Below are 72,089 nucleotides of genomic sequence, written 5' to 3'. Positions count from 1 at the left end.
AGCAGCAGCCAAGGGCTGCCACCAGCCATGTCTTTGGGCGCCGGCATGCACGCCGGTGGGCTCGTGCATGGGCGCCGTGTGCGCCATGGCCCCTCGTCGGGCCGCCGCGACGTCAATTCTTCTTTTGGGCTTTTCTCCTTCGTTCGGACTCCGATTCAAGTGAATTTTTTTTTAAACTTGACTAATTTTTCGCTGTCTTTCCAACGGTGTGCTCAGTTGCACCCGGTTCTTCCTGAATAATTACCAGTTTACCCTTTTTGCTTTAAGTGCTCATTTTTCTTCGTCATGCCGTTTCTCCTTCGTTCGGACTCCGAATCATGTGACTCTTGAATCCATCTTGATTAGCTTTTCGTTGTCCTTCCAGCAGTGTACTCTGTGGCACCCGAATCTACTATTTTTAGAAATGACTATTTTGCCCCTGGGGGCTTATTTGTCATATTTTCGATCTTTTGCTTCCGCATCAGTTCTTGTTGAGTTCCACGACCTCATGGAAGGTCACTTTGACTTCTTAGAGTCTTGTTTTCTGTTTTTGCTTCCGCATTCAGATCCGTTATCGGATCATCCTTACGGTTCATCACAGGACACGCTGGCCTAAAAACCAGGGTCGTAACAGATTTAGTTATCCATGATAGGGATGTGGATCCGATGTTTGATTTCAGTGTAGTCTTGTAGCTGATATGCTTCAAGGAGATGTGTAGGACTTATGATGAAATGTCTTGTGATGGGGTTCATTTTGGTTTTTGGAGGTTTTGATTCGCTTGTCGGGCTTTGAATTCTTGATTGATGTTGTTAATAGGAGTATTTTGAGACATTGGAGTTGTTGGTTTTGTTATATTGAGGATTTAAGGCCTTAAGAGTAGCGGTACCTATGGCTTTGTTGTTAGAGTTTAGGATTGGACAGGATGGTCCGGCTGGACGTCCTTGGACCATATCTCAACTCTCACAAAATGTTTGGCTTCCGTGGTGCTTTTGGTACTGATCATTTTTGACATTGATGTCATTTGTGTGGAGAGGTTTCATGGGTAGACCTAGTGGGGGGCAGGTTATGAACTAGCACCTTATACCGTCATGCTACCGTACAAAGTTGTGTGTTATGGGCGAGTGCTAGTTGGCATCGATGCTACCTTACTGACGAGTAAGTGTGGGTGGGCACTAGACACTGTCATTGCTACCACACATTTGAGTACGTCGTGGGCGGGTTCTGGCCGCTATTTGTACTGCCACGTTGTCTTTGTTCAGTACCTTGATTTGATACGAGGATATCTTGGAGTTCTTTTGGTGGTTGTTTTCGGATCCGTTTGATGGTTTGTTAGGAGGGATGCTATGGTAGTTATCTTCCGTTCCCTCGTCTGACCTTAGATTCTGTGTGTGAGTTCTGACTTGTCGTGTGGCCATGTGGTCACTTTTCCTCTAAGAGGTTGTCTTGTCATGAGCACATGGGTGTAAATGACACTGGTCTGTGGATTTCCTTTCAGTTTTGAGGTCATTGGTGTAGCGTGTTGTGTGGGATACTCAGAGATGTACTCCGTAGTTATCCTGGTTTCGCCTTTTGTTTCGTTAGGGCAAGATTTCAGGGACAAAATCCACTTAAGGTGGGAAGGTTGTAATGACTCGGTCATTTTCATTCCTTTCCTTTCTCTCAGATTTTCACGGATAATTTTTTTTTTCCGTTGATCTTTTCCTTTCTGAGTTTAGTTCCTCGTCGCTTAGTGTCGTCTCGAGTGCTCTGGAGTGATTTCCGAGACTCTATTCTTTGGATTGACAACTTCCTTCGAGGACCGAGTCATTTCCACATTTTTCGTTTTTTGACACTATTCACTTTTCGTCCTTTTCCCTATTTCGTCTTTTTCCCTATTTTGTCTTTTCCCTGTTTGTCACTTTGTTTGTAAAACCACACTTCTTGCATTCAGAGTTGGTTTTTTGACTTCATGTATCTTCATTCTAAGTGGTTTCCACAAAATACGTATTTTTACTTTTGTAAAAAAGTACTCTAGTTGCTCCCGGTGTCCATAGGGGTATGGATGCATAGTTCTTTAAAATTAATTTTCTTTTCTTGGGGTATTTTTCATAAATATCTTTTGAAGATATTTTATTTCAGGGGTTTTTAAGAAAATATTTTTGGAAGATATTTTCTTTCTGGGGTATCAGTGCAGTTTTCACTTTTTTGAGGGGTCATTGTGCAATTAACGAAAGTTATTGCAAAAATACCTCGTCTGGAGCCTGGATCCTCGTATGGGATTCATTTTCACATTTCATTAAGTCGTGCACTCTTAGAATTTTCTCCTGGTCGTTGTTTTACAGTTTCAGGGTTTCTGGCCCTAATTGCCGCCGAACTTGTTTGGGGCTTAACTTTTTGCTCAGGACTCGGTTTTGATGTTGTTTCTTCTGTTGTTCATCTTTTCTCATTTTAAATCTTTTTCGTTTATGGAGTTTTGTTGTTTGAGCGCGTCTGCTCAAATTCCACTTTTCTAGACCCGGCGGGGCCCTTACGGGGCACTTTTTGAGATTTTCTATAAATAGGGGACTTAAAGAAGAAAAGTTAGATTTTGATCATCTTCCTCCCCCCTCTTGGCCGGCAGCCATCGGAGCTCCTTAGGCTGCCACCTTTTCTTCTTCTCCTCCACTTGATTTCCTAAGTGCAAAGTCTTCGGCCTTAACGTTTGTTGTTCCCCTCGTCATGCTCTATCTTTCACCCTTATTAGAACTCATTTCTGACCATTTTTCGAGTTTGGGTTTGAAGTCAAGTTGTAATTTTGATGGGGCTTCTTGGGTTTCATATAGATCGTGTTGTCCCCAACAAAACCCTTCGGTATCGTCGGATTCGGAACACTTTTTTTTCAGTGGGCTTTTGAGATTTTCATCTCAAATTGAGGTAGGGAAAGTTCTAGGATTTTATATATGTTGTATGGAGTGTTTTCCATGATTATACAACTTGTATGCATACTTTTGTTTAAGTCCTAGAATTTAATTTAATTAATTTATATGGTTAGAATTTAATTTTCACGATGATGTATAATTTAGAATTAAATCATGGCATACTAGAAAGTTTGGATTTAATATGTTTGTTAACATATATTAAATTGAAATTAATTGAATAAGAATTGCTCTTTTTATTTAATATTTTTCTTTTGTAAAAGATGAATTCCCATGGTCATACCTTACATGAAATGAACTTGTAATATGCTTTTAAATTAAGTCTTGGCATGTTCCTTAACATACTCTAATTTGAGAGCATTTGGATAAGTATAAAAATCTAGAGATTTTAATTAAAATGATTAATTAAAATCCATTTAATGGTTCCATTGGCCTAATTAAGTTTTTAACTTGATATTTGTGATGACTAGGGCTTGCATACTAGCATATATTAATTTAGGACAATTTGATGTTGTTTTAGAATTTAGAGATTTAATTATCATGTTTTAATTAAATTCCATCCTATTGATCCAATGACTTAAGTAAGTTTTTGATTTGATTCATGTAATGAATAAGTTATATTGTTTAACATGTGTTAATTAGGGTTCATTTGATTGAGATATGAAACTTAGAGAAATTAATTAGGTTATATAATTAATTTATGTTTCTATTGCATTATTGATTAAATCATGTGTTTCACATTGATATTATATTTGAAGCATGATTTTAGACTTGTAATGGATTTATGCGATTATGTTTCAATATTGAATTATATTGTTATAGTGTGTAACGAATCGCACACTAAAGATTCGACATGTGATGTTATTATAGCACGCAACGAATCGCGCTCTGAAGATTCGTCATTGTCATCCTATAGTAGTTGTGGATTTAGGGCATATATTGTGTGGTTTCGACCTACTTGTGTATAGAATGTAGTTTCGTGCTGTATATATATTTTTCGTATGTAAGTTGTTAACTTATTTATTTTGGAGTCACTTGGGACATGGTTATTATAACATGGCTAGAGTTTGGCTCTAGTACGGGAGGTATGAGTTCTCCCAATCGAGATAGTGTGCACTAGGGGTGATATTACCAGCGGGTTAGTCCCCGTAATAGCTGTTGAGGTCTCGGCAGAATTCCGAGCTTAGATGTCCAAGTGTTCCACTAATTGATTTTGCACTTTTGAATTTCTAGTTGATAACCTAGAGAATCTATGTCTTGATGTGTGGTATTAGATATTCTCATTATACTAAATTGCTATATTTAGTTGATTTCGCACTTTTAGATTTCAAGTTGAAGACTTTGAGAATCTATATCTTATTACTTGGTACAGCATGCTGCTATGTTGGTAAATTCCATAGATATTGTGATTGTGTTTTGTTGTTCAAATGTAGCTTAGGATTGATTCTATAGATTCATTTGGAACATAGACATTTGGTGGCATGACCCACTTTGGTTGTTTTCGCACTTTAGATTTCAAGTTGGTAACTCTGAGAATCTATATCATGTTGCTTTGTATAGCATGCTCCTATGTGGTTTGAATTGCATGGATGATGTGATTGATGCTAGAAATGGTTTAAGGTAGCTTAGGATGCTCCCTGAGTCTCATTTTGATAAAGACGTTAGGTGGCATGAGCCCCTTTATCATGTTTCACCTTAAGGTGATAAATTGTATAATATAGGTTGATGCATGCTCATTTCCTACGAGTAGCTTTATGTTGCTCACCCCAAAGTTACAGGGGCATATTTCAGGTACCGAAATCAAGGTTGAGATTTTCATTATGCTTGGGCGATTAGTGGACTTGAAGTTTCCATTTTGTGAAGGTTGGCTTGAAATGCCATTTGTAGCCTTATTTGTCAAATGTGTATATTTAATTCTAAACTTGTAATGTGTGCCTAAGCACACCTTTTGATTCTCATTTTATGTATATGACTTGAGGCCAAGTACCAAACTTCTTTTGGATTTGCATATATGTCATGGATGTTAAATCTTGCTTTTAATGAGAATATATGAAAAATCATGCGTTTTAGTATGCTATTTAGCACCGGAGCATGCATTGTGTATGAAATTCATTATCCAGTATTCATTTAATATGTATGAGGTGTGACCAAGGGCCAAACAACATTTTTTTTCATTTTTACATTTTAGTTCACATATTGCATTTTTGGGCTAAAATAGTAGAAACCGAGCATTTAAGGGTTCATTTTCAAATCGGGTGGTGCAAAATATGTTCCGGCACCTCCACTAGGTCTCATTAATCATGTATGATGTGTGGCCAAGGGCAAAATGATAATTTCAAATCATTTGTAAATTTTAAACTTCAAATTTTCCATTTCATGTGCATTTTCACACTTTTGGCCGTTGGGGGGCCAAATTTTGCATCGGTGGTATTTTTAAGCCGTGGATCATTGTAGCACGTCTTGATAGGTATGTTACGTTTGCGTTCATGGTCATTTCTAGGCAAACCTCTTCTTTGGTGAAATGAGCCTCCTATGGACTCATGTTGAAATTTTGTTGCATAATCTGATTTTAGGGCATTCTGGGGTTTCCCTGTGACGGCCCAAGTTTTTCAACCCGGTGCGTCAGTAATAAACCGAAAGATGACCCGATAATGGATCCGAAATGAAGAAGCAAAAGACAAAATAACGGTCTCTAGAGATACAACATGGCTCTAAGACACCATTATGACCCTCAACGAGGTCACGGAACCCAAAGGAATCAAATGCGGAAATAACGTTTCAAAAATGAACAAGAATGAAACTAGGGGAAAAATCATCATTTCCAGCTTAAAAGTGGGTGCCACCGAGCACACCATTGGAAAGACAACGAAAAATTAATGAACTTAGACTCAAATATCACTTGATTTGGAGTCCGGATGAAGAAGATATGGCTAACGGAAGAAGAAGGGGCAAAACGGTCAAAAAGTGCCAATCCAAGGTCATCTAACGGTTAGGAGACCTTCCTAACCGGTTAGGAGGCCAAAAATCACGAGAAATACACTACCTAAGCACATGTAACCGGTTACATGTGAAGGAGGCAGAATGGGCAGTCCAAAAACCTGGCAGCAGAGGTTTTTCCGGGAAAAATGGAAATTTGAGGACCAAGATGACATTTTCTGGAAAAACTCAAAGAAGAAACCCCCTTCAAAATCGAGTTTTCTATATAAAAGTTAAGGAAAATCAAAAAATACGCAATGTGAAATGCCCAAAATTCCCTCCCAAGAAAACTGGTCCTGAGGGTCCAAAAAGCTGCTAAATTGAAAAACAGAAGCTGAACTTCGGATTCGATTTCTGATGCCAAGATGGCATTTTCTGGAAAAACACGAAGAAGAAACCCCCCCTAAAATCACATTTTTTATTCAACTACGTGAAGAATGGAATTTATTTCAGAAAGTAAATTCCCAAAATACCCTTAGGTCAGAATATGCAACAAAAACGCAAAATGAGTCCGTTGGAGGCTCAAAATACAAACGATGAGGTTTTGCCCGGAAATGACTATGCACACAAACATAACTTACCTATTTAGATGCGTTACAATGGTCCATGGCTTAAAAACATAGCCGATGCAAAATCCGACCCCCCAACGGCCAGAATGACAAAATGAAGTTTGGAATGAAAACTTGAAACCTAAAATCATAAAATGATTTTGAAATGCCGTTTGGCCTTTGGCCACACTTCATGCATGTTAAATGAATGCTAATGGAAGAAGTTCATACACAATGCACGCTCCGGTGCAAAATAGCATACTAAAACGCATGGTTTTCCATATGTTCCAATTGAAGGCCAAAATTAACATCCATGACATAAATGTAATTTCAAAAGGAGTTTGGCCATTGGCCTCATGTCATATATATAAAATGAGAATCAAAAAGTGTGCTAAGGCACACGTTACAAGTCTAGAAGCAAATATACACATTTGACAAATAAGGTTACAAATGGCTTTTCAAGCCAACCTTCACAAGAATTGAACCCTTCAAGTTCCCAAATCATCCAAGCATGTTGAGAATCTGTAACCTTGAATCCTGTACCTGAAATATGCCCCAGTATCGTAGGGGTGAGTAACATAAAGCTACTCGTAGGAAATGAGCATGCATCAACCTACATTTTACAAGTTTGCATGATTAATTATTGTAGTTCATTCCACCTAACGTCTATGTCAAAGGTGAGACTCAAGGAACATCCTAGCTACCTAAGATCATTTCTAGCATCAATCACCTCACTCATGCAATTTTAGCAACATAGGGTCATGTTTACACAAAGCAATAACATAGGAGTATGCTTACACTAAGCAACAAACATAGATTCTCAAAGTCATCAATTTGAAATCTAAAGAACGAAAATGACATAAGTGATCATGCCACCTAACGTCTATGTTCCAAATGAATCTATAGGATCATTCCTAATTTGCATTTGAACAACACAACATGAATGTACTTGACAACATCAAAAGCTTATAATGATTCATCAAAATCATAAAATAAGAATGTACTTAACAGCATTAAAAGCTCACAATAATTTATTAAAAATCATGAACATGAATGTACTTAACAACATTAAAATGATTTATTAAAATCCTAAAACATGGATGTACTTGGCAACATCAAAATCTACAAAGATCATAAATCATGGATGTACTTAACAACATCAAAATCGCCGATAACCAAAACCACAAGTCACAATATAAATATGATTGCTAACTTGGAATTGAATGCGAAAATAAATAATGGAAGACTTGGACATCTAGACTCGAAATTTTGCCGAGATCAATGGTTGTTCCGGGCACTAACCCGCAGGGAAAACCACCCTAAGTGCGCACTATCTCAATTGGGGAGAACTCATACCTTCCGCACTAAAGCCGAACTTTAGCCATATCATAGTAACCATGTCCCAAGTGACTCCAAAATAAATAAGTTAACAACTTATATATATACGAAACCACATCCCATGCACAAGTAGTTTATAACCACACATTACATGCTCTAAATCCACAACTACTATAGGATGATAAATGTTAAATCTTCAGAGCGCGATTCGTTACGCGCTATATAACATCACGTGTTGAATCTTCAGTGTGCGATTCGTTACACGCTATGGCAATATAATCTAATATTGAAATCACAAATTCATGAATCCATTACAAGTCAAAAATCATGCTTTAAACATACAACCATTGTCAAACACACGATCAAATCATTAATGCAAGAGAAACGAAAATTTATCAAATAACCAAATTAATTTCCCTAAGCTTCATACCTCAACCAAATGGTCCCTAATTAAAACATGTTATACAACATATCATGGTATCCACATATATTCACTAAAATCTTAAGTAGGACAATGGTACAACAAGGTAGAATTTAATTATATCATGATAATTATACTTCTAAATTTCAAGCAACTTCAAATGGTCCCAATTTAATACATGTTAGTACACAAGTCCTAGTCCTCATGATTATCAAGTTAAAAGCTTAACTAGGCCTAGGGAACCATTAAATAGATTTTAATTAATCATTTAAGTTAAAATCTTTAGATTTTCATACTTGTCCAAATGCTCTCAAATTAAAGTATGTTAACAAACATGTTTAGACTTAATTTAAAAGCATACTACAAGTTCATTTCATGCAAGGTACGACCATGGAAATTTATCTTTCACAAAAGAAAAATATTAAATAAAAAGCTCAACTCTTATTCAAATAATCCCTATTTAATATATGTTAACAAACATATTAAAGCTTAATTTGTCATCATGCCACAATTCAAATCTAAGCTATACACATCCTTGTAATTTAAATCTTACACAAAGAAATAAATAATATTAACTTTCTAGATTTGATACAAGGCATACATATGAGTTGTATAATCATGGAAAACACTCAATACAACACATAAACAATCCTAAAACATTCCCTACCTCAATTTGAGATGAAAATCTCAAAAGCCATCAAAATGTAACGGCTCCAAATCCGACGAAACTACTAGGTTTTGTCGGGGACTACACCATGCACATAACCCCCATGAAAGCCCCATCAAAATCACAACTTGACCTCAAAACCAAACTCAAAATTTGGCTAGAAAGGGGTTCCAATAAGGGTGAAAGATAGAGTACGGTGAGGTGAACAACAAACGTTAAGGCCGAAGACTTTCCATCAAGGAAAAGTGAACCAAAAGAGGAGAGAGAAGATGGTAGCACCCCTTGGGCTGCCATGGGAGCTCCAAGTCGTGCTTGAAGAGGGGAGAAGCTGAAAAATGAAATATCTCACCCCCCTTTTATAGAAATCTCAAAAAGGGCCCCGAACGGGCTCCGCTGGGTCCAAAAAAGTAAAATTTGAGCAGACGTGCTCAAATGGAAAAACTTTGTGAACAAAAAAGATTCAAAATGAGAAAATATGAACAACAAAAGAAATGGCGTCGAAAACAGAGTCCCGAGCAGAAAGTTATGCCCAAAACAAGATTGGCACAAACCGGGGCCAGAAACCTTGAAATTGGAGAAAAACGACCAGAAGGAAATTCTATGAATTTACGAGTCATCAAAAAGTGAAAATGAATCCCGTACGAGGATCCAGGCTCCAGACGAGATATTTTGCAATAACTTTCATTAATTGCACAATGGCCCCTACAAAAAGTGAAAACTGCACTTACCCAGAATGAAAATATCTTCCAAAAATATTTTCTTAAAAACCCTTGAAATAAAATATCTTCAAAAGATATTTAAAAAAAAACACCCCAAGAAATGAAATTAATTCCAAAGATTTATGCATCCATGCCCCTATGGACACCGGGAGCAACCAGAGTACTTTCTTACAAAAGTGAAGATACGTATTTCATGGAAACCACTCAAGATGAAGATACGTGAAGTCAAAAACCAACTCCAAACACAAGAAGAGTGGTTACGCAAACAAAGTGACAACGAGGAAAGGACGAAATAGGGAAAAAGACAAAATAAGGAAAAGACAAAAAGTGAATAGTGTTAAAAAAACGAAAAATGCGGAACTGACTTGGTCCTCAAAGGAAGTTATCAATCCACAGAAAAGAGTCTCGGAAATCACTCCAGAGCACTTGAGACGACACTAAGTGACACAAAACAGAGCTCAGAAGGGAAAAGACAACGAAAAAAATTTATCCGAAAAATCCGGGCCATTACATTCCTTTTGACAAGTAAGCCGCTTGATATACGCCAAAATAATGTAGTGAATGTGCGGTTCAAGAAAAGCCTTTTGGGTCAAGTTTAAATTTATAAAAACCACTTTCAACACTACTACTAACGTAGCAAGAGTGAGCAGGGATCGTCCCAAGGGATTGGAGTCATATTAGCTTGTGGAATCACAATTGGGGTTAATAGGTCGAGTGATCAAACAAATAGTTGGTTGGTCGATTAAACTAAAGAGCAAATTAAACTAAATAATTGAATGCAATAAGGAGTAAGTAAGAGAGAGAGATCTAGGGGTTTAGAGGTCACCACCAAACAATGCTTTTCTGCACCCTTAACTAGTGACTAATGAGGGAAATGTGTGTTGCAATATTGATGTGTGTGTGTGTTTGGTTGATTCAATTAGCAAGGGTGACCAATTAAGCATACATTGTCTAATCAACATGTGAAAAGAACAATATATCTAGCAATTAAGTATATATTGTCTTAATAGCATGTGAAAAGCACAATATATCTAGCAAGTCATTAACCTTTCATTAAGCTCACAAGCCAAATACACCACAAGGTTAGAGACATATGCTACTTGCATTCAAAAGTGTGGAACATCAAACAACAAGCATGGATTGTCCTTTCATCTAACAACTATGCTACTACTACACTACAATTAAGCTAATGACATGAAAATAAACTAATTAAGCCAAGGGAGAGGCACAATCCATCAAGAAATGAGCATGAACCATCTAGAAAATTACAAGAGCATTCCTTTAAGCACTATGTTTTGACAATCTCTAGATCTATGGCATTAATGCACATAGACATGCATCAATAACACAAGAAATAGAGACAAACACATGAACATCTATTCTAACATACATAGACATATGGATAGAATGAAATGATCAATTGGAAGCATTAAACCACATAAATCATTGAATAAACAAGATCTATATATAAAAAAGTGCCAAAACATGTATTACAACACTAATCCCTCAATAATACACAAAATCAAGATGTAGAAAACATGTTTGGGGCTAACTCTAGCCCCAAGAGGATGTCTAGCCACTCATGGTAGTGCTTCTCTAACCCTCAAGGGCTAACTCCATGGTAGAGATTTGCTCCTTGGTTGATGAAGAGTATCCAATGGTGTCTCTAGCCTCCCCCTCCTCTAAGCTTGCTCTCTAAGAGTTCTTACAAGGTATGAGATGATATAATGTGATATTGTATGTTCTTGTGTAAAAAGTAATCCTTATCCTTATATAGGTAGGTCAAATGACACCCAAAATGAGTTGGGGTCGTGCACAAAACATTCCCCAATGATTGGATAAAGGACAACTTTTGGTGAGCTGGAGATTTAACTTTTTCGCATTGGAGGAAGTTCGATCGATAGAACCTTAGACTTGGATCGATCGAACATAGCTGAGATGTATCGAACTGAAGTTGGATCGATCCTCAATGATGGCACTTTTTGGATAAAGACAAATCTGAGATATTTTAAAGATATTTTTGGGAAAAGAACAAAAGTGGTTGGTAGGGTGGTACAACTAGATAAGATCAATCATTTGGATAAGGACAAGGCAGTTCGATCGATCGAAGAATGATGTTGGATCGATCGAACTTTTGAGATCTCTGAAAATGTCATCATGGCTCTGATCCATCTTGAAGTGCTGAGATCGATCATGTTGGATCGATCGAACTTTGATCTGAGATCGATCGAAGATGTTGATTTCCACCTTTTTCTTCCTTTTGTGTCCACTTGGCTCCTTTCTTTAATTCATCCCAGAATTGCTTCATTTCTGCTCTTATTTGGCTGAGTTCGCTTATTTTCGGGATAAGTGCCTGAAAATGGAAATAATATGAAATCAATCTAAAACGGTAAAGTAAGATAGATAAATGTACTAGAATGCTTAAGCTTATGGGTTTAAATACGCACTTTTCAGCACTCATCACACCCCCAAACTTAAATATTGCTAGTCCTTAGCAATGAACTAAAAAGTAAAGGAATGAAATGAATAACTATATAACTATGAACTAGAAAACAATAAATGGATAACGCCACTTTCATAGGGAGCACGATTGTACTTAGCATATGCAACAAACCTTTTAAACCCCTAGGTTACCCTTAGTCGACAAGTGAAGTCTCATGAGGGTTTCCAGAAATGATACCCACAACCATTAAGCCCGTTCTCACAAAAGAGACACCAATATTGCAAACAAGCGTTGGGAGAAAATTACCTCAAGTATGCAATGTTTTAAACATTTCCGAGCAATCTCCCAAAATCTCAACATCAAACAAGCAAGTATAGTCCTCCACACATCAAGAAAATGATCATGCAAATCAAAACAACTCTCACTACAAGAAATGTGGGCTTTTACGACATAGTATTTACGGAGCTTCTTTATTTTGCCTCGTGATTACCACCATTTACGGAGTTTTTAAAAGAATCCTCATAATTGTTACATGTTTTCACGAGGATTTAGTAGAATCTTCGTAGAAAATGTTTTTTACGGTATATTAAAGAGGTCGTGAATATTTAGATATATTTACGGCATATTTGTACACTTTTCATGGGATAAATGTTGCTTGTTGATAAATATTACATTTAAGGCCTTTTTTTTTCCCCATAAATAAGCAATAGTACTTAAATTACTAAAATTACTTTAAAAATATATACAGAAAAGAATTAAAAAAATGAACTTAAGTTCTTTTATGGTGTATTATAGACGCCGTGAATAGATTTCACATCTAAGGCATATTTTTTGCCCCGTAGATAAGCAATACTATTTTTAGCCTTCCCCTCGCTGGAAACTTAGCGCCAGATAAATTATTTTTTTAATTAAAAAATATTATTAAACATAATTAAGTTCTTTTACGGTGTAATAAAGACGCCGTGAATAAATGTCACATTTAAGGCGTCTTTTTTGCCCCGTAGATAGGCAATATTTTCCAAATAAAATTTTCCCCGCTAGCGGGAAACTTAGCGCCAAATAGCAAAATAAATGAATTTTTTTTTAATAAAAAACATAATTAAAAATTTGACAAAAACGACGTAGTTTTTGTCAATACCTTATATATCCCCTTTCTCTCTCTACTCCCCTTTTATCACGTTGAAGCTAGCCCTAATTTTCCCTCCGTGCTCTCTCTCTTTAGACGAAAAAGATACAGATGATGATGTCCCTCTGGTTCACCTCTCTATTGGAGCAGTAAAAGTCCAATCGAAGCAAAGAAAGGAAAATCGAAGAGCCCTAGAAAACCCAAGGAAAGAGTTCTTAAATAGAGTTAGTCTGTCTCTCTCTCACTCACTCTCTCTCTCTCTGTATATAAATAATTATTTACATATACAATTTTGCATTATTTATTTATTTGTATATATCGATATTGCTTGAGATTTCTATGCGTTAATTTGGGTTTGGGTGATTAATTTGTTTTTCTTCTTAAATAGAGTTAGTCTGTCTCTCTCTCACTCACTCTCTCTCTCTGTGTATATAAATAATTATTTACATCTAAAATTTTGCATTATTTATTTATTTGTACATATAGGTATTGCTTGAGATTTCTGTGTGTTAATTTGGGTTCGGGTGATTTATTTGTTTTTCTGCAGAATCACCAGCTGAATTTTTTACTGAGAGCAAGAACATTGCTGGGTTTGATAATGTGAGTTTCTTAGCCTCCTGTATAATTTCTGTGGGTTAGAATTTTAATGGTTTTGAGGCTATTTTTTGGGATTTTTTGTGAAGGGTAATTTTTTTTTTTTTTTTTTTCCAGTACTTGTATTAGTTTGTAGCTGAATAATTTTGATATGTACTATTTGTTCCATTAAATATATAATCTCTCATTTGTGATGATGGAACCATGGTGTTAGTATTAGGAGAGTAATTAGCGAATTTATATCTAGTCCAGTGCCTCGATTGAATTAATTTGATTGGAAAAACTTTTTTGTTGTAAATTTCTGAAATTCTTTTTTTTTTTTTTTTTTTTTTTTGGGGGGGGGGGGGGGGGGGGAAGTTAGAAATTTTCCATTTATTTCTCTATGTGGGTGAAAACTAGATAAATATTCACCTACTAAGAGAATTTGCAAATTTAAATTGTCTGAAGTTGGTTGTTAAATTCAGTGAATTAGGGGCAAAGTCAAATTCCGGATATTTGTATAGAAATCTGTTAGTACAAGTTCGTAGCTGTTCTTTTTCCTTCAATTGTCAATTTCTGCATTTTATTTTGCTTTCAGCCAGGGAAATCCCTCTACAATACTGTGAGAGAACTTGTTGAAAATGATCTTGATTCAGTAGAATCCATATCTGAGCTTCCTGTAGTAGAAGTAACAATGTAAGTGCTTTTCATTTGTGCATATTCCTACTATGGATATCAGCATGACTTAGGTAGGCAAGCTTTAACATATGTGATAATCAAGCATGTCATTTAATACTTTAGTTTTACTATTTTCAATTCTTTGATGCTTTAGTGAAGAAATTGGAAGAAGCAAGTTTAATTCTATGATTGGTCTTGTTGATCATGAACACATTGATGAGGAACTTTATGATGATTTCGAGATAGCCAAGGCTTGTGAGGTGTGGGCCTTATACCTAAAGTAGCCGAACAAGTATACCCACAGCTTCCCATTTTTAGGTGTTATCAAATCCACAATTTTTGTCTTAAAAGTTTTAAAAAATGTAGCAAATTAGTTTTAAAAAATCATCAACAAATGGCTTGAATAGATAAAAATATTTTTATCAGTTGGTCACAGGATTTGTTAGGTTGAAGAAAAAATTTACTGCCATGATAGATTTTGTGATGTATCCATTTATTGTACTCTGTACGCTGCTATACCCCAACCTTGACTATACAATATATAGTATTGTGGCATTTAATTCGATGGATAGGATTTTCATTGATTGAGCTTTTATTAGTCCACATGATTGATATTAATTACATTTCACCATGGCTAAAGGAAGCAGAAGGGGTGTGTACATATTTAATCACTTATCGATACTTGTATAAACTTTTACTTATTTCTGGAAGCTGTGTGAATATATCTATCATGTATAGCGCACATATTTATTATAAACCATGGATAATTTTGATCGACAAGAGTGATTCTACAAAGGACATTCATGGTAATCATCCAATTTATTAGCACCCTTTAGACTAGAGCCAATCACACCTTTACATAATTCCTTGAATTTTAACATTGATTTAATAATTCACATTTGTAAATTGTGGCTAGTAGCAGGCTACCTTTTTACTATGTAATCGTTTCACCATTCATCAACTGGCTGCTTGCCCTATTATATTGTCATCAAATATTTGTCCATAATATAGACATGTCACATGGATGAGACCAATAAGCTGAAGGCCCAACAAATTTTAAGAAGAGAGAAAAACTAAATAAAAATCAAACAGGTAGGATCGTATGATCCTCTGATTCAAATCGTAACTTTGACAACCATGTTTGTTACTAACTCTTACTAATGTAAAATTTGCTTCAATTTAATGCCCTTCTTGTTGAGGATCTCTTAAAATCAAATCTTGTATATTTTCAGGTGCAATCACTGGAGCCATAACAACTCCTCTTGATGTCATAAAAACTAGATTAATGGTTCAGGTACAGATAATGGATCTTTTTTCTTACTTTTCTTTCTGTCTTAATCTTTTTCATAGAAGGGGAGTAATGCAAATTCTTTCTTCATTTCATCTTTTCAACCTTTGCAGGGGTCAGCAAACCAGTACAAAGGTATATTTAATTGTGTTAGGACTATCATTAGAGAAGAAGGGACTCCTGCTCTTCTAAAGGTATGCTCTTCCACGCTACGCCTTTTATCCCATAAGATGCAATTCAAAGTATAGTAATCATTCTTTGTGTTCTTTTCTCTCGTTGCTCTTTTCAATTTACATGATAGCACGGGAAACTATTAAGAAAAATGTCCTAATTTTGTTAAGATAGATAGCATTTCTAACTTATGGACAGTGAGGGTCATATTTGAATAGGAATTGACTTAAATTTAAATTATATAAAACACTCTTAATCAAAAAATCAAAACTAATAGATACATATATAGAAAGAGATTGACGAACCTTGATTTTTTGCTCCAAATTGATGTGTATAGCCATCTGAAATTCGAAGAAATTGTGGATTCAAAATAGGAACCCTAGTTTCTTCATAGAACGAACAAATACAAGCAATCTTCGATGCCTCCCTCAATGAACTGTCAAACTTTGCTTCAAATTAGAGCAAGGATTAGGGTTCTTTTATGGAGATCTTCGTTTCAAAAACTCATGTCTGACAGCTTCAACAACTTGAATAAGTTAGCTTCAAATCAAATCTCATACATCTACACCATATCAAAATAATTTGTGAAAATAACACCTAGAACAACCCACACATCTACACTTTCATACACACATATATGCATACACAAAAAATAATATCTAAAAAGAAGGCAAAATACCCAAACTCTGCCACACATCTACAACACAAGATCTCATCCACCAACACCATACCAAAGTAAAATAAAACAAGATAATTAAGGACCAAAATCAATAAACTAAAATACGCTCAGAGTGTAGTGAGAGTTATTTCATTACCAACTTACTGTCACACCCCAAAACCATAGGGCATGATAATAAGGTTAAAACAAAAAAAAAATGGAACAACAGTTTTCAGCTTAAGAAAATTCTGTGCAGCGGTTCCTTAAAAAAACATAGAAAATTCAATTATTATCGAAATGAAACAAACTAATTTTTTTTAAAAACTAGACTCAGATGACAATGTGACCGAGTCACTCCCAGATGCTAGAAAAACACCAAGGAAAACAGTTTTTGGAAGGAAGAAAGCTCTCACAGCTTGTTGGGGCCTTAACCTTTAGAAACTAGACACTTGAAATAATAAAACTGGAAACTTTCATAATTTATTGATTTCGGGAAGGCCGTCAAATTCTTTTCTCAATTTCAGTTTCCAAACTGTGACCAGAAACCAAACAGCAGATGATATAAGATTTTTTAAAAAATATCCACCAATCAAAAAATTATAAAAAATTTGTGAGAGACTTTATACACAAAGGAAAACATATGGTAAAAATTTCACAGCGTTTGAAGCACTGCAACCTCTGATTAAAATTCGTTTCCAAAAAAGTACTAGAGGAAATTTAAAACAGATTTTTTTTTTTCTTTAAATAAAACCCTCTAACAGAAAATTCAGAGCTTACCCTCATTAATAACTTATATAATACATAGGCATAACAAAGATCTAAAGAGGCTAAGAATATATATATTGCATAAAGTCATCCATAGAAAGATAATTTCAGTCCAAATTTGTACACCCAAAATAAAGAGTCACAGCTCTGATGCCCAGTCACTAAGTACATATGCTACCATTAGCAGGCTATACACAAAACATCTAGATACAGTACCCTGTCCTAAAGAACATATAGCAGAGAGCATATTGTCATCTTTACTCTAGCACAACAACCACGACCTTAACATTGTTTCATAAGGCATCAAACATGAACAAAATAGTACTTCAGGCTAATATTTCACACAAAAACACCAAGCAGAAGATGCTCCACAAAAGGATCCCATCTATGGGAACTCAAGCTCGAGTCTAGCATTGCCGTCCTGAGCACCAAGACCTGAAAAATAACAAGGGTGAGACAATGCCCAGTAAGAAAGCCTTTAACAAATGCCTCCATGAGGTTTTAACTTTTAGGTACATGATTTGATTAAGCAGAATTATTTTGGCGTAAAATTGATAATATACATCAGTCTACCAACATGCTAAGTTCTGATTGGAAAACAATTTAACCATGTAGAATTCTGAAATAAAATCATAAGCAATACTTGTATGTAACCAAAACTTAGATCATGACTAAGCATATGTATAATATCTTAGCTAAAATCAAGCATTTGACTACAAGAAAATCATGCACTTGTAACAAGCAAAACTATAATTTCATGGAACATTAAATTAGGAAACAAAACTTTAAAAAAATAACTCTCAAGGCTGCAAGAGTTAAAGAGAATCCCTACCCAATTGAAGTTAACAACTGGAGGTGGTGAGATTAGATGGTGTGTGGGTAAAATGCCTACATTTTTAGCCTTAGTCTGAACCCTTCTTCTTCTTCTTCACTTTCTGTTCTTCTTTCTCTCTGTTAGACAACCAACGGCTAGAAGTTTTCTTTTAGGCTTGGGATGCAACAACTATGAGGGAACTAGTTACAAGTGTAGTGCTAAATAATTAAACGTGTCTCCAAGTTTTGCATATAAATGACACCTAGTTCTAAATCCCCTACATGCTGCCACATGCAAACCCACTAAACCACATTCTATTAATATCTCAATACTCCCTCATTTTCAAAAGTAATCACTCAATGGCTCTACCCATTTTATTTATTTCTTTATTTTTATTATTATTTGTTAACAACTAAATTCATCCCATGAGTAAAATAGAAAAATTAAATGAAACTTATGACTATAAATTAAATACTAGATCAAAAAATTATATACTAGACAATTAAGGAATTATAAATTGCCAACGAACCGTGCACAACCGATGCATTTAAATAAATTCCAAGCAATTAGGGATGTACTAATATTGAAATGCAACACATGAAATAGGTAGAAAGAAATTTAATAAAAAATCATGTAATTCTGGTCCAAAACATAGGGAAGACTTAATTAAATTTAAGGTTGTCACACTTACTCTTTGAACAGACCATTTTCTGCCTTTATTCACATTATCATGAATATAGTTAGATATTCTTCTTGCTAGAATTTTGACAATTTTTTTTTTATCTTTTGTGACAGGTTAGTAGACAAAATAATTAAGCAAATAGTGATGGATAAAGAATGGATGCACATGACTTACAGGTTATTATTTGTAGTGGAGTGTGCTTATAAAAGTTAATATTGTCTACACTAGTTTTAAGTTTAATTAAATGTTAAAGCTTTAATTTTATAGAGTTGATCCAAAGTATTTAGAAGGAGCACGGAGGTTTGCTGATCAGGCGCAAGCGAATGCGGGCCATCCAGAAAAGATTTTATGCCCTTGTAATTGTTGTCTAAATGCAAAGCACCAACACTTCGACATGGTGTTTAGGCATTTATTGGAAAATGGAATGGATCAATCATACATGATCTGGTACTTTCACGGGGAAAATCTGAGTGAATCTCCCCAACATGGAAGTGATGTAAATGACTTTGAAATGCCAGAGACGTATTAGATGTATAGAGATATTTTCTTTGATGGTGGTGATGATGTTTCGGATCCAAACTGTGAAATAAGAGAGGTTGAGTTTAAAAAGAAGTTAGAATATGCTGAGACCCCTTTATTTCCAGAATGCACAAAGTATACGGTTATGTCTGCAATTGTTGCCTTATGCAAGCATAAAGAAACAACTAATTTATCCGACACTGGTTTTGATGGACTTCTTCAAATGTTTGGGGATATGCTTCTAGAAAATAACAAACTTCCTAAGAGCTATTATGAAACGAAATTTTTTTTGAAGACATTTGATTTAGGATATGAGAAAATAGATGCTTGTAAGAATGACTGTTGTCTGTTTAGAAAAGAGAATAAGCACATGACTAAATGCCCAAAATGTGGTGCTTCACGGTGGAAAGAGAATGAGCATACTAAGAAGGTTAAAAATGGTGTCCCAGCTAAGGTGTTGTGGTACTTTCCAATAGTACCAAGGTTTAGAAGAATGTTTCGATCCCCTGAAATAGCAAAACAACTAACGTGGCATTCAACTCATAGAAGTGGGGATAGAAAGATGCGACATCCGGTTGACACGCCTGCATGGCATACGATAGATAAAAAATGGCCTTCTTTTGCATCAGATTCATGAAATTTAAGACTTGGCATTTCAACTGATGGGTTTAATCCATTTAGTGACCTTAGTTCGGCATATAGTTGTTGGCCAGTAACATTGGTGGTATATAATTTTTCGCCACTTGAACTCATGTCGAAAGAGAATATGATGTTGACATTACTAATCCCAGGGCCGAGGCAACTGGGAAATGATATAGATGTGTATTTGGAGCCACTTATAGATGATTTGAAAGAGCTATGGGAGAAAGGCGTGGAAATTTATGATGCATTTGCAAAGTCCACATTTAATTTGAAGGTAATCTTGATGTGGACAATTAGTGACTTTCCAGCTTTTAGTAACCTCTCTAGTTATGTTACAAAGGGTAAATAAGCTTGTCCAACATGTAGTGATGACACATGTTCAAGGCTGTTGAATTGTAGCACCAAGACCGTTTACTTGGGTCACCGTCGATGGCTATCTCCTACTCACCCATTTCGAAAAAAGAAGAGTTGGTTTGATGGGAGTGAAGAACATAGGTGGAAGCCTAAAATATTGTCTGGGACTGAAATTCTTCATGCTGTGAAAAATATTAAAAATGATTGGGGTAAATAAGTGAAGGGAAAATTACATATCAAACCAAAAATTGGAAAGAGGAAACAAAAGACAAAAAAGGACGAAAATGTGGCGTGGAAGAAAAAATCCATATTTTTTGAATTACCATACTGGGAGGTAAGTATTTGTAATAGAAAGTCGTTTAGTTTTTTTTTTTTTTTTTTTAAATAAAATATTATTTATTTAAGTTTATAATATGTTTTAAAAAAACTATTATTCCATTATTTGTGTTTTAGGTATTACTCGTTCGCCATAACTTAGATGTCATGCATATTGAGAAGAATGTTTGTGAGAGTATTATTGGCACCCTATTGAACATAAAAGGAAAATCAAAGGATGGACTCAAGTCTCTTAGAGATTTGGAGGAAATGGGCATCAGGGGGGATTTGCACCCACAAGATTCAAAAGGGAAACATTTCTTGCCAACAGCACCTCATACACTAAAGAAGGAAGAAAAACAGCTTTTTTGTAAGCGATTACAACAATTAAAGCTACTAGACGGCTATAGTTCCAACATTGGGACACATATATCATTGGATGAATGCAAGGTTGTAGGCTTGAAATCTCATGATTATCATGTCCTAATGCAACAATTACTACCGGTAGCGTTACGGGGAATTCTACCAAAGGCTGTAAGGAATGCCATATTTCGCCTATGCGCATATTTTAATGAAGTATGCCAAAGGGTGATTGATAGGAACTCAATGGAAAGACAGGAAAATGAAATTGCTGAGACATTGTGTATGTTAGAAAGATTTTTTCCTCCATATTTTTTCGACATTATGATTCACTTAACTATTCACATCGCACGCGAAGCTCGTATTTGTGGACCAGTACAATTTCGTTGGATGTACCCATTTGAGAGGTACTAATATCAACTTTTCCTTCTTTTATGGAGTTAGATATTTAATATTATAACATATATATAATTTATTTTGTTTTTATGTGTTTTAGGATGATGAAGGTTTATAAAGGATATGTTAGAAATAGGGCGAGACCTAACGGATGCATAGCTGAAGGCTATTTGGCTAATGAGTGTGTGAAATTTTGTAGTGAGCACATCAAACAAGCTTCTAAAATAGGGGTGAGACATTCTCAAAATGAGGATTTTGAAGGTGAGACAACAATAGATGGCCGTCCAATTTCGAAAGGAATTTTGAAAGTCATGTTGAATGACATGTTACAAATTGCTCACCGTTATGTCTTGTTCAATAATGCAGAGGTGGAACCGTACACAGGGTAAGTATGATATCTTCAGGACTTATTAATTTGTTATAAAAATAACAATGAAAACTTACCAATAGTGTTTGCCTCACAAAAAACATTTGGAGGAGCTTAAGCAGATGGACAGGCGTCTCATAAGGAATGCAAGCGCATTACAAAAGAAACATATGGAGACTTTTTGTTTGTGGTTTGCAAATGAAATTAGTGCAGCTGGTAATGATGTGTCCGATACACTTATGTGTCTTGCAAATGGGCCTAGAAGAGAAGTCATTTCACATTCGGGATATATTGTTAATGGACAATGATTTCACACCAAGGATGTGGAGAGAAGCACACAAGATAGTGGTGTTTCGCTTGAAGCAGAAACTATATGTCAATCTAGTGAAAGAGATACAAATCAAGTTCTAGGAAAAGTATCTTACTATGGTGTTTTAAAAGATATACTTTTGTTAGATTACCACACATTTAAAGTGCCAATCTTTGATTGTGAGTGGGAAAACATTAGAAATGGCATCAAAGTTGAAGATGGATTTGTATTAGTTAACCTTCATGAAGGTCAAAGTCAGTTTCAAAGTGATCCCTTTATTCTTGCTTTACAGGCTAAGCAAGTTTTTTATTCAAGGGAAGATGAAACATATAATTGGTATGTTGTACTTAAAGCGCCGCCAAGAGGTTTTAATGACTTGGAGTCTTTTGAAGAAAATAGTTTTGTGTCTTCTATGCCATTAGATGTATCAAGATTGGACTCAAATGATGATGATGATGGCAATGAAGAGTATGTGCGGTTGGATTGTGAGGGCATGACCATGTAGATGTATTAAGATTTTACTAGAAGTCATTTTATTTTATTTTATTTTGGGACTTTGTTTATGTAATAGCCTTTTACTGTCTTATGTTACATAAATCAGGTTTTTCGCATTCTATTGTAGTGCTTTATGACATGTCTTCTTATAACTTTACACCTCACTCACTCTTTTTATCTTTTAAATACTACTCCATATAGGCTTTACTTTTGTTTAAATAACTTGTACACATGTTTTGTGGGTCTATCTGAAGGTGTAAAACACCCTTAATATCATCTATATTTGCAAGAACATATATGTATTTTTTATATTTAAACATTCTTATGCATCTTGTATTGTCTGGACCCTGAGTTCTATCACCAATACACTAATATGCAGGGGAAAAATGATATGTAATGTTATGCTTGAAATATCTATGGCTTGAAATACTTTATTTTTTTTTTTTCTAGAACTTTTTGTTTTTAAAAATAGGTCATTCTCATTATAAGAGCAAAGGAGTAAGAATTGAAGAGGGAAAAAGATAGATAAATTTCAGCATGCGTGGTCCCGCAAAAGTAAGTAATTAATATATCAATTTTAAATTATAATTTTGTTGCCTCGTATTAAATTTTAATGGTTTTTCTTATTTTCTTATCTTGCATATTTTCTCATATAAAGTCCTCTAAAGTTGGTGCAAAAAGAGGACTAAGAGAGAGGAATTGTATTGTGGCAGCATTAAGGACTTCGGGAAATGAGGGAATTACTATATCAGATCGAGATTCAAACTCTCCCCATACACAGTTAGGTGGATAATCTAGAGGTTCTAGCTGCGTTCCAATCGATCATGATAGTGGAAGCACCTCGGCAAATGATGCTTCAATAACTCCCTCTACTCACAAGGGTCCTCATAAGGGTAGAGTTCCATCAATATTAGCAAATGCAGTAGTAAATGATAACGAGTCACCACTTTCGATTGAATTCAATGAAAGAGGGCAACCAATTGGTGAGAATAGTAAAAAAATTTCTACTAGCATCGGAATAATAGCACGACAGAATGTTCCAATTAGCTCAAAAAAGTGGAAAGAGGCTTCAGCTGAGAAAGAAAGACTCATATGGACATCTATAAAGGTATGTTCTTTTCTTGCATTTTATGTGATATATTTGTTTCATTATAGGTATTTGACCTAAGATTCAGTTTTAGAATTATAATTGAAATAAAAGTGATGACCAAATTTAATAGCATACACCACCATTTATAATTGGACCTAAGCCATTAATGATAGGAAATTTTCCCAAAAACTACTGATTGTTTGATTTTTACACTAAATGCAGCAAAAATTTGAAGTCCCTGATTTTCATAAAAAGGATGCTTTTAGAAGAATGGGAAAGAGTTGGGGTGATTATAGAACACGCCTTACAACCAACATATATAAGTCAAATGAAGATACAGAGGCTATTGATTCATTAAAGCCTGACAGTATACAATCAATCGATGAGTGGCAACAGTTTGTGAGTAATCGACTTTCTGATGACCACAAAGTAAGTAAAATATTGATCAAATTACCACAACTCTAATAACTTTCTTCTTTAGAAATTAGTAATTATATTATTTGTTTATAGCAAAAGAGAGAAAAATCTCAAGAATTGCGAAAGAAGCAAAAGATGCCTCACACAACAAGTCATAAGGGGTATGCTCGTCTAGAGGATGAAATGGTAAGTAGAACTAATTATTCCATCTTTCTTTTCTTCTTTTATCCCATGAATGGATCTTGTTGTTTGATTTTGTACACGTGTCAGACATATTTTGTATCGATATTTTGTATTTAATCATGTGCTTTGGAAGCTTAATTGTGCATTATTAGTGGAAATTTCAGCTCAAAGTATACAACACAGGAAATCTTAGCTTCAATTCTCTACACCAATAGGGATACAACTTTCAAACCACAATGCAGCTTCTCTTGATGCTCAAAATAGATTCCCACAGTCTTGTCTTAGCCTTTTTTGTTTTAGGGGCACTTTACTAATTCTGTGGCTGGTCCTTCCTGAAACTAGCTTCCACAGCTTACAATCATCATATAACACATGCTTCAATTACCACAACTCAGTTTTTAACAAGTTAGTAATAAGTCACAACCCAAACTAAGCTTCACAATTATTTTCTACAGTAGTGATGTTCTCAGGGATAGAATTGTAAATTTGCTGTGGTACATCTCAATTCTCGATTCTCCTATTCATATAATATCAAACTAGAGGTGCTCAGATGAAAATTATGTCAACTACATTTGTTAAGTCTATTAGGCCTGAAACTATAAAGGTTATTTTTCTGATATGTAGCTTAGATTGTACAGCTCTGTATCATCATTATAAGCATGATCAAGCAACAATAATGCATGTAACATAAAGATGTATCACTTTTAAGTTCACATACAGCTGCAATGCATCAGAAATTAAATATAAAGCAGGTTTGAGATCTGAGAATTGATACCAGCTCTAGAGTTGTTGTTTTTGTGGCTTCCTGTAGATGTAAATCACCAACTTATACTTGCTCAGCCATTGTCTCAGCTCCAAAAAAGACCCTCAGCACTCATATATGTATTTGAGACCCTCATTTTATACTCTCAGCCCTCTTTGATTATCTTTGAGACCTCATTTTATACTGAATTTAGGGTTGAATTTCAGCTCAAATGATCATTTAAAATCTCTGTAAACCTCTCTTATTCTTTGGTCTTGAGTCCTCTTTAGCACAGCCTCTCAAATATAGCTCAAATAGAGCTAAGAACATACATTTCTGTCCTCTTTAGCACAGCCTCTCTTGTAATCGCTGCAGCACTTGTGTAAGTATTTGAAAATTTTTTTATTAGCAAATTTTACACAAATATTATACTAACTTGTACAATATTAACATGTTCTATTATCTGTACACAAATATTGTTCCTGTGTAGAGAAAAAAAAGTGATGCACCTGACTCTATAACAAAGGTTGATGTATGGATCGAAGGTCACATGAGGAAGGGTGGGAAACCTTTGAACGATGCGACAGAAGAAGCAGTGGTAATATATATTTCCTACCTAACTTATATTTTTTAAAATTCCATTTATAAACATGCTTAAATGCATAACAACAAACATGTTTAAAATATGGAATTTTAGAAACAAATGAAAGAGTACACCAAAACCCAACCTAAAGGCACAAGCTCTCTTCGAGATGATGGAGTCACTCATGTACTTGGTCCAGAATGTAAAGGCCGAGTTAGAGGCCTTGGTTTTGGAGCAACAATCTCTAAAATTGAGGCAAATGGTTTTCAAAGGGTGCAAACAAAAAGGGTAGAAGAAATAGTTGAACAAAGAGTAGAACAAATCAAACATGAAATGAGAAATGAGATTATGAATGAGATGAAAGCCTTGTTGGTAAGTGTTACAACAATTTATATACGTATTATTTTCTGCTTATATAGCATTTGAATTTAATGTACTAGTTTTTTTAATCCATGTTTTCATTAATTGTAGTCCCAAAATGCTAGCGCTGGTTCTCAGTCTAATGCTATGCCAAGTCCTATTATAGAAGATCTACAAGGTTTAAAATGTGAGTTGTTACACTGGAAGTGTAGTTGTTGCAAAGGCTGAGATAGTAGCAATGGATCCCAATGCGTTAGAAGATCATTTTCCAATTGGTCCAGATTGTTGGAAAGTATGGATTGATGATATCTTGGTCGGCAACTGTCCTTTGTATCGAGCAAGCCTAAATGAAATTTTTTATCTTCGTGATGCTAACACAAGCTCGGTTGTATGGCCTAAGAAATATGTGAAAATTATTCAGGTCAATTAGTCATTCGTTAACTTATTATTATATTTCTTAAATTAGTCATACGATCTGATTTTTTATGTATTTGTTTGCATTACATTTTTGAAATATTTTTTTTTGACAGGATATATTATTACCAGTTCATTAGGAGCAGAAGAATCAGAATTTCTATGATTCCAGTCTACAACAAAGGTCAAATACTAAGCTTCTTTTATGATTGCACAATTTTAATGCTTTTTATACTCATACTTAGGGGGTCACATGCCTTTAAGTGACCAATATTGCGGTGTATCTTGAACTTTATTACCTTATTGGTACATCGGCCCATGTGGAGGCCATTAAATTTTATTTCTTGTTTTAAAATGTTGAAAGCATGGGAGTATGGGATCATCGTATGTGGAGGTTTTGATTGATTGTTGTGGAGGAGAAGTTGTTGATGTCATGAGATTTTTCTTGGATCGATTACGTGTGCATGATTGATATTTTTATTAAATAATTTTGTGAATTAAAAAAAATAATATAAAGTGCTTTTAAAAAAAGAGAATTGTAACATTATATGGAGTTTTTATATTCAATCTATTTAGTTTGCTCTATTTCATAATTCTTTCAAAAATATGTACAAGAGTAGAAGTAAAATTCTATTATGAGGAGTCAAAATGTATGATATAAGATATGTTTTGCATCACTATGACCACTTTGACTGTTCAATTTCATTAATTGATGATTTAAAAATATGATAAGAACTTCATTTATACCATCTTTCCACTCCATCCGAATTTGACAAAGCCAAATGCAAACACAAAGCCGCCAACAAACAACCACCACTGAGAATAGTATGAGAATAGTAAGTTGTGAGTCATCACTTTTCAGAGTCAAAAGAGTCGTGTGTTGAATGAAGAAATCACAAAGTATAGAAATTATTGATGGGAAGGAGATTTCTTCAAAACTTTGGGCCCCCACAAAACAAACACAAATGCACCTTTCCTTTTCTATATAGAATGACAGCAATATGCATATATCAAAAGAGTTAAAACTAGGTCATGAAACATTTGATTTATTATTATATGTGAAGATATTCATTATCATTTAATTCAGAAAAAAAATTATAAAAAAAATTATATATTGACATTTCATGAAAATAAGATGTACTTGTGATGAAAATATTAAAAGATCACTAACCATTGGTTTTTATATGTTGAAGTGTACCCAATGTTAAACTAGTAACTTCATAATGTAGCTTCAAAACAGACCTTTACTTGTTTCCCCCAACCTAGGTATCTTCAAAAACACTTGCTTAAAAGAATAGCACAATGATAGGAGCAAGATAAAATAGTTTCTCTTCACAAAGGCTTAAACCCCAAAATTGAGGTTAGACAAGTCTTTTCACAATGCAGCTTCTGTTCAGGTCTTCAATTAACTCCCACAGCCTTGTATCATCAAATTATACTTGCTTGATTGTTTAGAACACTTTACATAGCAAGTTACAGCAATAGGCACACACAAGCAGGCTTAATCCCACCAAAACCTAGCTTTTAAGCTTTCAAGGGCAACTTTGTGATTTAAGCTTAGGAACACCTCACAGTCCACTCCCCTAGTCTTTAATAGGCTAGATACACTTGCTTAGGTATTAATAACCAATTAACAAGCAAGGTATATTCCAATGCAAGGTTACAACACCATCTTGTGTTAAAACACTGAATTTCAGTTTTAAAAAGAAAACATATATAAATTAAACTACCAACAAACTGAGATGTAGTGTTCATGAATTTCAGATTTGCTCATAATTATGAGATAAAGAGACTACATATTATGATATTGTAGTGTTCATGAATATAAATGTCAATACCCCTTTCGAAGCCAAGTTAATCATTTTTCTACTTAGAACAATGATAGTATTATTTATTGCCCATGCAAGATAAAATGCATGCTAAGAGTTCTAAAGCAACAATATATACATGATTGCTGATACTAGAAGTGCAGCAATCTTGAGAATTCAGGATCTCTCTAGGAAAGCAATTAGATTGATTTACACATGAGGGAAAGAGATAAATTAACGATGCAAATTCAATAATTTTACAGTTATTCTTAATTCTAAATCAGTCCTAGTCTATAGTTTGCATCTAAGCAGGGAATACCGTTAACAAGAATATGAACATCCAGCACTCCCTTCAAACCCCCTAAAAGGGAGGGAGAGAGAGAGAGAGATTAACGGCATGAATCTGACCATTACACCATACCAATTCCCTTCCTCCACATGCACAAACGTTTCATTATATACCCTTGTATTTGGATAGGGTAAGGGTTATTACAAATGCTCATTATTGTGTCAGGTAGGGCGAGTCCCAAGTAAATGACATAAAAAGCGGCTAAAACCGCCATAAAGAAACCGGCAAAAGAGGAATGAATTGGGGTCTAATGGAGAGAAAGCTTAGATCTGTTTCTTCCCTCAAGGTTAGGCCAAATTACAGGCAATACCTTTAACGTTTTAGAAATTACAGATTCCTCCCTCAAAGTTGGCTCCGTTATGCCCTTTTTTCAGCTTTGTGTTCTATTTTACAGAATTTACAGAGATAAGATGGAAGCCAAAAGAAGAAAGGAAGATAAATAATTTGTGTTCTTTTGTTTGATACTTGAAAGAGAGAAATTGGAGAAATAAATAAATAAAAGAAGAATAAAGAAGGGAAAAAAAGGTAAGTAAGTGTGGAGGGTGGTTTAAAATTTTGCTTGCATTGTTGAGACTAATTATGGATAGTGTGTATTTTATATAGAAGTTGATAAAATATTCACTGGTTGGAGAAGATCCTAACCAATCCATTATAATTACACATATCCCCAATCTCCAACTGGGTTAGGGTCATAGGGCTGGCAATTGTCATAACAACCTCATTAGCTTAGATGCAAGTCATGTGTGATGTGTCCATAGAAGGTCCACTTTCCTAAACCAAACTTCAACTTGTCAAGATGTTGGTGGGTTGGTTTGGTGGCTAAGAACTAGCCACTGTATATATGCCGTAAAAATGATACAGGTCATTGTGGATAGTGTGTATTTTATATAGAAGTTGATAAAATATTCACTGGTTGGAGAATATGTCTAACCAATCCATTATAATTACACATATCCCCAGTCTCAAACTGGGTTAGGGTCATGGGGCTGGTAATTGTCATAACAACCTCATTAGCTTAGATGCAAGTCATGTGTGATGTGTCCATAGAAGGTCCACTTTCCTAAACTAAACTCCAACTTGTCAAGATGTTGGTGGGTTGGTTTGGTGGCTAAGAACTAGCCGCTGCATATATGCCATAAAAATGATACGGGTCATCATCCTTCTTTCTCTAAGCAAATAGTGTGTGTGTGTGTGTATATATATATATATATATATGAATATAGTATAGAATAAAAAATAAAATAAGAGGAGAGGTTTTGGAGCAACGAAGCCTTCTGAAGAATAACTACAACAACCAAAATTGAAAGAGGGGTTTACCCAATCAATGTACCTATTATGTCACTAGACCTTTTTAATGTAAAAAGATTGAATTTTTAAAAGAAAATGAGAGTTCTGAGTTAAACATATTCGAGTTCCCTTTGACGTACCGTAGAGTGTTTTAATGAGAAAAGATTGAATCTTTGATTGAAAAAACCTCAATCAAGGTACATGTTATATCACTAGACCTTTTTAATTCTAAAAGATTGAATCTTTGAAAGAAATTGAGAGTTTTGAATTAAACTTATTTGAGTTCCCTTTAACATCCCGAAGAAATCCACTCCCTTAGTCTTCAATAGGCTAGATACACTTGCTTAGGTATTAATAACCAATTAACAAGCAAAGGTATATTCCAATGCATGGTTACAACAGCATCTTCAATGTTAAAACACTGAATTTCAGTTTAAAAAAAAAAAAACATATATAAATTAAACTACCAACAAACTGAGATAATATATATATATATATATATATATATATATATATATATATATATAAGACTTGACTTGTATTTAAAGTTTCAGATTTGCTCGTAATCGTTGCACCAAAAACCTACAATGTTTCTGATTTGTTTCAGAATGTTTCAGATTTGCTCATAATCATGAGATAAAGAGACTACATATTATGATATTGTAGTGTTCATGAATATAAAGAGATTATGATATTGTCTATTCTCATACATCCTTGCAAAAATCTAGTATTCAATTAAGGAAAATTATCTACTTCAAATATAAAAGCAGATCTAAGGAAAAAATTCTTAGCAAAGTGTTTGTGTTTGATTCATAAAATGATAATCTTGTTATTTCCTTTTTTATTAGCATTCTGAATTTAAGACTTGTGTGATATAGCTACTTCCTTGGATTTTGCAGCTACTTCCTTGGATTTTGTACAATGAGCTGGTTTTTTGACAAGTGCAGACTGAAACTCAAGTGCTAGAAGATTTATCAATTTTTCAACAGAAGTGTTAAGAAATTGATGATTTTCTTGACAAATGGATGTATTTTCTATTTTGGAACATTGATAAATGATGAATTATAAAAATGTTTTAACTCTTTTGATATATTTAATGGGATATGTATGTTTTTTGAATTGAAATGAATTATAGCTGAAAGTGATGTGAATTATAGGTAGTGGATGATTAATAGGAATTAATTAAGGGTGCATTATTTATAAAATATATATATATATATATTATTTTCGGGGAGCTTGAAATACCGTAAATAAGTGAAAATCTTCCTTAAATAACTTTTCTACGGCATGTACGGCAAGTCGGGAGAATGGTTTATATTATTTACGGGTATCTAAAATTTGCCGTAGAAAAGTTTTCTACGGCATGATTTAATGCCTCGTGATATTATTTACGGGTAGTTAAAATTCGCCTTAGAAAATTTTTCTACGGCATGGTTTTGTACCTCGTGAGATTATTTACGGGTAGTTATACTTCGCCGTAAAAAAGTTTTCTACGGCACGAACCTTTTTTACGGCATGCCTCGGCACCTCGTAGGTTAATTAAATAAAATTTAATATATAAAAACGAAATTATTTTTTACTGCGACTCTATTGTTTTTCTACGAGGTAGATTTTTTTTCGTAAAAAAAATTGAGTATTTACGGAACCCTCATACACGAGTGCCTAGAATGCGCCGTGAATAGGTTTCCACGGCGTTTTTGGCCCCTCGTAGAAGCCCTTTTTTCTTGTAGTGTCTAGAATCCTTTTTGAGTGGACCGGCACACAAATTTAGTACCAATCATCAAGACAAAAAATGGACGTCTTATTAAAACTTTATTATTCTAGGTGCACTTATTCTTTTCACTCACTTTATATATATATATATATATATATATATATATATATATATATATATTAGGATCAAAGATGGAAGCATAGTGCAATATGTTAATCTATTAAGCTTTCTAGCCATTCATGAGGTCGAGCGTTAGGTCAATGACTCCCAAACCAGACGGCTTTAGGGCATTAGGCATTCCAACACCCCTACAGACTTACAAGCTCAAATCAACTAGGCTACAAATCAAAACAACCTCCATCTAATCATTTCCCACTTCTCACCTTTTGGGAGAAGTCCTCACTTTTTTATTACTTTTGTAACTTTTCCTTTCCTTTTCTTTTTTATTGCTTTTGCAACTTTTCCTTTTTTTTTTTTTTTTTTAATTCATTTATTAACCTAGAATTTGGGCCCTCCACCTTTTGGCGTAAGAAGTTTAGTGCTTGATGAGGCTAGAATCCCGGCTACTTAGTGAAAAGGGGTTGTTATCCACCTTTATCAAAAATGAAATCTTTCAATGCACTACTAGTTCAATTGGGATATAACCAATTCAATAATCAACAAAGCATGTACCCTACAAGTGAATGCTAGTGTGCGTCGGTGCTAGTGTAGAATTCTAAAGTGAATCTCAAAATATTCACAAAATCAAGATGATGTGGATCACAAGTGCAAGCAAGATATCAATCTTTCAAAAAATTTACTCCTAGATGGCATCCATAAGGCATACAAGGAGTATTGGACTCTCAAGTCAAGTAATTTTTAAATTTTAAGCAATATAGTCCTCAAAAGATCAAAATCATAGCTAGATATGGAGCAATCATAGAAAATCTCTCAAATACACAAGTCTTGCTCAAAATTTGAATTTAAAAGCAAACACTATAAAGTACACCATTACCCCCAAACTTAAACGGCACAATGTCCTCAATGTGCAAAGAGAACAAAAGGAAAGAGTATACCGGTGCAATTAAGGCAAAGAATGATCGGGACTGAAGTATCCAAAATGGGTGGCATGGCCCCCCCAAACTTAGGATTAACTGTGGTCCTGAAATTTGGCACTCGGATAAACTTGTCAAATAACAAAAAGGGATAATCAGTGCGCAGTGGACATGCAAGTGTAAATAAAATAAAGCAGTAAGAGAGGTATAAGGGTGGTCTTGAAAATTGTGTAGCATTCTCTCTCACTGTAGTCACTGTGATGTACCTGATAGAGTCAAACAGATAGATATAAGAATATAACACATGACATCCATAGCAAAAACACATATAAAGAAAATAAAGTATAAAGTACATTAAAAGAAAAAAGCCGACAGACAGGCTGCAATTAATATACAGTAACAAAAATGAAGTATAGAGCACAGAGGTGTAAAATGAAAAGATAGAAGAACTGGGAATCTCAGGTGGACGAGGCAGGGCGAGCTCCGCGGATATCGCGAGATAAGTCTCGGAGTGCAGTCATGATATCCGTGCGGAATGTAGCAAAATCAGCTCTGCGGGCTACAACATCAGCTCGAATGGTAGCAGTATCAGCTCTGATAGCAACCACTGTATCCTCAAGAGCCTGAAGATGCTCTCCAAAGTCAGGGGTCTGACTAGGAGCCTCAGGTATGGATGAATCAGAAGAAAGATCCTGAGTTTGCTCCTCCTCGTGTATTGGTGACCCAACTGGAGATTGCTGCTCTGCGTCATCTCAGGTCACTCTAAATCAATGTCTATGTGCTTGGCAGCTGGACCTACTAGTACATCGTCCGCTGCGGGATCTGCTGCTGCTGCCTCAGCTGCTGCCTCTGCCTCCTCAGCCTTGAGCTCCTCTGTAGCCACTACTACGTGGTCCTGTAGTCTAGTAATGATAGCATTGTAGCTCTTGTCCCAGTCCTTCTTCAAGAAGTGACACGAACCTCTCTCAGGGTGCTCCCAAGGATGGAAAGGGTAGCGCTGGTCGATCAATATCTGGCTGATGAGGTGGCCAAAAGGGAGAGACTTAGCCCTTCCTGGCTTCTCCTTGCTGATATACTCGTCGAAGAGCTTCCTCATCACGCTCCAGATAAGCGCTGGGATAGATACCCAGTGGCCTGTATAAAATGCATATAGGGCTGTCAAATAGTCTCGTCACCGCTGAATCTTGTCCCCGGCCATTTATATGTTCCGAAAAAGAATAGAATCAAAGAACCATAGGTCGTCTGGAAGAAAGGTGTGGGTGGCGAAAGTCTCGCCATCGGTATGGTGACCTGTAAAAAATACTGCCATGTCGGCATAAAAAGGCCTGTATAGCCTCGGATATAGCTCCTGTAGCTCCGGAGGGCATCGGTGTGGACAATGGCATGAGCGGGCTAGCGAGTCCACAGTAATAGTAATCTGATGGCCATCTATAGTAGTGACCAGCTCGGCTGTGGTACGCGGCGACGGTCGGAGGTTCTAGAAGAACATCCGTACCAGCCGCGGGTAGACTGGCTCAGTAACTGGGGCAAGAATAACTGCAAGGCCCCTCTGGATAATATCGTGGTAGGCTGATCGGGTTAGCACCGATCTGGAGAAGAAATCTGTGTCGAACACTGACTCATAGTCCACTGCCATATGCACATATCTAGGCATGGGCCTATCATGCTCTCGAGCTGGTGGAGCTGGCTGGTGTAGTGGAGATGGTAATGGTGAATGCTCAGCTCCAGCATGTGATGGAGATGGTAATGGTGTAAACGCAGGCTGAGCCGCAGAAGTGGATAGAATATGATCATCCTCAGCCTCATGAGCAGGTGACTGAGGTGGAGTAGGCTGTAATGGCTTTTCCTAAGCATGAGAGGGCTCTGTTGGCTCCTCTATCCTGGGTCAGATATGTTTCTGAGGCCCGTGTTGCCTCTTGGTTATAGCCTGAAAAATAATTTTAAAACTTGTAAGGGAAGTCAGTGCCAGAATTAAGAATTGAAAGCACAAAATAAAAACATGCATGTCAAATAAGATAAACAAATCATATAGATGACATGAATCTATGCAAGTGACAAGATATGAAGCATGCTAAACAATGTAAGTATGAAATGCATCCAATGTGGAATATCACAGGCATTGGGCATATATGAGATAGCATGAACATAATATATGATGAATAAAGTGTGTATATGAGATATGTGAAGTTCGATCGATTACAAAAAGGTTTAAGATCGATCTCAAAACTTCGATCGATCATCTCTCAAGGTCAATCTGAGATAGAAGTTCGATCGATCGAATTGTGCGAAGATGAAAACTGAAAAGTCATAGATCTGTGACTTTGGAGGCACGGGGGCCACACAAACAAGGTCGTGGGCCCATCAACACAACAAATCCTCAACCCTAGTCACATAACATGGCCCATACTCCCATAATCAATTCAAAACTCAAAAATATATAACCATATATACATATATATACACATATATACAAACATGCTTCAAGCTAATCAATGGAGGATATCATCAACAAAATATCATGGATTTAACATTTAAAGCATGTATTGAACAAGTGGAGCTTGAAATGACAAGATGTGGCTCGGATCTTACCTCTAGTAACGAGAGAAGATGAGAGGAAGATGGAGATGAAAATCCGAGTGGAGAAAGAGAGAATCAAAGGTGGGATCTCGCCGGAGGATCGCTCGAGAAGATGATGATGATGGAGCATAGTGGTGACGGGAAGGATGAGGGACAAGGGTTTGGAGGGTTGGATTGATCTAATGAATCGATCTTGAGACCCTCCAAGTCTATTTTTCAAAACTTTTCCCGATTAGTTCGATCGATCGAACCTTGATGGTCTCTCTTCAAAGTGTTTTTTGAATTTTTGAAAAATTAAAAAAACTAAAATTAAAAATTAAAATAGAAAATATTTTTAGATTTTTGAAAAATAAAATAAAAATAAAAATATATATTTTTGGATTTTTGAAAAATAAAAATATTTTTGGATTTTTGAAATAAATAAAGTAAAATCTTTTTGGAATTGTTTTTAGAAAATAAAATAAAATAAAAATATTTTTGAATTTTTGTTAAAATGAAAAAAAATAAATAAATAAAGTCAAACAAAGGTCAAAATAGAGAATTGAAGAACTGAGATCGATCTGAACAAAATGTTCGATCGATCAGATAGAGAGCAAAAATATGCAGGTTTTTGGTTCAAAAATTTGGCTAAGTGTTAGAACTTGCAGATCGATCGAACTTTGAAGTTGGATCGATCGAAGAACTTCAGATCGATCTTGAAATGTTTTCGATCGATGAGACAGAGAGCAAAAATATGCAGGTTGATGCAGGCTTAAAATTTTTCTAAGGGTTGGAGCATGAGATCGATTAAACTTTGAAGTTGAATCGATCTAAGGTTTTCTGATCGATCCGAGAATAAGTTCGAACGATGGGACAGAGAGGTGATTTAGATGCAGGTCGAAATTTTTTTTTAGTGTTGGATGCAGGTAGAAGTTCGATCGATCGAACTCTCATTTGAGATCGATCGAAATTATGCAAAATGCTCAATCACAACACAAAATTTTATGCAATCCTAATCATAGTTCCTAGCAATGCATATGAACCAAAAACAAGTATCTAGACTTCGCAAGAAATGAAATTCAAGATAGAAATGAGGGAGGAATAGGGTTTTGACACCCTACGAAATGCTCTGCTAGTCTTTAACATCTCTAGCAAGACATTGGGCTCTTTTAGCCCGAATTAAAGATCTTGTAATACATCCCCTCCTTATTGGGGTGATAGATGCTTTGAACTCCGCCCAACAAATAGTTCTTTGAAAAACTTGTTAGATTAAGCTCAAAAGAAACTTTTGATCCCTTGTCAATGCAATCGCAACCTTTGGGCTTCCATTCCCTTTCAAAGCAAAAATTTGAAACAACACTTTGAGAATGCAAGGTTGAAGATGATCATTTTGAAGTTTTGGTCTTACACAAAAGCTTACTTCCTTGACATTGAAGATCATGACATTTGTTTACAACATTAACCTCTCCTTTATATTTGTCAAATGAATTGGGTGTGGGATTGAAGATATTCAACTTCACCTTCATGTGGCCAAATGAGATCTTCATTATCCCCATCCTACAATTGATGTTGACATTAACGGTTGCCAAGAAAGGACGGCCAAGGATAACAGGAATTTGGCTTTTAGGATTGGGTACCGGTTCCATGTCAATGACAACGAAATCAACGGGGAAGAAGAATTTGTCAATCTTAATTAAAACATCCTTAATTATACCTCTAGGCTTCTTAATGGATCGGTCGGCAAGTTGTAAAACTACCGAAGTCAGTTTCAATTCACCTAGGCCCAATTTGACATAAATCGAGTATAGAAGAAGGTTAACACTTGCTCCTAAGTCAAGAAGTGCCCGATTAATGATATGATCACCAATGATGCATGAAGTTGTAGGTGAACTGGGGTCTTTAAACTTTAGTAAAGTGTTATGTTGCAAAATTGAGCTTACTTGCTCGGTCAAAACCACTTTTCTTAGTGATTGGCTCTTGTTCTTCCGCTTTGGGGTGCACAAGTCTTTCAAGAATTTGGCATAAGCCGGAATTTGCTTGATTGCATCCAAAAGTGGAAGATTGACTTTCACTTGCCTAAACATTTTCATGATTTCATTGGTTTTTGCCGCTTGTCTTTTGAAATGGATCCTTTTAAGGCATCCAGAAATGAAACTTTCGACTCAAACACTTTTTCAGCATTTTCTTTTGAAGTTTCTTCAACACAAGAAGTTTTTAAATCACTTTGTTTCAAATCATATTTCTACAAAACCTTTTCAAATTCATTTTTCGGCAAATCTTTCTTCAAATCATTTTCAAAATCATTCTTTAAATCACATTTTGAAGCTTTCTCGTTCACAAGATCATGTATATGCAATGAAGGAGGAATGGGATGTGAAACGGGATGGGTGATAACTTGAGGTTGCACCGGTTCACTCTCTTCATTAGACATTTCAACTTGATTATCCACAATCCTACCACTCCGTAAGGTAGTCACCACATTAACATGTTCAATGGTGTGGCCTTCTGATGAGGAATGGGTTTCCACAACACATTGTTGCTTAGGTGGGGCATTCATAGGCATCTTTCCCTTCTCTCTTGCATTACGAGTGCTAGCTATTTGCCCTACTTGGGTTTCTAGCTTCGTAATAGATTGAGAGTGGGAATGAAATAATTGTGTGTTAGTCTCAAGAGTGCCCAAAGCATTCAAAACTTTTTCTTCAAAGGTGGTACTTCTAGCATTTCCTTGGGAATAAGATTGGTTGGGAAAATGAGAGTTAACAAATTAATTCCCTTGTGATTGGTAAGGTCTATAACCTTGGGATCCTTGGTTTTGAAGTGGAGGTGGAATGTATTTCCCTTGAAAACCACCTTGGGAAGGGTTTAAGCCCTCTCCTTGGTTTTTCCAAGAGAAATTCGGATGATTTCTCCAACTTGGATTATAATGAGTACCATAAGGATTGTTCCCTTGGTTCACAAAAGCTGCATTGACTTGTTCATTAGGTTCATTTTGCACTTGTCCCTGAGGACAATGAGAAGTAGAATGAAGAACACTAGAACAAGTCATACATGTTTCACTTGATGCACGATAAGAATGGTTAGGGAAGGAAGATACTTGGTTCACCGAGTTTTGGTTAATCAAAAATTGATCAAACCTTTGAGATAAAGACTTCATTTCGGCGGCTATTTCATTTGAATGGTTGATTTAATGTAAGCCAACACTCTTCCTACCTTGTGAATTTCTACCATTCTTAGATGATAATGTTCTATGCAAAGAATTGTCACTTATGCTCTCATAAAGACGCCACACGTCATCCTCATGCCTATCAATGTATGAACCACCCATGGAAGCATCAGCCATGCCTTTGTAATTGTCCGATAAGCTCTCAAAGAAATATTGAACTAATTTCCATTTGGGCATGTCATGATGTGGACACTTCCTAAGCAATTCATTGAAGCGTTCCCATGCCTCATGAAACGTTTCTCCATTCACATGTGAAAATTCCCGAATTGAGGTTCTAATGACATTGGTTTTAGAAACCGGATAGTACTTCTTCAAGAACTCTTGTTGCATTTCTGCCCAAGAAATGATTGAAAAAGGCCTAAGATTGTTAAACCAATACTTTGCCTTGTCTTTTAAGATGAATGGAAAAAGTTTGAGTCTTAAGACCCCTTCCGGCATGTCCGTATATTTTACGGTGGAACATACTTCTAGAAACTCATCCAAATGCTTGTAAGGTTCTTCACTTGGAAGTCCATGATAGTTAGGAAGCATTTGAATGGTTTATGGCTTAATTTCATAGTGATGTCCTCTAAATGGTGGCAATTGAATGCATGTGGGTGCATTGTATTCATTAGGCATATAATAATCTCTTAAAGCAAGTAGACGATTAGCAATTTAAGGTGCAACGTGGGCACCTTGATTTTGATTTCCTTAAATGATGGGAGGTTGTGGAGCATACATTAGCTTTGGCATTCCAAATGGAACTTGGCCTTGTTGTTGTTGTGGTTGGTGAATGAATGGCCTAGGTATGTCTAATGGTGCTAGAATGTTCTTATGGTGCACATTTGGATGAAGGATACCTTGTTAGTCTATGTGATCAAGGTCCTCTACATGTTCTTCATTATGGCCTTCCATTGATGTAATGGATCGGGTAAAACTAGAACTTCCTCTTTCCCTAGGATTTCTAACTACGGATTCAAGATGCAAATCAAGAGGGACAAGAGTTGGTCTTAGTGATCTACGACCATGCATGCACAATGTAAAAACACATAAACACAATGAATGAATAAACACTTCAACTTCACAACAATTCAATGAAACTTCATCCACAAACACTTAACCCATACTCCTATGCTTTAACAACAATGATGCAAAGAACAATTAAAAACAAGCCTCCACGCGGGCCGACGATTTAACTAAGGGATTGAGTAAGAAAAAGCTCACAAAGGTCCTTTAGCACTTCAACTCCAAATTTATAGCTTAGCTTAGCAATTTTTTAAAATTTTTAGCATTTTTCCATGCTTGCTTAGCTCCTTTGTTTGAATGTTCCTTTGCTTGCCTCCTAGCTTAATGCTCCTTGTCAAAGATGAACAAACACAATAAGTAATGAAAAGAAAATTAAAAACAAAGTAAAGACACGATTCAAAGAGTACTAATTCCTAATTGATTCTACAAATACGATGTTGCCTAATCCCCGACAACGGCGCCAAATTTTTGATGACTAAGCCGCTTGATAAACGCCAAAATAATGTAGTGAATGTACGGTTCAAGAAAAGCCTTTTGGGTCAAGTTTAAATTTATAAAAACCACTACCAACACTACTACTAACGTAGTAAGAGTGAGTAGGGATCGTCCCAAGGGATTGGAGTCGTACTAGCTTGTGGAATCACAATCAGGGTTAGTAGGTCGAGTGATCAAACAAATAGTTGGTTGGTCGATTAAACTAAATAGCAAATTAAACTAAATAATTGAATGCAATAAGAGTAAGTAAGAGAGAGAGATCTTGGGGTTTAGAGGTCACCACCAAATAGTGCTTTTCTGCACCCTTAACTAGTGACTAATGAGGGAAATGTGTGTTGCAATATTAATGTGTGTGTATATTTGGTTGATTCAATTAACAAGGGTGACCAATTAAGCATACATTGTCTAATCAACATGTGAAAAGCACAATTTATCTAGCAATTAAGTATATATTGTCTAAATAGCATGTGAAAAACATAATATATCTAGCAAGTCATTAATCCTTTCATTAAGCTCACAAGCCAGATACACCATAAGGTTAGAGACATATGCTACTTGCATTCAAAAGTATGGAACATCAAACAACAAGCATGGATTGTCCTTCAATCTAACAACTATGCTACCACAACACTACAATTAAGCTAATGACATGAAATTAAACTAATTAAGCTAAGGGAGAGGTACAATCCATCAAGAAATGAGCATGAACCATCTAGAAAATTACAAGAGCATTCCTTTAAGTACTATGTTTTGACAATCTCTAGATCTATGGCATTAATGCACATAGACATGCATCAATAACACAAGCAATAGAGACAAACACATGAACATCTATTCTAGCATACATAGACACATGGATAGAATGAAATGATCAATTGGAAGCATTAAACCATATAAATCATTGAATAAACAAGATCTAAATATATAAAAGTGCCAAAACATGTATTACAACACTAATCCCTTAATAATACACAAAATCAAGATGTAGAAAGCATGCTTGGGGCTAACTCTAGCCCCAAGAGGATGTCTAGCCACTCATGGTAGTGCTTCTCCAACCCTTAAGGGCTAACTCCATGGTAGAGATTTGCTCCTTGGTTGATGAAGAGTCTCTAATGGTGTCTCTAGCCTCCTCCTTCTCTAAGCATGCTCTCTAAGAGTTCTTACAAGGTATGAGATGATATGATGTGATATTGTATGTTCTTGTGTAAAAAGTAATCCTTATCCTTATATAGGTAGGTCAAATGACACCCAAAATGAGCTGGGGTCGTGCACAAAATATTCCCTAATGATTGGATAAAGGATAACTTTTGGTGAGCTAGAGATTTAACTTTTTCGCACTGGAGGAAGTTCGATCGATCGAACCTTGGACTTGGATCGATCGAACATGGCTGAGATCTATCGAACTGAAGTTGGATCAATCCTCAATGATGGCGGTTTTCGGATAAAGACAAATCTGAGATATTTTGAAGATATTTTTGGGAAAAGGACAAAAGTGGTTGGTAGTGTGGTACAACTAGATAAAATCAATCATTTGGATAAGGACAAGGCAGTTCGATCGATCGAAGAATGATGTTGGATCGATCGAACTTTTGAGATCTCTGAAAATGTCATCATGGCTTTGATCCATCTTGAAGTGCTGAGATCGATCGAAGATGTTGATTTCCACCTTTTTCATCCTTTTGCTTCCACTTGGCTTCCACTTGGCTCCTTTCTTTGATTCATCCCAGAATTGCTTAATTTCTGCTCTTATTTGGCTGAGTTAGCTTATTTTCGGGATAAGTGCCTAAAAATGGAAATAATATGAAATTAATCTAAAACGGTAAAGTATGATAGATAAAGGTACTAGAATGCTTAAGCTTAAGGGGTTTTAATACGCACTTTTCAGCGCTCATCACCCTTTAGAAAATAAATTTCAATTTTCCCATGGTCACTTAGAAGACGTGATTTTAGGGGGGGGGGTTTCTTCTTTGTGTTTTTCCAGAAAATATCATCTTGGTACCGGAAATCCCGCGTGAAGTTTCAACTTCCAGTTTGCATCTTAGCAGCTTTTTGCTCCTCTTGACCAATTCTGATCTAGGGGCATTTTGGGTGATGAGTGCTGAAAAGTGCATATTTAAACCCCTTAAGCTTAGGCATTCTAGTACCTTTATCTATCTTACTCTATCGTTTTAGATTGATTTTGTATTATTTCCATTTTCAGGCACTTATCCCAAAAATAAGCTAACTCAGCTAAATAAGAGCTTAATTGAAGCAATTCTGGGATTAAATAAAGAAAGGAGCAAAGTGGGGAAAGAAGAAAGCAAATGAAGCCAAAGGTAGGAAGCAGCAAAGTTTGATCGATCCAACTTCAAGGTTCGATCGATCGAACAATGATCGATCTCAGCACTTCAAGATAGATCCAAGCCTTGGCCCAAAAGCATAAAGTCCAAAAGTTCGATCGATCCAACACCACCCTTCGATCGATCAAACACTTTTGTCCTTATTCAAATGATTGATCATATCCACAGCTATACCACCCACTAACCACTTTTGTCCTTTTCCCAAAAATATCTCCCAAAATATCTCGGATTTGTCTTTTCCCAAAAAGCTCAACCAGTTGGATCGATCCAGCCTAAGTTCGATGGATCTCAGCCAGTTGGATTGATCCAGCCTAAGTTCGATGGATCTCAGCCAGTTCGATCGATCCAAGTCCAAGGTTCGATCGATCGAACTTCCTCCAGTGCGAAAAAGTTAGATTTCCATCTTACTGAAAGTTGTCCTTTATCCAATCATTAGGGAATATTGTGTGCACGACCCAGCTCATTTTGGGTGTCATTTGACCTACCTATATAAGGATAAGGATTGCTTTTTACAAAAGGTGGAGCTAATATCATTTTCATATCATCTCTTGGAGAGCAAGCTTAGAGGAGGAGGAGGCTAGAGACACCATTGGAGTTCTTCATCAACAAGGAGCAGATTTTAACCATGGAGTTAGCCCTTGAGGGTTGGAGCAACATCACCATGAGTGGCTAGACATCCTCTTGGGGCTAGAGTTAGCCCCAAACATGCTTTCTATATCTTAGTCTTGTGTATTATTGAGAGATTAGTGTTGTAATTAATGTTTTGACACTTTGATATATATAGATCTTGTTTATTCAATGATTTATGTGGTTTAATGATTCCAATTGATCATTTCATTCTTTCTATATGTCTATGTATGCTATAATAGATTTTTATGTGCTTGTCTCTAGATTTTGTGTTATTGATGCATGCCTATGTGTATTGATGCTTATAGATTTGGAGATTGTCAAAATATAGTGCTTAAAGGAATGCTCTTGTGATTCTCTTGATAGTTCATACTTATTCCTTGATAGATTGTGCCTCTCCCCTAGTTTATTTTCATGCTAGTAGTGTAGATGTAGTGTAGTTATAGTGTAGTGTTAAATGGGAGGACAATCTATGCTTGTTGTTTGATGATCCAAGCTTTTGAATACAAGAAGCATATGTCTCTATCCTTGTGTTGTATTTGGATAATGAGCTTAATGAAAGGATTAATGACTTGTTTTAATCTATTGTGTCTTCCACATGTTGTTTAGACAATAAATGCTTCATTGCTTAGATATATTATGCCTTTCACATGATGTTTAGACAATACATGTTTAATTAGTCATCCTTGCTTGTTGAATCAACCAAACACACACACACACCAATTTTGCAACACACCATTTGCCCTCATTAGTCACTTGTCAACGGTATAGAAATGCATTGCTTGGTGGTGATCTTTAAACCCCAAGATCTCTCTCTCTCTTTTACTTACTCTTAATTGCATTCTTTTGTTATCACTTAGTTTAATTTAGTTGCTCTCTAATCAACCAACCAACCAATTGTTTGATCACTCGACCTACTAGCCCTAATAACGATTCGACGACCTTGTTCGACTCTAATCCCTTGAGACGATCCCTACTCGCCCTAGCTATATTTATAGTGAAGGTAGTAGTGGCTTTTATAAATGTAAAACTCTTGGCCCTCGCCTAAATTTCACACTCTTCAAGCTTGATGTGGTGGGGTGGCATACTCGGCAATCAATTTTTGGCGCCGTCACTGGGGATTGATTGATTTGATTAGGCAACGTCGGATTTGTGGAATCGATTAGGATTAGTACTCTTTTGATCGTGTATTTACATTATTTTTATTTTTCTTTTTGGTTACTTATTGTGTTGTTCTTACTTAACTAGGTGCATTATTGGAGAGGAAGCAAGCAAAGGAGCATTCAAGCTAAGCAAACAAGGAAAAAAGATAAAAATGCTAAAAATTTGCTAAGCTAAGCTTTAAATTTGGAGTTGAAGTTCTAAAGGACCGTTGTGAGACTTTCTTTACTCAATCCCTTAGTTAAATCGTCAACCCGCGTGGAGGCTTGTTTTTAATTGTTCTTACATCATTGTTGTTAAAGCATGGGAGTATGAATTAAATGTTTGTGGAAGAAGTCTAATTACATTGTTGTGAAGGCATAGTATTTGTCATTCTTTGTGCTTGTTGTGTTTTGCATTATGCATACATAGACGTCGTTCATTAAGACCCACTCTTGTCCCTCTTGATTTACATCTTGAATCCATCGTTAGAAATCCTAGGGGGGAAGAGGAAGTTCAAATAGAACCAATCTATCAATGGATGACCATAATAATGATCATGTTGAGGACCTTGGTGACATAGACCAACAAGGTATCCTTTATCCTAATGTACACAATGAGAACATACAAGTACCATTAGGCATGCCAAGGCCATTCATTCACCAATCACCACAACAACAAGGCGAAGTTCTATACGGAATGCTAAGGCCAGTGTATTTTCCACAACCTCCCATCATCAATCAAGGAATTCAAAACCAAGGTGTTCATGTTGCACCTCAAGTAACTAATCCACCTCTTGCTTTAAGAGATCATTATGTGCCTAATGAGTATAATGCACCTACATGCATCCAATTGCCTCCATTTAAAGCACATCATTATGAAATTAAGCCACAAACCATTCAAATGCTTCCTAACTATCATGGACTTCCAAGTGAAGAACCTTACAAGCATTTGGATGAGTTTCTTGAAGTATGTTCCACCGTAAAATATACGGACTTGCCGGAAGAGGTTTTAAGACTCAAACTTTTTCCATTCACTTTAAAAGACAAGGCAAAGTATTGGTTTAACAATCTTAGGCCTTTTTCAATCACTTCTTAGGCAGAAATGCAACAAGAGTTCTTGAAGAAGTACTATCCGATTTCTAAGACCAATGCCATGAGAACCTCAATTCGAGAATTTTCTCATGGGGATGGAGAAACGTTTCATGAGGCATGGGAACGCTTCAATGAATTGCTTAGGAAGTGTCCACATCATGACATGCCCAAATGGCAATTAGTTTAATACTTCTTTGAAAGCTTATTGGATAACTATAAGGGTATGGTTGATGCTTCCATTGGTGGCTCATACATTGATAGGCATGAAGATAACGTGTGGCATCTTTATGAGAGTATGAGTGAAAATTCTTTGCATAGAACACTATCATCCAAGAATGGTAGAAATTCACAAGGTAAGAAGAGTGTTGGCTTACATCAAGTTGACCATTCAAATGAAATAGCCGCCAAAATGAAGTCTTTATCTCAAAGGTTTGATCAATTTTTGATTAACCAAAACTCGGCTAACCAAGTATCTTCCTTCCTTAACCATTCTCATTGTGCATCAAATGGAACATGTATGACTTGTTCTAGTGTTCTTCATTCTACTTTTCATTGTCCTCACGGACAAGTGCAAAATGAACCTAATGAACAAGTCAATGCAGTTTTTGTGAACCAAGGGAACAATCCTTATGGTACTCACTATAATCCAAGTTGGAGGAATCATCCGAATTTCTCTTGGAAAAACCAAGGAGAAGGCTCAAACCCTTCCCAAGGCGGTTTTCAAGGGAAGTACATTCCACCTCCACTTCAAAACCAAGGATCCCAAGGTTATAGACCTTATCAATCACAAGGGAATCAATTTGATAATTCTTATTTTCCCAACCAATCTTATTCCCAAGGTAATACTAGAAGTCCCGCCTTTGAAGAAAAAGTTTTAAATGCTTTAGGCACTTTAGAGGCTAACACTCAATTACTTCATTCTCACTCTCAATCTATTGCGAAGCTAGAAACCTAAGTAGGGCAAATAGCAAGCACTCTCAATGCAAGAGAGAAGGGAAAGATGCCTATTAATGCCCCACCTAAGCAATAATGTGTTGTGGAAACCCATTCCTCATCGGAAGGCCACACCATTGAACATGTTAATGTGGTGACTACCTTACGGAGTGGTAGGATTATGAACAATCAAATTGGAATGTCCAATGAAGAGAGTGAACTGGTGCAACCTCAAGTTGTCATCCGTCCCGTTTCACATCCCATTCCTCATTCATTGCATGTACATGATCTTGTGAATGAGAAAGTTTTGAAAAATGTGCTTGAAAAAGAAGTTTTCAAAACTCATATTGAAAAGGTTTTGTTGAAAAATGATTTGAAACACAATGACTTAAAAACTTCTTATGTTGAAGAGAGTTCAAAAGAAAATTTTGAAAAAGTGTTTGAACCAAAAGTTCCATTTCCGGATGCCTTAAAAGGATCCATTTCAAAATACAAGCAAAAGGCAAAAACCAATGAAATTATGGAAATGTTTAGGCAAGTGAAAGTTAATCTTCCACTATTGGATGCAATCAAGCAAATTTCGGCTTATGCCAAATTCTTGAAAGACTTATGCACCCAAAAGCGGAAGAATAAGAGCCAAGCACCAAGAAAAGTGGTTTTGACAGAGCAAGTAAGCTCAATTTTGCAACATAACACTCTTCCAAAGTTTAAGAACCCCGGTTCACCCACTACATCATGCATTATTGGTGATCATATCATTAATCGAGCGCTTCTTGACTTAGGAGCAAGTGTTAACCTTCTTCCATACTCGGTTTATGTCAAATTGGGCCTAGGTGAATTGAAACCGATGTCGGTAGTTTTGCAACTTGCTAACCGATCCATTAAGAAGCCTAGGGTATAATTGAGGATGTTTTGATTAAAATTGACAAATTCTTCTTTCCCGTTGATTTCGTTGTCATAGACACGGAACCAGTCCCCAATCCTAAGAGCCAAATTCCCGTTATCCTTGGCCATCCTTTCTTGGCAACTGCTAATGCCAACATTAATTATAGGACGGGGATAATGAAGATCTCATTTGGCCACATGAAGGTGAAGTTGAATATCTTTAATCCCACACCCAATTCATTTGACAAATATGAAGGAGAGGTTAATGTTGTAAATAAATGTCATGATCTTCAATGTCAAGGAAATGAGCTTTTGTGTAAGAGCAAAACTTCTAAAGGATCATCTTCAACCTTGCATTCTCAAAGTCTTGTTCCAAATTCTTGCTTTGAAAGGGCATGGAAGCCCAAAGGTTGTGATTGCATAGACAAGGGACCAAAGGTTTCCTTTGAGCTTAATCCAACAAGTTCTTCAAAGAACCATTTATTGGGTGGAGTTAATGCATCTATCACCCCAACAAGGAGGGGATACATTATAAGATCTTTGATTCAGGCTAAAAGAGCCCAATGTCTTGCTAGAGACGTTAAAGACTAGCAAAGACATTTTGTAGGGTGTCAAAACCCTATTCCTCCCTTATTTCTATCTTTCATTTCATTTCTTGCAAAGTCTAGATACTTGTTTCTGGTTCATATGCATTGAAAAGAACTTTAGTGAGGATTGCATAAGCTTTCATGTTATTATTGAGCATTCTGCATAGTTTGATCTATCTCAAACCTGAGTTCGATCGATCGAACCCCATTCTACATCCAACACTTAAATAATTTTTCTACTTGCAGAAACCTGCATCCAAATCACCTCTCTATCCTATCGTTCGAACTAACTCTTAGATCGATCAAGAGACCTTCAATCGATCCAACTTCTAAGTTCGATCGATCTCATGATCCAACACTTAGAAAATTTTTGAGCATGTATCAACTTGCATATTTCACCTCTCTGTCTCATCGATCGAAACATTCCAAGATCGATCAAGAAATTCTTCGATCGATCCAACTTCTAAGTTCGATCGATCTTCAAGTTCCAACACTTAGCCAATTTTCTGAGCCAAAAACCTGCATATTTTTGCTCTTTGTCTGATCGATCGAACTCCTGTTTTGATCGATCTCAGTTCTCCATTTCATTATTTTGATTTTGTTTTGACTTTTAAAATTTTAAAAATCCAAAATATTTTCATTTTTATTTTACTTTATTTCATTTTATTTTATTTTTTCAAAAATTCAAAAATATTTTAATTAGTTTTTAATTATTATTATTTATTCAATTAAATTAAATTAAAAAAAAAAAACAAAATATTTTATTCTATTTTATTTTATTTTACAGTTTTTATTTTTAATTCTAATTTTAAATTTTAATTTTAATTTTGCAATTTTCAAAAATTTCAAAAATCTAAAAACTACTTTGAAGAGAGTTCATCAAAGTTCGATCGATCGAACTCTGTCGGGAATGTTTTTAAAATAGACCTGGAGGGTCTCAAGATCGATCATTTAGATCGATCCAACCCTCCAAACCCTTACTCCCCTTTATCACCGCCGCATCCAATCTCATCTCTCTCATCTCCGGTGACATCTCCGGCGAGATCCAAGCTCACATCTACCTCTCTCATCTCGGATTTCTCACCCACTCTTTGCATCCACTTCTTTCTCATCGATTTAGGTAAGATCCGAGATCTCACTTATGATTTAAGCTTCAATATGATGATTAGATGCTTTATATGTTGTATCCTTGCTTTATACATGACTAAATCTCCATTTTTGAAGCTTCGAAGCATTGAGTTTCCATGTATATATATATGTATATATGCTTCGTATATATGTGTTTATGTTTGATCTATTTTAGGAGGATGGGCCATGATTGGGTGATGGAATTGATTGATGTGTTGTGTTGATGGGCCCACGAACACGTTCGTGTGGGCCCCATGCTTCCAAAGTCACAGATCTGTGACTGTTTATATTCGTCGCACAGTTCGATCGATCGAATTTGTATCTCAGATCGATCTTATGAGATCGATCGAACTTATGTCTCAGATCGATCAAAGTTGTGAGATCGATCTCACTTATTTTCAATTGATCTAACTTCTGTGATCGATCTCACTTCTTTTTATGATCGATCGAACTTCACAGAACTCACACATACTTTATTCATCATACTTTATGTTCATGCTATCTTATATATGCCCAATGCCTGTGATATTCCACATTGGATGCATTTCATACTTACATTGTTTAGCGTGTTTCCACCTGCATAGATTCATGTCATATTTGTTTTGTCTATTTTTACTTGACATACATGTTTTTATATTGTGCTTAAAATTTCATATTCTGGCACTAACTTCCATTGCAAGTTTTTTTTTTCTTTTTCTTTTTGCAGGCCATGCTTAAGAGGAAGACCGTTGCCAACAGGCAACACGGGCCCCACAGACACATTAAACCATGGACAGCGGAGCCAACAGAGCCCTCTTATGCATAGGAGGAGCCAACACAGGCTACCCCACCGCAGTCACCATCTCATGAGGCTGAGGATGACTATATACGATCCACCTCTACGGCTCATCCTACATTCATTCCATCACCATCTCCACCGCATACTGGAGCTGAGCATTCACCTATACCAGCTCAGCCATCTCATTTGGAGCGTGATAGGCTCGCGCCTAGATATCCATATATGACGGTCGACCATGAGTCAGTGTTCGACACAGCCTTCTTCTCTAAATTAGTGCTGACCCAACCCGCTTACCATGATATTATTCAGAGGGGTCTGGCAGCTATTCTTGCCCCAGTCACAGAGCCGGTCTACCCGCGGCTGGTATGGTTGTTCTACCAGAACCTCCGGCCATCCCTGCGTACCACAACCGAGCTAGTCACTTCTGTAGATGGCCATCAGATCACCATCATAGTGGATTTACTAGCCTGCTCTTGCCGCTGCCCACACCACTGTCCTCCAGAGCTTTAGGAGACATATCCGAGGCTATATAGGCCTTCATACGCCGACATGGCGGTCTTTCTTATAGGTCATCATGCTAATGGCGAGACCTTCGCCACTCGAACATTCCTTCCAGATGACCTTTGGTTTATCAATTCCATGCTCTTTCGGAATATATACATGGCGGGGCACAAGATTCAGCGGAGGGGGGATTATCTGACAGCCCTCTACGCCTTCTACACCGGGCACTGGGTGTCTATTCTCGCCTCATTTGGAGCATGATGAGGAAGCTTTTATGACGAGTACATCAGCAAGGAGACGCCCGGACTGGCTAAGTCTCTTCCTTTCAGCCACCTCATCACCCAGATTTTGATAGATCAGTGCTACCCCATTCATCCTCAGGAGCACCCCGAAAGAGGTTTATGCCACTTTTTGAAGAAGGACTGGACCAAGAGCTACAACGCCATCATTTCTAGACTGCAGGACCACGCAGTAATGGCTACAGAGGAGTTAGAGCAGGCCCAGGCAGAGGCAGCAGCAGCAGATCCCACAGCGGACGACGCACCAGTCGATCCAGTTGCCGAGTATATAGATATAGACTTAGAGTGCCCTGCAGATGATGCAGAGCAGTACTCTCCAGCTAGGTCGCCCATATGCAAGGCTCACAAGAATAATGAGGATGATGATTATGAATTGGAGATAATTGGGTAGCCAATTTTTGGCTCAATAGAAATTGATCAAGTTTTTTAGTGAGAGTTTTGACCTCGGCTACAATCTTTATTGGATTTTTAACTTGACACACCATCAAATTTTTCATTTTTTCAATAGAATGATGACCCACTTGAGAAGTTTGAAATTTATGCAAAGAATTTTCACTCATTTTTTCAAAAAGGTGCCAAACATCATCTTCATGTTTCCCAAAATATGAACTTCTATATGAAATATCAACTATGTCCTTATAAGTGTCGGATAGGCTTTCATAGAAATATTGAACCACTTGCCATTTTGGAATGTCATGGTGTGGACATTTCCGTAGCAAGTCATTTAATCTCTCCCAAGCCTCATGCAAGAGCTCTCCCTTCCCGTGAGAAAATTCTGTAATGGCAGTTCTCATTGAATTGGTCAAGCTCATGGGGTAAAATCTTTTCAAAAATTCATTTTTCATTTGTATCCAAGATGTTATTAAATTTGCCCCCAAATTGTTGAACCAATGATTTGCCTTATTTTTTAGAGTGAAAGGGAAAAGAAGTAACCTAAGGACTTCTTCCGGAATATTCATGTATCTTACGGTGGAGCATATTTCAAGAAATTCATCAAGATGTTTATATAGTTCCTCATCATCTAAGCCATAGAAAAGTGGACATATTTGAATAGTCTCGAGCTTAATTTCATATTGATCGGCCCCAAAATTAGGAAGCACGATACAATTCGGTGCATGGTACTCATGAAAATTATAATGATCATGAAGGATCATTGAAGGAATTGGAGCTTGAACTCTAGGAGGAAATTGGTCGAAGGGAGGATGTTCCATGAAATTTGGATCTAGATAACCAAGATTACCCTCTAGATTTTCCATTGGAGTGGCTAGGATGAGGGGTGGGCAAAGACTGCACAAAACTCAAGTAACACACTAACAAAAACAACAAAAACAAGCACTCCTCCTTCATAACACAAAGCAATCAACAACAATCCTCCACATATATTGATCCCATACTCCCATGCTTTCAACAAATGCAAGAAATAAATTGCCTCCATGCGGGCCGATGATTTAACTAATGCAAATAAGAATTGCCTCCACGTGGGTTGACGTTTTAACTAAGTAAAGAGAGTTAGAAAAGCTCACAAAAGGTCCTTAAGCAACTTCAAAATATTTTTTTGCTTTTTGCCTTACGTTGCTTTGCAATTTTTTATTATTTTTGCTTTTTATGCTTTGCTTAGCTTAGCTTGCTTCTTTGCTTTGAAGTTCATTTACTTTGCTTCCTTGACTCTGAGTACTTAGCCAATCAAGAACAAACACAATAAGTAAACAAAATAAATAAAGTAAAGACAAGATTAAAGGAGTACTAATTTCTAATTAATTCTGAATACGACGTTGCTCAATCCTTGACAATGACACCAAAACTTGGTTGCTTGTCAAGCCCAAAGCTCGAATTGTGATAAAATGTAGCGAAGTTTAAATTTGTAAAATGCCACTACCACTACTAACTACTAAAGTAGCAATAGTGAGTAGGGATTGTCCCAAGGGAAAGAGAAAGGTATTCCAGAATAAATATCGGATTAATAGGTCGAATGATCAAAAGAGGGTTTTGTTGGTTTGATTATACTACAATGTAAGCTAAAGTAATGCAATGTAAAACAAGTGAGATGTAGAGAATGAGAGAGGGTTCTTGGGATATAGAGTTCACCACTAAGCATTGCTTTCCTAGACATTCAACATTTGATAAATTAGGGGGATTATGTGTTGTAAACAAAGGGTGTGCCATTAATTGAAATATTAAACTTGGATAATCAAGTAAGCATACATTGTCTAATTAATCTAATGAATAGCACAACATATCAAATTAAGCCATTAATCCTTCCATAAGCCCACAATCAATGCACACTCGAGAATCTAGAGAAATATACTACTTGTACTCATAAGCATGGATCATCAAACAACAAGAACGAAATGTCCACTTTTCTAGGAAATTAAAGCAATTACACTACAACTATGCTAATGATATAGAAATTAAACTAATTAAACTAAGGAGGTGTCATAATCCAACAAGAAATAAGTATGAACCATCAAATCAACTACAAGAGTAATCCATTAAGCACCATGCCTTGACCCACACTAGACCCATCATTATAATACACATAGACATGCATCAAATGTAAATAACCAAGTGTAAAGCACATGACCATTCATTCTAAGATACATAGACATATGAATAGAATTAAAAGATTAATTAGAAGTATTAAACTACACAAATCATGTAGAAACAAGATTTATATATATAAGAGGTCAAAACAAGAGTTACAACACAAATTCCCATTAATTACAATCATCAAAGTCTAGGAAGCATGCTTAGGGCTATCTCTAGCCCTAAGAAAATAGTCTAGCCACTCATGATTGGTCTTATCCAACCTTCAAGGGCTTTCTCTATGGTTGAATTCATCCTTCTCCTTTAACGTTCTTGGTAGAAACCCTAGAAGAATGGAAGCCCTTTCCCAAAATATAATTTTTCTCTCTAATCTCTAGCCAATTCTCTCTGCTAAAAATAGCTAAATTCCTTATATAGGTAGCTTAAATGTCACACCCAATGGTTAGACCTCGTGCACTTAGACCTCCAAATGACTGCACCATGAGTACACCTTCAATTTAGCTTGAAATCTGTTTTGCACACATTTTGAGGCAGTTAGATCGATCACATGGTTACTCTGATCGATCAAAGTAAGGCAGCGCATTTATTTGGATAAGGACAAAGGTTCAGATATTTATGGGAAAAGGACAAAAGTAGTTATGAAGATAAGATCAAAAGGTTCGATCGAACGAATGAAAGGTTGGATCGATTGAATAGGAAATTTTCCTAAAGATAAGGACAAGGGGTTCGATCCATAATGGCATGGTTGGAACAATTGCAATGCAATCAATCATAGCTTGGTTCAATTGATCGGAGAGGACTTTCTTACCACTTTGCTTCCACTTTGCTCCTTTCTTCCACTAGACTTTAGATTGCTTCCTCCAATGCTCTAATTCAGCTGATTTGACATGTTTTGGATATAAGTGCCTGAAAAGGGAAATAACATGAAATTAGACTAAAACGGGAAAATAAGATAGATAAAGGTCCTACAACATTCAAGATTAAGGAGTTTAAATGCGCACTTTTTACGCTTATTAGTATGAAAAAGAATATTTTTATAAAAATTTTATTATAAATAATAAAATTTTATAATAAGTTATTATTTTAAAAAAAATAGTAGTTAAAAACTATTTATTTTTTTTAAGAATAAATTGATACTAAAAATAAAATTAAGGTAAATAATATAATTAATATTTAGATAAGAGAAAAGATAATAAAATTAATTTAACAAAAAATAAAAAATTTAATGAGAAAGGGTAAAATAGTCTTGTGTGATGACTTTGTCCTTAATTGCAACAAATTAATAGTTTAGGAGGGTTATTTGCAAAAGGGTAACAAGTCAAGGGAGTTTTTGCACTTTACCCTTATTATAATGATCAATTCGTATTTTCTTTAAAACCTAGTTACATAAATGGAAATTGTATTCATCAAGATAGTTTTTATTTGAAGCAAGAATAAATAATGATTAAGAATTATCCTTTTCCATTCCATTTGCATGACAAAGCAACAAAGTTCTTTTCTCCATAAATATATATATGCATTATATTGTATATATAACAGTATAATTTTTGTAGAAGTTTTCTACTAGATATATTGCAGTGAGTAGGTGGAAATTGATGAACACTGAAATATAAATGTTATAAATTCTTCTTGGAATTTATTTTGTGTACATGAATTATGTGGGTGAATAACAATTCGATCTAAATATGATAATTCAACCCGAAGGATTAAACACCCAAACACTCAATCAAGAAAATATGCAAACAATATATAAAAGACTAAAAATGAGATCAAGGAAGAACTAGGGTTAGTGGCAATGGGAATCATATGATCTTTATTGGGTCCTTGCCTTTGTATTTATATTCGTACAACGAGAATTTTTTGGGGCTATTACAAATCGTGACATATACAATCTTAATTTTTCCATGATTATTAGTGATTTATTGATGGGTGTTACTTCCAGCTGTACTTGGTTGTAATTTTGGATTGGGCTTGCTGGGCTAGATCTTGCGCCTCGGGCCATTTCAGTGTTGGACACATTTTGTTAGGCCTTTGGTTCATCGGATGCGTTATGGACTTTTTTCTTTGGCTCGACATACATGTTTTGGTCTGATTGCTGACATGTGGCACTTTGTGAGTGGTGGGAAAAATTTCCCTCCACACTTTACCCCTAATTCTTTTTATGAATTTGATTTATGTAAGGAATTATAACTGTTTTGGATATTGAGTGGTTTCTGTATGTTAATGCTTATTATTACCTTTTACAGAAATCACGTCCTTAGAGTTTCGTGCAACTGTTTTTCCTTTTACACGTTCACTTCATTTGCGTGTATATATACATCATATCATCTTCCTAGGGCTTTACACCGAGGGAGCAGCTTTGCATTTGTGAAGACCTTTCCCTATAACGATATTGTCCGTTTTGTGAAAGTTAGTCTTCTTCACTCTCTATCTCGTTATTTTTCTTTTCTATTCGATTTCATAGTTATGAGTCAAGAGAGCAACAGTCGCACCTGGAGTGCTAGGGTTTTTGAATCTGAATGGGGAATGCCTGAGGTCGGCATGAGTGGCCAACGTTCTGCTGAGGGCCCAATTGTCCTTCCCACCGATATAGTAGAGAGGAAGTCCATTTCCATTCTTCAACTAAGAAAGAATAACAAAATTCCTGAGGACGTTTCTCTTGAATAATACCTTTACCATCTTAATTTTAGTACCAGTGAGGGCCTTGAGGAAGGTGAGATGCTTTTCTCGGCTCACCATTTTCCTACCTTCAGATTTTCGTTGAATCCCTTTTACCTTCTGGTTCTCTCGGTTCTTTATTTAGCCCCTCTTCAAGTAAACCCTAACTTCTTTCGCATCTTTTCTTCCCGTTTGGCTTTGAATAGGGTTAGAGGGTGTGGAGGGAAATTTTCCCACAACTCATAAAATGCCACATATCGGTAGAGTAAACATAGAGGCCCAACCATATACACGGCCTAGAGGAAAAAGCCCATTGCATGAAGGTCAAATAGGGAAAGGCTCAACACCCAAAGCAGCCAAAGGATTAAAATCCACTCCAATAAGCCCAACTTTAGGTTACAACCACATGCAGTTGGCAATAACGCCCGAAAGTAAATGATATACAATTATGAAAATTTAAGGCCATATATGTAACGGTCTGTAACGGCCCCAAAGAATTATGACTGTAGCAAATATAAATACAAAGGCCAAGGCCAAAAGAAAATCATCTAGATTCTCGTTACAATTAGCCTTTGCTCTTTCTTGATCTCTTTCTCAATACTTTGTTTAACAGTTTGCATACTTTCTTGATTAAGTGTTTAAAGTGTTTAATCTTTTGAGTCAAATCATCATATTTAAGCTAAAATTTTATACACCTATAGTTTGGCGCCATCTGTGGGAAGGGGACTAAAAGCCTCTCACCACCATTGTTGAGTTCTTTGATACATGTGACACCGTTCTCGGATGGAAATGGGATCAGACGCCATTCAAATGCAACAGCTAGAAATCATACAAAAAATGCGTGAAGAGAAGCGGGAACAATTCAATACCATGCGTCAAGTGAACGAGGCCAGTGCCCAGCAGATCAATACCTTAAGTTATGCTAGTGAGGCAACTGTCGCTCAAATCAATGCCTTACGACAAAAGAACGAGGAGATCAGAACTGCTATTCAGCAGGCTAATATGCCTCCTCCCCCGCTGGCTACCGATCAGCAGAATCCCCAAGATCAATAGCCCGAGCGATGGAACGAACGGATGAACGTACCACTAGTCTCGACGGCCCAAGGGGACAATAACAACCTTCAGTAGCCAAGGATTCTTCCATAAAATTTTGATGCACTTCGAGCCATGCCCAAACAGAATGCGAATGATGCGGCCAATCAATCCTAATTAGTGGCAGAATCTACATTGGAAATACTGTAACAGACGCAAACGCAAGGCTTTAAAGATCATGTTAAATCCAAGAAGAGCAATACTTTAATTCCAGATGGGTATCTTCAACATTTGACTGACGATGATATCTTGGCAAGTTTCAAAAGAGAAGTGGACGAGCAGATCAAAGAACTGAAGGCCCAAACACTTGAGTAGATGGGTAGAGAATTTACAGCCTCCATAATTAAAACTCCCTTTATCGATGAGATAAAACAAGTCGTGAGACCAAAAAAGTTCATCATGCCAAAATTTTTTAAGTTTGACAGGACCGGAGATCTGGTGAAGCATTTAGACCACTATAGCTAGGAAATGACTTTGGACGCATGAAACGATCTGTTCTTGTGCAAAGATATTCCTATCCAGCTTAACAGGAGTAGCACTTGAGTTGTTCAAAAATAGATCCCACAAGTCAATCCCAGACTTCAAGACGTTATGCACAACCTTCCTAGCACAATATTATGGGAATAAAAAATAGGAAAAGACCATGTCTAGCTTGGTTACCATATGGCAAATGAAAGGAGAAAAACTTCAAGATTTCCTGACCAGATTCAACATGGAGTCCTCATGAATCTTTGACTACAACTAAGCAACTACTGTGAAAGCATTCATAATAGTGATGATTCAATGAACCAAGTTCAATGACTCTTTGATCAAAAAGACCCATGTTAACATGTCAGAGCTAAACACAAGAGCCCAAAATTACACAACGCTCAAAGAAAGCGAGGCCAATAGGCAGCATAGGGTGACATTGGTCACAATGGAGGGCCATACTAGAGAACAGGTGAACATCCCAAAGGATCGACGGGAACCACTAAGCTTTAAAAGCAAAACCCTAGAGAAAAGGCCATGGGTGATTGAAAAGGTGACCCCACTCAAAACCATACTAGCAAGATTATTGGAACAACTCAAACCCGTAAGTCCGAACCGTTAACCAGGTCTTTACCCGAACTCGAGGTTACCTAAGCAAATACCATTAAATCCAGTGTTTATACACCATTCTTAAGTCTTAGATATGTTCCAAAAAGGCTTTAATCAAACTCCCAAAACTCAAGGTTAAATATACCAAAAGAAGGAACAAAGTATACCAACCAGCAGCATTTCGGTCGACCAAAGTAGGGACTCAAACCCAGAGGAACTGACAGAGTTACCTCCTTTAAGGGAAGTTATTTTTGCCATTAATGTCATTCCCGGTATAGTGCCCATCTCTATGGCACCGTACCATATGACATCGGCAGAGCTTGATAAGCTGAAAGGTCAGTTGGATGATTTGAAAGCTAAGGGCTTTATTCATCCTAGTGCTTCACCATAGGGAGCACCGGTTCTTTTTGTGAAGAAGAAGGATGGGTCTTTGAGACTTTGCATTAATTATTGCAAATTGAATCATGCTACGATCAAGAATAGGTATCCTTTGCCTAGGATTGATGACTTGTTTGATCAGTTGAAATGAGCAACATGCTTTTCGAAGATTGATTTGAGATCAGGTTACTATCAGTTGAGGGTTAAGGATGAAGATATATCTAAGACCACTTTTTGCATACGGTGTGGCCATTATGAGTTTCTGGTGATGCCATTTGGTTTAACCAATGCTCCAACAGCCTTCATGGATTTGATGAACCATTTATTCAGTGATTATCTTGATAGATTTGTGGTAGTTTTCGTTGACAACATTCTCGTGTACTCAGCTTCGAGGAAAGAGCAGGAAAATCACTTGAGAGTAGTTTTATAGATCCTTAGGGATAACCGATTTTATACCAAGCTCGAGAAATGCGAATTTTGGCTACCGAAGGTGAAGTTCCTTGGACATGTAGTGTCGGGAGGCGGTGTTGTAGTGGATCCATCGAAGATTGAGTCTGTGATGGATTGGGAGTGTCCGAAGACAGTGTTTGAGATTTAGAGCTTTCTTGGCCTAACTGGCTACTACCGGAGATTTGTTCAGGATTTCTCTCGTCTAGCGGCACCTATGACTCGACTTACTCGCAAGGGAGTCAAGTTCATATGGAATGAGGCTTGTAATTTTGCTTTTCAGGAGTTGAAGGTCAGATTGACATCAGCTCCAGTTTTGATCATATTTGAACGTGGTTTGGGTTACGTGGTCTATTGTGGTGCATCGCGAGAAGGTTTAGGGTGTAATCTAATGCAAACTGAATGGGTGGTAGCTTTTGGGTCTCGATAGTTGAAGGCTCACGAGTTGAACTATCCGACATATGATTTGGAGTTGGCAGCGGTGATCTTCGCCCTGAAAGGGTGGAGACATTATTTGTATAGGGAGAAGTTCGAGGTTTTCTCCGATCACAAGAGTCTCAAATATCTCTTTTCTCAGAAGGATTTGAATTTGAGACGGTGCAGATGGGTCAAGTTCATAAAGGATTATGACTTTGAGTTGCAGTATCATCCGGGGAAGACCAATGTGGTGCCCGATGCATTAAGTAGGAAGTCACGGAGTACTCTTGCTAGCATTTCCGTCTACAAATAGAAGATGCTAGAAGAGCTTATAGATTTTGGTTTGCAGTCGTATGAGGATGTTTCACCAGCTATTTTATCTAGCCTTGTGGCTCAACCGGCTCTTATTAGCAGAGTTATTGAGACATAGCAAAAGGATGGGGAGATGAAGTCCATTGTAATACCCCTAATTTTAAAAGGATAGTTTCAGCATTTTTAATTATTGTTTTAGTGTATTTTTATTTGATTATTTGTTTATTTGCTTAATTGAGTTAATTGTACTATTTGTTTTATTTAAATGAATTAATTATTTTAATTATTTAATGGTTTAATTATATTATTTATTTTATTTAAATGAATCAATTGGTTTATTTGATTAACTTTGTTTTATTAATTGTTTAATTATATAAAATACTATTAGGGTTTTATGTTTTATGGCATCGTGGGTTAGCCGACTTAGAGATAGGGTTATTTTCTTTTTAGTTCTGTTTTCCTTCTCTAAGTATAGTTAAAAATTAGGTTATGAGAGTTGCCTATATATTATAGTATTATGTCTGCCTAGGGTTTAAGACACAAATTTAGTTTCACGAATAGTGAGGTTTGAGAAAAATAGAGAGAGGGAGAATTAGGGTTTGGCTGGGATCAAGAGGTGATATAAGGAGGGTTGGTTGAAGCTTGCTCATGGGTTGAACCAAGGGCAACGAAGGGTCTGTGGAAACCACCAAGGTCATCGGATTTATCAGTGATGGACGTTTAAGGTTTGAAAACTAAAACCAAAGGCAAGTTCCTATTCTAACTCCTTCCCTTAAACCTGTGTTATGTGCATGCCTAGGTAGACTCTAGGGTTTAAATTAAAGTTAAAATATATCTTTTAAGCATATTGAACTGTATTTAATTGCGTTGAATTAAACTGGTTTGTGGTTGATTGAAGTTTATAATTAAATCTTGTTGTCGTCAGTTTTAAACTTGTGTTTAATTTCTGTCGTGGATGCATACTAATGTTTGATAATTAATCTGGGACTTAGATTGAACCCTAAAGATCTTAATAACATCAATACAGAGGGCTCTGGTTATCGCCAGAGGCGAAGAAGATGAACATAAAGAAGTATACGGCTCTTATGGAAAGAGAGCCGGCTCCCTGAATGAGGGGGCTAACTCCCTCAAAGATAAAGCTGGCTCCCATGAGTATGGAGCTGGCTCCCAGCCTTCTAGAGCAGGCTCCCACATGTGGGGAGCCGGCTCCTGTGACGACCCTGGTTTTTAGGCCAGCGTGTCCTGTGATGAACCGTAAGGATGATCCGATAACGGATCCGAATGTGGAAGCGAAAACGGAAAACAAGACTCTAAAAAGTCAAAGTGACCTTCCATAAGGTCGTGGAACTTAACAAGAATTGATGCGGAAGCAAAAGATTAAAAATATGACAAATAAGCCCCCAGGGGCAAAATAGTCATTTCTGAAAACTGTAGATTCGGGTGCCATCGAGCACACCACTGGAAGGACAATGAAAAACTAATCAAGATGGACCTAAGAATCGCATGATTCGGAGTCCGGACGAAGGAGAAACGGCATGACGCCGAAAAACAAACACTTAAGGGTCCGTTTGGATGGCGATAACGTTATATGTTATGGTTTGGTATGATATGAAAACAACCGTTTTGGTATTGGTATGTTTTTAGTAGAAATCGGATCCATGTTTGGTAATGATTGTTTTGTTTCTGATAATTGTATATCAGAAATATGATAACGCGTTTGGTATTGTCATGCGTTTTAAGGAATCCGAAAACAAAACACGTTTGGGAATAGTGTTTTGTTATTAAAAATTCTGAATCAATAACAGAATACCTATTTGGTAAAGACTGTTTTGTTTTGTTTTGAAAAATTATATATATGAATACAATTATAAGTTTATATGTAAAATAGTTCATTTTTCTTTATGATTTGAGATAATTTGTGGAAAAAAAAAAAAAAAAAAAATTCTGCATTAGAGTTGGGAAATTTTTTTTTTGTTAAATTTACATGTATAATGGCAACCAACTACTTTGTAATAATGAATAAATCTGCATAAACATGATTAATGGCAACCAAATTACAAATCTAACTTTGTAATAATCTTTCAATGAGAGTAGATCTTTGCACTCCATTTATCTTTTTCTTTTGGCTTGCATTCAATTTAACTTTGTTTTGTTTCATATATATATATATATTCATGATGAATGTGAGAGAGAGAGAGATCCTTGTAGTTGAAACAAACAAGAAACAAAGCCAAAACGTTAATTGTCTTGAATTGGTCAGAGTTGAAATTTGGTGAACATTGAAGCCTGTGAATAGTTTTACTTCACTTAGATTAGTTTGAAATTTTGTAGTGGAGGTCCTTCAAATTGGTAATATTTTTTTTTTGTTTAGTCATAAGACCATTTCCCCTTTTGTTGAGTATTTATTTTGATAACGGACTTGTGAATATTTCATACAATATCCAACCATAAGCAGAATTGATAAATATGAATAAAGATTAAAAGCAAGCAATCAAGGAAGATCCCTCTTACAAGACTGAACAACATTCACATATATAATAATTGTATAGTTTTGCTTTATACATCACAATCTTAAGAACTTGAGTGTTGCACCATTCACATATATACTTCCATATATAAGGAGCTAGACATTCCTTTAAAATAGTATGTGTGTACACACACACTTCATTACACTTACATAAAATGTACACATAACTGGAGATCACTAATATTCATTCCATAAAATGTACACCCACTTTTTTATACTTGCATAGGCCTCCATTTGATTACCTTAGAGATCACTAGCTTTCTGGAGTTGCAGCAACTGGAGAATGCTTCCTATCAATCCCACTGGTGCCACTGCCTACAACTTACTGCCATGTCCTTCAATGTAGTAGCAAAAAATGAATTTGAATGTAAAACAAGACATTACCTATAGCAGAAAAATATAAAGCAGAGTTAAATTCAATTTTTATTATTATTATTTTTTTTAAATCCGGCATGACTTCCCCTTAAAAATGGACATTTCCAAAATTTCAAAACACAATAAACCCAAGGGACACCGGCCACAAAATTAATTCAATAAGGGACACCCCCCACAAAATTCATTTAACAAGGGACACCGCCCACAAAATTATTTCAACAAGGGACACCGCCCACAAAATTCAATTAACAAGGGACACCGTCCACAAATGTAATTCAAGCAAGATATATCTAACCTTCTTTCAGGCTAAGCTGCAAATTTGGAGTGTAAATGACCTCATGCAAAACAAAACACATGAAGAACATTAGAGAAAAACAAAATAACACACGATAGGAATGAAATAATTAGAAATAGTAAACAAGATATATCTAACCTTTTTTCAGGCTAAGCTGCAAATTTGGAGTGTAAATGACCTCATGCAAAACAAAACACATGAACAACATTAGATAAAAATAAAATAACACACGGTAGGAATGAAATAATTAGAAGTAGTAAACAAGATATATCTAACCTTTTTTCAGGCTTAGTTGTAAATTTAAAGTGTAAATGACCTCATGCAAAACCAAACACATAAATAACATTAGAGAAAAATAAAATAACACACGGTAGGAATGAAATAATTAGAAGTAGTAAATAAGATATATCTAACCTTTTTTCAGGCTTAGTTGTAAATTTAAAGTGTAAATGACCTCATGCAGAACAAAAGACATGAACAACATTAGAGAAAAACAAAATAACACACGGTAGGAATGAAATAATTAGAAGTAGTAAATAAGATATATCTAACCTTTTTTCAAGCTTAGTTGTAAATTTAAAGTGTAAATGACCTCATGCAAAACAAAAGACATGAACAACATTAGAGAAAAACAAAATAACACACGGTAGGAATGAAATAATTAGAAGTAGTAAACAAGATATATCTAACCTTTTTTTTTTCTCTAATGTTGCAAATAGAGTGTAAATGACCTCAGTAGCAAATTTTACAAATACCCTAAAGCTCACTCCCAAAATGACAGAGAAGATAACACAACAGCAACTAATACGTAGTTCAAAATATACCATTTAAGTATATATTACATACCAAATGAAACACAGGAAATTAACTAAATACGTATTACATGTCTTATATTACAAAAGATAGAAGTTTATCTAACTTCATCTTTCAATAACAACGATAATGAGCAACAAGAGGACAATCACAATAAACATGATTGTGATAGCAAGACATCCACAACCTAGGAAGAGCATGTACTTCTGTCTACATTGTTCATTTTGAATCATTGCAATAACTCTGTCCAAGTCAGATTGAACCTGCTCTTCAACTTGTGCACCTTGGTGCAACTCATCCACCCACATAAATGCATTCATATGTGACTACAAGAAATATAAATTATACAATTAGGAAACAGTAACGGAAATAGCACCTAAAAGTAATTGACCATACCTCCCGAGCTGGACACCTATAGAATTGTCGACCATCATTTTTTGGAGTTCGAGCCCTATACAGGTGCATAGGACCTCTACCACATACACATTGTGGTCGCTCACCTTCAAGCCTATACATAAGTGCGCCTACAAGTACTAAAGCATTTAATATTTGATATCCTAATATAATTAGTTATTACAGTTATCCATAAATAAGGAGCATCTGAGTTTAATTTACGTAATATAATTAGTTATTACAGTCATCCATATTTTAATTCTACACACTATTAGACAGTTTTATAATTAGTGATTACAGTGCTCCCAAATTAGGTTGGCAATACCATCACGATAAATATCCATCTGTCGTATCTGTGTATTAGTAGCACTGACCACCTGAACATCGTCATCCACATCAGGTTCATTTTGTGAAGATTGAGGGGTTTCAGAATAAAAAATTTCATCAGATTCACCTTGGGATCTTATGAAATTATGCAATGTACAACAGGCAATGACAATAAGAACTTGAGTGTCAAAGTGATAAGGGGGCATTTGCTTCAATATAGCGAATCTCATCTTTACCAACCCAAAACATCGCCCTATGATATTCCTCAATGACGAGTGCCTAAAATTGTACACCTCTTCTCTACCATGTGGTCCTCTAGTATGTCTACGATATTCCTGCATATGGTAACATTGACCTCGGTAAGGGGCCAAAAACCCCGGTTGATTGGCGTACCCAGAGTCGACTAAATAAAACTTACCTGTCATGTTAAGTATGTTAAGTATTAAAATTAACGTATTTGTAATGTTAAATGCACAAATATGGAAACTTAATATTTTTACCTTCGGGTGGTGATGGAAAATTAAAATCCTCATTCTGAATGCACTCATTTAAAATCTTCGAATCATTAGCAGACCCTTCCCACCCAGCTAGAATGTATGTGAATTTCATATCAAATGAACACACGGCCATGACATTTTGGGTCGTATCACCCTTTCTACCACGAAAGGGTATTTGTTGGTCAACTGGCACTACAGCATGGATATGAGTACCATCTATGGCTCATACACAATTCTTAAAGTATGGGTAAAACTTTGGATTGTTCTTTATCTCTTTAGGAATTTCATTCAAATCCGGGGGAACAATAATCTTAGTCCCTAACTCACAAATTAACTTTAATACAGTATGAAAGTGATACGAAATTATGGATGTAGAGTGTTGGAATCTTTCAGCAACGACACGATTCCTTTCATTGTGAGACACGGTAAGTAGGAAAATTGCAACTTGTTCTTCTACCGTTGGAAATTTTGAATCTTTTAATCCTAACAATTTTAACTCACGACACAATGCCCTAAAGGTGTTGGGGTACATCCGAAAATTTTCATAACACCTATCTTCATGTCCATTTAAGACCTCGAATATGTAATCTTCCCCTTGTAACATGGAATCCCTACAATGTTGTTTATCAAAATGTTTATAATAGTACTCATATACGGCTGCGATCAATACAAGAATTTCCTCCTCATCATCATCATCATAAATGGTTAATATTGTCCTTATATCCATAGCTACTATCCTATTTAAGAATAAACAGAAGCAGTTATTGTAACAAAAATTAAGCAAAATGGAAAAGACATACCAAATCATACAATTATCCAGCAACAATGTAAAAGCAATAAATGTAGAACATAAATAGTTTTCCAGCATTAATTCAAAAGCAATAGATAGAGGAATTAAATACAGTCTTCCAACAATAATGTAAAAGCAATAGATAAGAAAAATTCATTACAGTCATCCAACAGTAATGTAAAAACAGTTATAAAACAGTCATCCAAAAGCATATAAAAGTAAGATACCGAAGAAATCATAGTGGCTAATTCATCACCCACCCAACCTTCCTTTCATCAGGAATGCGAAGAAATATGTCCCTCCACACCTTGTCCTCACCAAACATCCTTATGATCTTAGCATAATGGGTATCATCAATCCCCACTAATGTGTTGACGATCTTAACGCACTCTTCAAGCTGGGGATCCATTTCTTTTTCTTTTTTACTGGGAGATGTCACTTCAGGCATTTTAGTAAATCGAGATGGTTGACAACTAGAAGATGATTCTGCTATGGCTTTTGCAATTTTATCAACTTTCGCGTTCCCAATATTAGTCAAACATTCCATCACTAAAGACATTGTTTCGGAAAAAGTTTCTTTCTTCTGTTTCTTAGCTACAGGTTTGGGAGTAGGACTGAGGTCAATAGGTCCTTCTATATTAGGTCGTTCTACATCAGTCATGACCACATTGCCCTCAGTGTTATGAATTTGAGCTTCATGTGTTGCCACTTGAGGCATTGTTAGCACTTGGCGAGGTCTGGGTGGCTTTGTAGAAGGATGAACATGCTTGCCAGTAGCATGTGTATTCCCAAAAATCCTTACCATCTTCTAATAATTCTTACACCCTTGTTTTTTTATTTTTTTTCCATGCTTGAGAACCTACACGTTATCAGCTTACAATTATTATTCATCAAACCCTTTTAATACTAAATCACTAATTACTTACTATATGTATGGTAAATAGACACGTATTGAAATACTAACCTTGCACAATCGAACCTATCTTTCAGCTTCCAACTCAATCATTCCAGTTTCACTGTTCTACCCTACACCAGTCTCAGATAATATTTGTTTGCAATCTTTGTACAATGCTCTTATATTATTAAATTTTTGTCTACATTGGTCCTTCGTGTACTTCTTTCCAGTTTCCAATAACATTGCGTCCACAATATGTGTCCACCCATTTGGATTAAAAGTCGTGCCTGTACGATTTCCTTTTCCAACCTCTTCCTCCATCAAGAGTGTGAATTTCTCTTGATGGGCATCACACCAAACAGCGGCATCGGCCTGTTCAACAACTACAACATCCTCACCATTGTCACCATCAAGAGAATGAATGTCTCTTGATAGGTATTGCTCAACATTGTCATTGTTCATGTCCATCTGATTATTATTAAGTAATTGAACAGTTTAGTACATTGAATTGTGTTTTGACTCATAATTCAACATGTCAATGATAAGTGAAAAAGGTACTGTCTATAAAACACTTCAATAAGGGGCAAAAAAGAAGAAAAAATGAAGTAAAAATGTGATAAAAATTAGTCTCCTTCCATTTTCTTCAGTTCAAATTCTCACCATTTTCTTCATTTTTTCAGTTCAAATTCTATTTGTCAAAATCAATTAAATCAACCACATGATTTTCTTAAATATTAGTCTCATTCCTCAATTTCAAAGGCAATTTCTATATAAGCTAAGTGATTCAAATTGGATAAGTTTCCATTTCTCTAGTTGATGTTCTCCTAAAGGTTGAGAAGAGCAGTGATCTCGAAGGCCCATATCTGTCAAAGTATATGATTTCAAATCTTAAAACTCTTTCAACGTATCAGATTCAAGGTAATGCAACTTATTCAAAGTAATGCAACTTATAATCTAACATTTTATTGTGCCTGGTAATTGCATAAAATATGAGGATACAAAAATCTCACATCTAATTACAATATAATAAGGCCGGATAAGGATTGTATGACATAAAGTTAGGTATTTTATTTTTAATCTCATGCTTATTTCTAATTTATTAATTTAATTGAATCAGACAATTTATATTTCTAAACATCTCATATGATCTCAGTTACTAATGAAGGCTAAATTTCCAAATAATTGGTTTGAATGATACTTTATAAATTTTCATAAGTTGCTGAAATAGGCTTTACTTTTTAGCTATAAAATTAAAATTGAGTTATGAAATTATGCACTCCCATTTCTATATACACAGAATTATTCATCACTTTGCAGAGAATAAAACTATATCTAAATCTGGATTATGCTACTGTATTTGCTATTGAAAGAATATGGAATTGTGGAACTATAGTTATGGAACTAAATCTAGAATTTTGTTAGTGTATATATATATATAGAGAGAGAGAGAAAGAGCACCTGAAAGAATCGCCCTTGACGAAATCGATACACAGAATGTATGACCTACCGACGCTTCGTTCCGCTTTGCTAACGCTTGGCTAAAAGTCTTGAACCTTAGCGCGTTCGCTAACAGAAATTTCCAGAGAAGAAGCGTCGATCTGTGGTTGCGAAGAACTCTAGGGTTTCAGATTCTGGTCACACTCCGTTTAACAGAGAGACGATTGAGCTGAAAACCAAGTACGGGAGGATTGATCGATCTGTAGCCTAGCAACGAAGGTGTAACGAAAACGAAGAACAATCGGCTTCAGAAATCGCCTCCAAAGGAGTTGCGCGATGAGAGAGAAAATGATGATGCAGAACAATCTAGGGTTTCAGATTCGGGGTCACACAAATACATAACAGAGAGACGATTGAGCTGAAAACCAAGTATGGGAGGATTGATTGATCTGTAGCCTAGGAACGAAGGTGTAACGAAAACGAAGAACAATCACCCATGAAATCGCCTCCAAAGGAGCTGCGCGATGAGAGAGAAAATGACGATGAAAAATGGCTCGGTTCTGATATGCGATTTTTTATACTTGATATCACCGCTACAGTAAAATGAGGATTGATATGGTTTTGGTTTGGGTTGGTATAGCCGCTACAGTAAACCATATCACCCAATATCACCAATTCTTTGATATGGGTTTTGGCCCAAATTTCATAATGTTTTTACACTGTTCAATACCACATCAACCCACTCCAACCATGATATTGGCCCAAAAATGAAACAAAAACATGAAAACAATAACAGATATGGGCCTCCGAACAGGCCCTAAAGCTTTAAGGGCAAACTGGTAATTATCCAGAAATATCCGGGTGTAATCGAAAACACCGTTGGATAAACGACGAAAAAGTAATCAAGTTAAAAAAAAAAATTCACTTGAATTCGAGTCCAGACGAAGGAGAAAAGCCCAAAAGAAGAATTAATGTCGCGGCGGCCCGACAAGGGGCCATGAAAGCCCCATGCGCACGCCCATGCGCGCGCCCATGCACGCCGCGCGCGCGCCGGGGGCACACATGGCTGGCAGCAGCCCATAGAGTTGCTGTGTGGGTTCTTTTTTTAGAAAAATCCGGAACAGAGGCTAAATTTGGAGGCCTAGATGAACTTTTTTTGCAAAAACACAAAGAAGAAACCCCCCTCAAAATTGAGTTTTCTACGTGACTCGCTAGAGAATTCAAAAAAACCTCACTTTAAAATGCCCAAAATGCCCTCCCAAGAAATCTAGTCCAGAGGGTCGAAAAAGCTGCAAAATTGAAAAACAGAGAGGTGAACTTCGTAAGTGATTTCCGATTCCAAGATGACATTTTCTGGAAAAACACAAAAAAGAAACCCCCTCTAAAATTATGTTTTCTATTCAAAGATGTTGAAAGAAGGAAATAAAACTGAATGGAAAAGTCTAGAATACCCTTAGATCAGAATATGCAACAAAAACGCAAAATGAAATCGTAGGAGGCTCAAAACACAAACGATGAGGTTTTGCCCGGAAATGACTATGCACACAAACGTAACTTACCTATTTAGACGCGCTACAATGATCCATGGCTTAAAAATATAGCCGATACAAAATCCGACCCCCCAATGGGCAAAAAGGCAAAAATGGACTTGGAATGGAAAACATGGAATCCAAAAATGTAAAATGGAGTCAAATGACCATTTGGCCCTTGGCCAAACTTCATACAAGATTTATAAGACCCTATAAAAGAATGAAAATGGAATTCCCACACCCGATGCAACCATGGTGAAGCAATGACTTGCGATTTTTCAAGGTTTTTATAACATTTCATGAAGTTAAAAAGTTGCATAGAATACAATACACATGTCATTGGCCTCCGGCCTCATCTCATACATATCAATTTCATTGAAAGGAGTGTACTTAAGTACACATTACATACATGCAATCAAATATACATATTTTGACATGTAAGTCTACAAAATGACATTGCATGCTAACATTTGCATGAAATGGAAACTTAAAAGCTACACGACATCCAAGGAATGCTAGGCGTCACGAACCAAGTCTTCGTACCTAAAATATGCCCCAGTATCGTAGGGGTGAGTAACATAAAGCTACTCGTAGGAGATGAGCATGCATCGACCTAGCATTTTACAAATTTATCACCTTAAGGTGAAACATGTTAAAGGGGCTCATGCCACCTAACGTTTATGTCCAAATGAGACTCGGGGAGCATCCTAAGCTACCTTAGAGTCTAAGCAACAAGAATTATGATATACATACGTGTATGAAACGAATCATGGTTGGAATAATCCAAAGAACACGACAAGAAGAATGTTTGAGCATAGATTAACATGAATTGCATTTTCAATACAATTGAACTAGGTCTAGAGTAATCCTTACAACATAACAAAAGCATATTTGAATACAAGTTAATAAAAATCACATTATCCATGCAATTCAACAACAAAAGAGCATGTTATACAATACAACAAGGTTTAAGTTCTCAAAACCATCAACTTAGAATCTAAAGCACAAAATAACAGTAGTGGTTCATGCCACCTAACGTCTATGTTATAAATGAATCAATAGGATCAATCCTAAGCTTTATTAGAATGTCAAAACATGATTTTCAATATCGATGCAATTTAACCAACATTGAAACTTCCAATACAACGCATAAAGCAAAATTTCGCAAAGTTAACATCTTGTAACTTAAAATGAAACGACAGATAAGAAACAACAAGTTACAACATCATCTAGTTATCAACTTGAAAATGAAATGCGAAGTCAAAAAAGGTGGATACTCGGACGTCACGCCGGATCAGACCGACAACATAGTTACTTTAGAGTTACTAGCCTATGGGTAACCTCCCTATGTGCGCACTAGACTATATAGAGGGAATATCCCCCATACTAGAACCACGTCCAAGCCATAGTCAAACAATGACATCCCCAAGTTTCCAAAATCAACAAGTTATGCAACAACTCATATATCAACAGGAATATACAAGATAATCAACTATCTACTAAACACAACCAAATTTGGAAACCTATACAATACATACTCTAAATTCACAACTAATATGATATGATGAATGTCGAATCTTCGGTGTGCGATTCGTTACACGCTATGCATGAAAGATGTTAAATACGAAGTGTGCAAATCATTACACAAGGCAACAATATATTCAATAAGAAAAACATATTATCATGAATACAAACATAGCAACTATGTTATCCAATATTCAAAACATAACCAAATGAATATACAACAAGTCTAAGTCTATGATTTGAATATAGAAACCACTTCTAAAACACAACTAGATCATGGAGCAAATTGGTATAAATAAAACAGATAAACACAATTAAATTCTCTAGATTTCCGATTCAATTTCAATTAACCTCAATTTAATACATGTTAAAGGGCATGGCAAGGTCATCACCTATATCCATTCTAAAACTTAATTAGGTTGTTAGAACAACAAAGTAGAACTTTAATTAAATCATGCTAATTTAAATCCCAAGGTTCTAAAATAACTTCAGATTGTCTCAAATTAATATATACTAGTAAACAAGTCATGGCCAATACAAATATCAAGTTAAAACCTTAATTAAGCTAATGGGACCACGAAATAGATTTTAATTACTTCTTTTAATTAAAATCCCTTGATTTTCAAACTTAAGCAAATGCTCTCAAATTAACCTATGTTGGAAAACATGCCAAGAACTAATGTAATATCACATTACAAGTTTATTTCATTCAATTTACGACTATGTGAATTAAACTTACACTAAAGTTAAATAAAAATTAAAAGTTGCAATTCTCATGCAATTAATCCCAATTTAATATATGTGAACAACTATACCTAAGCTTAATTTTCTAGCATGCCACAATACAATTCCAAGTTGTATATCACCATGGGGATTAAATCTTAAACATGGAATTTAATTAAATAAAAGGTTTCAAAACCTAACCGAATATTCTAAATCAAATATATGTGAAGCTATATGGCATGTAAATCAAGAATATCAAGTCGGAATTCAAATAGAGTGAATAGTGCACTCGGGGCAAATTAATTAATTAAATTAATTAATAATTACTAACTTTCAAAACACCTCCAATCACTTTCAAATTCAACTATGTTGGAGAGCATGCTAAGGCCTAATTTAATATACTAACACATATTGATTTTAAGCTAGTTAAGGCCATGTGAATTAATCTTTCACCTAAGATAAATATTAAATAAAATCTTTAATACTTATTCAAATGTTCCAATTTTAATACACGACAATGCGCATATCAAGGGGCAATATAAAATCATGCTACATGTTTAAACCAAGTCATGAGCAACTGGGAAAATTAGATCCCGTACAAGAAAAATAAATAATAAAATCTCTAGTTTTATATTTAATCATGCAAATAAGTAGTATAAGCATCACAAGCATGCTATATAACAAGAATTTAAACCTAGAACATCTCTTACCTCAATTTGAGATGAAAATCCCAAAGGCCCACCAAAATAAAAGTGCTGCGAATTCGACGATACTACTAGGTTTTGTCGGGGACAACGCCGTGAACATAACCGCCATGAAAGCTCCATGAAAATCATAACTTGACCTCAAAACTGAACTCAAAAAATGGTCAAAACTGAATTCTAATAAGGGGGAAAGGTAGAGCACGGCGAGGGGAACAAAAAACGTTAAGGCCAAAGACTTTCCATCAAGGAAAAGTGAACCGAAAGA

General features: G+C 35.9%; 1 protein-coding gene, 1 long non-coding RNA gene and 2 pseudogenes across 2 annotated transcripts; 2 read left to right on the top strand and 2 right to left on the bottom strand.

Annotated features, from left to right (window-relative positions):
* The first annotated feature begins 20,011 nt into the window (after window positions 1-20,011).
* LOC132313832 (uncharacterized) lies at window positions 20,012-22,509 on the top strand. The gene is made up of 5 exons (XM_059812775.1): window positions 20,012-20,176; window positions 20,710-21,338; window positions 21,428-21,712; window positions 21,903-21,963; window positions 22,015-22,509. Exons 1-5 carry the CDS (start codon window positions 20,012-20,014, stop codon window positions 22,507-22,509), a joined length of 1,635 nt encoding a protein of 544 aa, XP_059668758.1.
* Window positions 22,510-38,434: 15,925 nt separating this feature from the next.
* On the top strand, window positions 38,435-38,533 carry LOC132315212 (small nucleolar RNA R71; annotated as a pseudogene).
* Window positions 38,534-45,025: 6,492 nt separating this feature from the next.
* LOC132315328 (small nucleolar RNA R71) lies at window positions 45,026-45,124 on the bottom strand (annotated as a pseudogene).
* A 16,402-nt stretch (window positions 45,125-61,526) lies between these two features.
* Window positions 61,527-62,379, bottom strand: LOC132314802 (uncharacterized). Its single transcript, XR_009483504.1, has 2 exons — window positions 62,193-62,379; window positions 61,527-61,857 (listed from the first exon to the last, which is right to left on the bottom strand). It is a non-coding gene; the product is annotated as an uncharacterized LOC132314802 (long non-coding RNA).
* Window positions 62,380-72,089: the final 9,710 nt, after the last annotated feature.

Source organism: Cornus florida, unplaced genomic scaffold, assembly GCF_030987335.1.
Source record: "Cornus florida cultivar Cherokee Brave unplaced genomic scaffold, ASM3098733v1 CherokeeBrave_3.0.0_Hap2_Chr06, whole genome shotgun sequence".
Lineage (NCBI taxonomy): Eukaryota > Viridiplantae > Streptophyta > Magnoliopsida > Cornales > Cornaceae > Cornus > Cornus florida.
Note: the sequence above shows the minus strand (reverse complement) of the source record. Positions and strands in the feature narration are given on the sequence as shown.

Excerpts from the sequence above, each read along its gene's own strand:
- LOC132313832 (XM_059812775.1), top strand. The coding sequence starts at position 20,012 with ATGTCGAAAGAGAATATGATGTTGACATTACTAATCCCAGGGCCGAGG. Across the intron at positions 20,177-20,709 it reads AGTCCACATTTAATTTGAAG|GTATTACTCGTTCGCCATAA; the intron begins GTAATCTTGATG and ends TTTGTGTTTTAG. Across the intron at positions 21,964-22,014 it reads CAAATGGGCCTAGAAGAGAA|GATGTGGAGAGAAGCACACA; the intron begins GTCATTTCACAT and ends TTTCACACCAAG.